The sequence below is a fragment of the Xenopus tropicalis genome, chromosome 4 (genome assembly GCF_000004195.4).
Source record: "Xenopus tropicalis strain Nigerian chromosome 4, UCB_Xtro_10.0, whole genome shotgun sequence".
In the NCBI taxonomy this organism is placed as follows: Eukaryota; Metazoa; Chordata; class Amphibia; order Anura; family Pipidae; genus Xenopus; species Xenopus tropicalis.
Genome location: NC_030680.2, coordinates 32,030,927 through 32,101,739, shown reverse-complemented (window position 1 = coordinate 32,101,739; position 70,813 = coordinate 32,030,927). Strand labels below are relative to the sequence as shown.

General features: G+C 42.5%; 3 protein-coding genes and 2 long non-coding RNA genes across 12 annotated transcripts in view; 2 read left to right on the top strand and 3 right to left on the bottom strand.

The window, feature by feature from the left end:
- LOC116410343 overlaps nucleotides 1–7,664 on the top strand; it is a 13,704-nt gene extending 6,040 nt beyond the window's left edge. The window contains exon 4 of the long non-coding RNA XR_004222303.1: nucleotides 7,564–7,664. This is a non-coding gene — a long non-coding RNA (uncharacterized LOC116410343). The remainder of the gene's footprint in view (nucleotides 1–7,563) is intronic.
- Nucleotides 7,665–12,061: 4,397 nt separating this feature from the next.
- Nucleotides 12,062–20,823, top strand: lgals12 (galectin 12). Of its 4 annotated transcripts, none has more exons than XM_031900619.1 (9): nucleotides 12,062–12,475; nucleotides 13,176–13,264; nucleotides 14,660–14,873; nucleotides 14,983–15,102; nucleotides 16,010–16,048; nucleotides 17,002–17,028; nucleotides 17,327–17,415; nucleotides 18,695–18,857; nucleotides 19,838–20,823. In XM_031900619.1, exons 2-9 carry the CDS (start codon nucleotides 13,224–13,226, stop codon nucleotides 19,982–19,984), a joined length of 840 nt encoding a protein of 279 aa, XP_031756479.1. In that variant the 5' UTR covers nucleotides 12,062–12,475; nucleotides 13,176–13,223; the 3' UTR covers nucleotides 19,985–20,823. The 4 variants fall into 4 exon arrangements, with proteins under 4 accessions (XP_031756479.1, XP_002937539.2, XP_017948885.1 ...); XM_002937493.5 differs by lacking the exon at nucleotides 12,062–12,475 and adding an exon at nucleotides 12,491–12,585; XM_018093396.2 differs by lacking the exons at nucleotides 12,062–12,475; nucleotides 19,838–20,823 and adding exons at nucleotides 12,491–12,585; nucleotides 17,525–17,583 and having other exon boundaries at nucleotides 18,695–18,781.
- Nucleotides 20,824–25,444: 4,621 nt separating this feature from the next.
- Nucleotides 25,445–27,854, bottom strand: LOC100487206. The gene is made up of 2 exons (XR_208532.4): nucleotides 27,368–27,854; nucleotides 25,445–26,815 (listed from the first exon to the last, which is right to left on the bottom strand). It is a non-coding gene; the product is annotated as an uncharacterized LOC100487206 (long non-coding RNA).
- Nucleotides 27,855–33,589: 5,735 nt separating this feature from the next.
- Nucleotides 33,590–48,977, bottom strand: plaat3 (phospholipase A and acyltransferase 3). Of its 4 annotated transcripts, none has more exons than XM_012962370.3 (6): nucleotides 48,939–48,977; nucleotides 41,235–41,373; nucleotides 39,422–39,608; nucleotides 38,390–38,489; nucleotides 35,338–35,597; nucleotides 33,590–33,837 (listed from the first exon to the last, which is right to left on the bottom strand). In XM_012962370.3, exons 3-6 carry the CDS (start codon nucleotides 39,431–39,433, stop codon nucleotides 33,736–33,738), a joined length of 474 nt encoding a protein of 157 aa, XP_012817824.1. In that variant the 5' UTR covers nucleotides 39,434–39,608; nucleotides 41,235–41,373; nucleotides 48,939–48,977; the 3' UTR covers nucleotides 33,590–33,735. The 4 variants fall into 4 exon arrangements, with proteins under 4 accessions (XP_012817824.1, XP_002937537.1, XP_017948884.1 ...); XM_002937491.5 differs by having other exon boundaries at nucleotides 48,935–48,976; XM_018093395.2 differs by lacking the exon at nucleotides 41,235–41,373 and having other exon boundaries at nucleotides 48,939–48,960.
- Nucleotides 48,978–60,425: 11,448 nt separating this feature from the next.
- Nucleotides 60,426–66,448, bottom strand: plaat4 (phospholipase A and acyltransferase 4). Of its 2 annotated transcripts, XM_004913664.4 has the most exons (5): nucleotides 66,349–66,448; nucleotides 65,878–65,944; nucleotides 64,110–64,209; nucleotides 62,104–62,363; nucleotides 60,426–60,935 (listed from the first exon to the last, which is right to left on the bottom strand). In XM_004913664.4, the coding sequence occupies exons 2-5, from the start codon at nucleotides 65,890–65,892 to the stop codon at nucleotides 60,834–60,836; spliced, it is 477 nt and encodes a 158-aa protein (XP_004913721.1). In that variant the 5' UTR covers nucleotides 65,893–65,944; nucleotides 66,349–66,448; the 3' UTR covers nucleotides 60,426–60,833. The 2 variants fall into 2 exon arrangements, with proteins under 2 accessions (XP_004913721.1, XP_017948882.1); XM_018093393.2 differs by lacking the exon at nucleotides 66,349–66,448 and having other exon boundaries at nucleotides 65,878–66,291.
- Between the last annotated feature and the right edge of the window lie 4,365 nt (nucleotides 66,449–70,813).

Sequence of the window (70,813 nt, the reverse complement as noted above, 5' to 3'; positions counted from 1 at the left end):
TCCCATACCTGTAGAGGGTCGGACTGGGCTGGCGGAGCACCAGGAAAAAAACCCAGTGGGCCCTGCTGCCCCCCAACCTGATCCCTGCTGGTGCTCCCCTGCTGATCTCTTCCTCCTGATCATGCTAAAGATAAGTATAATGTATGCACACCCGGGGGGTAGGGGGTTGGGCAGGTTGCAGGGGAGAGACTAGGGCCCCTAGGAGGCCCCCGGAGCAGCACAACCCAGTCCAACTCTGTACCAACAGGCCCGGATTTGTGGAAAGGCCACAAAGGCCCGAGCCTAGGGAGGCACAAATTTGGGGGCAGCATGCTGCCCCGCCGCACCAAAATGTTAAACTTTTTTTCCCATACGGAGCAATGGGGGCCTCTCGGGAGAGTTCAAAAAGCTGTTGTGCCTCTGCCTGTCACCTGTAAGGCCCAGAATTGTCCTGCTCCCTAAGCAGACAGCCTTCGGAGGTGCAGAAAGGCTGAAACTAGGAGTAAATTGGCAGAAGAGGTTTGTGCCCTGTGCCCCCCCAGTGTTGCACCCTAGGCATGTGTCTCTTCTGCTTACCCCTAGCTCCTGCCTGAGTATGACTGATGTGTGCAGCAGGAAAAAGCACTAGAAATCATAAGAAATTAAAATAAATCAATGAAAGAAAAAGACTGTTTCCTTTTTAACTGATGGAGTATAATTATAACAGTTCCTGTTTCTGATTCATTAGGGCTGGCTAAATGCTTTGTATGGAACACTTGGCCGCAGGTGGATTTAGCAGCAGGTGTGGAACTGCAGGAAAACTTATTAAAATTCCTCTCAGAGTTAATTAGAAAAAAACTCCGAAACCATAGTGTGCGCCAGAGACAAATACCTATTGCACAGGACCAACAACCGAGGGACAGAGAGACAGACAAAATGAATGGATCGTCAGCTTTTCAGTTGTGAAGCTGATACTTTACCTCTAGTAGCCGACGGTATATATTAATGCAGGGGGAACTGTGCCAATGTTTGCGGTAAAAGGATTTGTTCACATTCTTAAAGATGATTTCCTTTTTCTCTGTAATAATAAAACAGTACCTGTACTTGATCCCAACTAAGATATAATTACCCCTTATTGGGGGCAGAACAGCCCTATTGGGTTTATTTCATGGTTAAATGATTCCCTTTTCTCTGTAATAATAAAACAGTACCTGTACTTGATCCCAACTAAGATATAATTACCCCTTATTGGGGGCAGAACAGCCCTATTGGGTTTATTTCATGGTTAAATGATTCCCTTTTCTCTGTAATAATAAAACAGTACCTGTACTTGATCCCAACTAAGATATAATTAATGCTTATTGGAGGCAAAACAGTCCTATTGGGTTTATTTCATATTAAATGTATTTTTAGTAGACTTAAAGTATGGTGATCCAAATTACAGAAAGACCCATAATCCAGAAAACCCAAGGTTCCAAGCATTCTGGATAACAGGTCCCATACCTGTAGTAACATTGTTAAGTGGTATTTGATATGATTATACAGGGCCGAATTGCTTATGGAAAAAACATAATGAAGAAGGCCTATGCAAAGGGGAGCAAAGTAGCAACTTTCCCTTATATATATCAAATATAATACATAGGGAATTTTCTGTTCTCATATTTTACTGTCAATAATAATAATAATACTAAAAATATGCACCACTTAATATAGTGCAGTGACAGCCCTTGGTTCTTTCGGGTCTGAAAATGATTTTTTCAGCTTCTTCTGTTTCTACTTCAAAGTCTTGCAATAAAAATATATTGATATGTATATATATACAGCAGGCACACGAGGGTCCGGCGGCCCAAGGTCAGCAGTCTCCCACAATCCAGCCCTGTTCCTATCACATGTCACATTCCACCCTGACACTGGGAAATGTCTCTGCCAGTCTGACCCCAGGGACTCCTGTTACATTGGGTGAGTGATAAAGGACAAGTAAAGGGCTGGAGGAGGCCTGTGATGGAAACAAGGGGTTGAGTTAAATTGCAAAGGTGCTATAAAAGCTGGGTGGGTGTGGGTTTTTGTGATGCAGTGGGTACTTTTGGAAAGACAGGGTATCATTTCAGCACTATGAATGAGTAGCTGAGATGTTATAAGGAAAACTTACATGCTCATGAAGGTATCAGTATCCAGTGCTGATTTTTACCTGGTATATGAGGATATTCATATCTCCTGTTCTCTCTCTTCCTTCAAACCATTTTCTTGTTCGTTCATGACAAGGCTCATGACAATTTCTCCTTGGCTTAAATTGAGACCAGAGTTGCCCTGATTTTAACAATGGAGGCTCTACTGTCAGTTGGTATCACACCAGGGTTCACATCATGTATGACAATGCTGTCCAACTTCCGTGTCCATTTGCCCTATGCTGTCTGTGTGTGCCATACTCTGCCTGTGTCTGAGTTGTCTGAGGTGTGAACAGGTGAACAATATGGGGGCTTATACTCTGAGCCTGACTTGTGAACACTGCAGGAATTAAAAGGTGTGAACATGACAAGGGCAGCGTCAATTTTGTGGTTCTCTTGAACAATCCTTCACTCTTAAGGTCCCCATACACGGGCTGATATTAGCTGCCGCTGCAGCTAATCGGCCCGTGTATGGGCACTCCCGACGGGCCTGCCCGACCGATATCTGGCCTGAAATCGGGCAGATATCGTGCAGGTTAGAAAATCTAGTCGGATCAGGGACCGCATCGACTCGTTGATGAGGTCCCCGGACCGACTTTGCCTATACCCGTTGTTATAATTCGATCGTTTGGCCTCAGGGCCCTACGGGTGGGCGATATCGGGAGAAGATTCGCTCGCTTGGCGACATCGCCAAACGAGCGGATCTTGTGGTGTATGGGGACTTTAGGCCTTTACCTTCATTTTGATCCTGTCAAATACACTCACATGACAACCTTTGTGGATAGAAAAGGCTGCAGCCCATTTATTTGCAATGGTATAAAATTTGCCATTATTACACACAACCCCATTTAACAATAACATATTAATATCATTATATAACATAACCTAATCTCCTAATAACATAATAACAATAAGCCGCTGAAGGCTGCATTTGTGGAAGCTGTACCTGCCCCCACTGCAATCAGTTCCCTGAGGTTAGAAACCCCTTTCTCTAATCACATAGCCACATTTACCACCGACCTATGGCTGTATTCCCTAGCCTCAAGTCTAACCTTCCGCCTGAATCTCATTTAGCTATGGAATCCTTGGCTGTGACTATGTTCCTCTAATTCACGTCCTCCTTGTTACCACCCCCTTTTGCTCCTCAAATAAGGGAGGGAGGGTGGGCACTGTTGAAGTAAAATGGCACCTTTCCTTTATGCTCCTCCCTGCTTATCCTATTCTTTCCTCCCCTTAGCCAATCCCCCACCAGTCTACACTACCCATAATCCCTAAACCATACCTCCCATCATTTTGAAAATGGAAAGAGAGGCAAAATGTTTTTGACCACGCCCATTGTTGCCACCACACCCCCTAAATTCCACTCCCAGTTGAATAAATTTGTCAGGTTATTTAAAGTTTGAACACATTTCTGGGGGTTTTGGGTGCTATTACAGTTTTGCTAAAAAAGCTGAAATTACCCTTTTAAAAGCAAGTCTCAGTTCCCCCAAGAGACCTGTTTAGCTTATTAGTTACAATTGTATCTCAGTGCAGGTGGGGCTTGTTAACTTTCTGGGCTCTCTGCCAAAAGCCCACTTATTTAATTAAATGTGAGAAACAATGTATCATTGTTGAAGCAGGTGCAGGTGAAGCTCGTTAAGATTTCTGGGCTTTCTGCCAAAAGCTTTTTAATTAAATGTGAGAAATATTTGTATCTAAGTGCAGGTGAACCTTGTTTAACTCTCTGGGCTCTCTTCCAAAAGCTACTTTTAATAAAATTTGTATCTTTTTTAGCATTCAGCATTTTTTCAACAGCATAGGATCTACACAGGCCCAGACTGGCAATCTGTGGGCTCTGGCAAATGCCAGAGGGGCTGCTGTAAGATGCCATAGACAGTCACTATTTATTGGGCCGGTGGGGGGCTGTTTGTGCCTCTGTGTACTTAAAAATGCCAGGGCCTATTTTGGATTTCAGTCCAGACCTGACTCTACAGGTAGATTAAAAATCCATAGCAACAAATAATACCCCAGTAAATATTATGGATACCAAACCAGCACCTCTTACTGTAGGGTTGGCACCTGGAAAACCAAACAGGCAGTTTTGACTTGGACAGTCCTTCTGAAAACCAGGCTGTCCAGGTCAAAACTGGGCAGGTGGCTACCCTATCTTACTGACTGCAAAATAATTAGCCTAGACCCAGAAGATCTTGCATGGTCATAACCCTAGATACAGATTCCCTTATATAAGAACATTGTAAGAGTCATTTACAGGACCCAACAACACCAAAACTAGAGTTTAAAAGTTTTTTTTTTTTTACATTTTATAGTGACGGGTGCTCTATACATTTACATGCCTTACCTGCAAATTCAATACATATAGACTGCAATAGAAACAGGAGACTGGCCCAACAATTAAAGCTTAGCTGAACATTACGGGGGAGTAGAAATGCTGAATTCATATACCAGGCCCCAGGATCTAGGCATTAGCTACAGACATCTGGTAGGCAGTGACAGTCATAAGATGTGTTATTCATGACTCTGGGAAGGTCTCAGGAAGCAAAGCCACCATCATATGGTTCTGTAATGAAATAAGGCAGGTTTGGGCTCTTAGTGTATGGAAGGGTTAACTGATAATCTGCTGCATATGGTATACAAACAGTATCTCGTAGGACAGAGGCAGAGTGCCTCCTAAAGGAACACCAATAATTGAGGCAGATTGTGGCAAGGGCTGTTAATGTGAACCTGCGGCCAGACTGTCACTAAGAGTTTTTTTTTTGTATTCTGCTCTATTTTGGCTGCATCACATACAAATGTCTTATGGTGTCAGCTCTGCTGGCAGCACACTGGACAGTTTTGTGATGAACATGTTGGCATTTTTCCCGCGTATAGTCTCAACAGGTTATTTTAAGACTGATCTTCATATTCAGTGCAACACCACCCCCTGGAGGATCTTTTGGTTCTTTCCTTCCCTTATTTAAGAAAACTCTAGTGGGATTACTTGGGTGAGTGCACAGTTCAAAAAAATGGCAAACTAGCATTTTATTTATTTTTTTGCACTTTGGGTCCTGCCCTGCATTTTAAATAATTGCTGCAGGACTATTTGCTTCAAAACAATGTGCATAAACCTGTCTTCTTCTTGTGAATACAACTCTACCTGAATATAGCAGCACTGTATTCATGAGGCGTGGTTTAGGGGAGGCTTGTAAATATCCCCCCACCTGTCCCCTACATATTCTCTAACTTGCCTAAGGTGCAATGGTGGGAGGGTTATACTAAGACCCTAGGCACATACCTCTGCTGGTTCCATAGATTACTGATTACTGTGCACTGTGGCACTGGGTTGTGGTGAAGGAAGAGAGGACTTGCCAATTGGAGGGAAGAGTTACAGAAATGGGAGCAATGTTGTGTGGGGGCAGGGAATGAGAGGAGTTGGAAGTTGCTGAAGTGAGGGGAAAGTTGCTGAGCGGGAAGGGGAAGGAGTAGGTGTATGAGGCTAGAGGCTTGTCTTGGGCATCCTTCTGTGCTGGCCTGACTGTGGCACAAGCAGACTATACACTAGATAAGGTTTGCACCTCTTAGAACTCTTAGTACTCGGATCTAGGGTAATTGTAATTTACCCCTAAAATGTTTTTTTCCTGTTACAGGCTCTGCCTATTCATTGGCTGATGTATTGAGCATGTATGTGTGCCCCTTGGTTTGGGTCGGACCACAGTGCCTCATAATTAAGGTTTGCCCAGCAACTTGACTGGCAAAAAGGATGATAGGGAATTAACAAAAATATAGGACGTTGGCAACCCTCTTCACAATGCAGTAAAGGGGCAGACTTTAGTTCTTCAAATGGCAGTGTTTCAGTATGGGATTATCCAATTGCAAAGTTTTTGAAATGTAGACTATTTTATTTCATATATTTCTGGTCGAGAACTAAAATGCTCAAGGGTATCGTTTAACTGTAAGTCCGGATTCCAGCACAATAAAAATAAAAATGGCTCCGTTTTACAGACAGATACAAACATTATTACAACTGAGAAGTATAAAGAAACTTCGGCGCGGACCCTGCTCACAAGAGCTTATGTGATTTATACTCGATGGCTACAAAACAAGCTTTGTTTATAAAGAACAAAACTTTTTAATAAAAGACAGAAGAAGGGTGAAAAGGTTTTCAGGTAGAAATAATCTGATGAATCTGTACTGGATGGAGGTGGTGAGATTTAGAGATTTGCTTTTGAGCTCTGTGCTAAAAGCCATGGCTGATAGAGGATACACCATGTGTGTGCCCTTGGCCTTAGAGTTGCCACCTTCTGCTAAACACATACCAGCCTCTTTTCTTTGTTACTGTTCTTCTCTGGCATCAAATATTTTACTGATCAACTGATAAAAATTCAACACACACAGAAGCTATAGATAGGGGATCATTCTTTACCACATACAAGTAGAGAAACAATGGCAGGAGCAATGCAAAACATTAAGGTTCAGTTCACAGTTTGGAGGGGGTGACTTGAGTCAAACTGAGGTCCAAATTGGAATTCAACTTGGGATTTAAGATTAAGTTTAAGATTTTCGCCCTAGGGGCATTGCTTTGTATCTGCAATAGAGTTTCTGGCTATGGTTTGGCTAGGACAGAGGGTTATCGTAACAACACAATGTAGGGTGGGATGATGTAGAGGGCTCCTGTGTTCATGTACAGTATATATCCTCCAGGTCTCGACTGATATTTAAAATAGGCCCTGGTATTTCAAATACACAGAGGCCCAAGCAGCCCCAACCAGTCCACTAAACAGTGACTGTCTATGGCAGTGATCCCCAACCAGTGGCTCAGGAGCAACATGTTGCTCACCAACCCATTTGATGTTGCTCCCAGTGGCCTCCAAGCAGGTGTTTATTTTTAAATTTCTGACTTACAGGTAAGTGCACTAAGACTATGTGCACTGCCAAACAGAGCCACCCGTAGTCTGCCTGTCCACATTGGGCTACCAAATAACTAATCACAACCCTTACTGGTCATCCCCTAGGAAATTTTTCCTGCTTGTGTTGCCCTCCGACTTTTTAAAATTTAAATGTTGGTCACTGGTAAAAGAGATCGGGGACCCCTGGTTTATGGTTTCTTACAGCAGCCCCACTGGCATTTGCCAGAATCCACAGATTGCCTATCCAGCTTGATATCCACCACATAATATGGTAACAGCAAACAAAAGTCCATAGATATTCTGCATGTTACTTAACAATACCAGCAATAGGTCACCCCCACATATAGGGTCAACAATACATGGCTAAATTTTCCATATATAATCGTGGCTCCAGAACTACTCGCATTGCTTCTAATTACCGTCATTGGCAGTAACACTCATCAATCCACAGCACATTATAGCGCTAATCAAAAGCCTGGTGTGCAGCAGTTCTTAAGATATTCCTGAGCCGCTTAACAGAAATGCCTGTTTCCTTAACTGTTTGTTTTCTCTTGCAGAATGGAGAAACTGGCCCATAAGGATCCACGATGCCCAGGACTACTGGGATTCAAAATAGGCCCAGGCATTTCCAGTACACAGAGGCGCAAACAGTCTATGGCAGTGATACCCAACCGGTGGCTCATAAGCAACATGTTGCTCACCACACCAGTTGATGTTGCTCCCAGTGGCCTCAAAGTAGGTGCTAATTTTAAATCTCTATCTTGGAGACAAGTTTTGGAAGCATAAAAACACAGTTTTACTACAAACAGAGCCTCCCGCAGGCTAGCAGTTTACATGGGGCTACCAAATAGCGAATCACAGTCCTTATCTTCCATCCTTAAAGAACATTTTTCATGCTTGTGTGGCTCACCAACACTTTTTACATCTTATTGTGGCTCACAAGTAAAAAAAAGTTGGGGATCCTTGGTGTTTGGCATCTTACAGCAGACCCTCTGGCATGTTCTAGAATCCACAGATTGCCAGTCTGGGCCTGTTCAAATGGTTGCTAAGAGGGCAGCAACCAGAAAGGTTCTGGTGAACTAACTATAAAGCCTTATGCATACCATATTCTTTTCAACAGAAGTTGCTTACACAGTGTGGGCCGCAGCACAGAGTATTCATATTAATACACAACACATTTGCACCTAAACTGCACATACTGATTGCCAAACACAATGACCCCCCTCCCAGGGTGACTAAAAGTGGGGAGATCAAAGAACACTCTATAATCATACCGTCCAGAGACAGTTCCAAATATTGGACTGTACAAGCATTACAGCTTACTGTGAAGCAGGTGGGTTTTCATTAGATTGGGGGAACCTTGGCATAACTGGGTAACATACACAGTAAATTAATTTAAAAAAAAGTTCAACAGATTTGTATCATCTAATCTGCATTTTCTATGTAGATTTTAGTTTCTGAGTGAGAGAGGTGAATGTATAATTGCTCTCCCTTTGCCTTTTTTCTCCAGATTTTTTGCAAATAATACCAGCTCTTGCTTTTAAAGTCTTGCCACAAGCTTAAGATGCCATAGTTCTCCTATTGTGTTATAATCTCTATAGCAGGGGTGTGGCCAAGTGGTAGGGTACATGGAGAGTAAAAAAATGACACTGCAACAGTTTTCTCATAACCTGTAGAATTATAACTATATCATATATCATAGTATTCCCTTGTACTAAGCACAGTTCTAAAGAGATTTTTCTGTTATATCACATTCTAGGCCTTTATGTTGCATTGTCTGTGTTTGCAAACTGGTGATACAGAAGTTCTTTTCCAACTCATCTTCTGCTTCCGCTCCCCGTTCAGTAAATATTTAAAGATTTGTATTTGTCTGTCAGATGGTTCCCTGTTATCTTTGCAGATTAATGTGGTTTATATGTACATAACCTTATCTGACTTGTCAGAGGTGTTTAAATTGTTACCTATTATCTATATATGAATTGGATTGGACTCTGTGTAGAGTGTATTTGTATTACGTTATAGTTGCGTTACTGGATGGACTCGGCACAGCTTTCATCTGTAGGGAGTTTTTATGCATGAATAGGGTAAATATGCTTTATTTCTAACAGCAGCTACACATGGCCTAATTTGAAAATTATCTGGCTGACAGATTTGGCCACTCATGCTCCTACCCACAGACCTTCTGTGTACATGTGAGCATACAGATTCTTTGTATATCTATCTAATTTAACACATAGTCGGCATATTGTTTTCCTATTCAGAGAATCCCTCTGCCTTATCCTTAAGCTGGCCATACGCATTCAGATTTCAGTCTTCTTCCGATAAATGTTTGGATATTGATCGTACCTTTTTTTTTTAAGTTTTTCTTTAAGGTTTTAACAATTTAACAAACAGATCAGAAAAAAGTAAAAGAGAGGAAGAGAGAAAAGGTATACAAAAGCTTAAGCGAGCCTGGCAGGTTCATCCAGATTGTGCATTTAGCCAAGTGTCCCGCGCCACATTAAACTTGGCTGGACAGCCTCTAGAAATGTAGACCAATTTATGTTTGGATAGCACATCATTTACTAATTTTTTCCAAAAGGTAAGCGAGGAGTCAGGGCTCTGGCACACGGGGATATTAGTCCCCCGCAGCAAAACTCCCTGTTCGTGGGCGACTAATCTCCCCGAGTTGCCTACCCCTGCCATCCCACAGGCGAACATGTAAGTCGCCGGAAAAGACTCGCGAGTCTTTTTCGGCGATTTGCGCAAAATCGCGCCGCCGCGTCTGCCATCCCGCCGGCGACTTACATGTTCGCCGGTGGGATGGCAGGGGTAGGCAACTCGGGGAGATTAGTCGCCCACGAACAGGGAGTTTTGCCGCGGGCGACTAATCTCCCCGTGTGCCAGAGCCCTCAGCCGTCGATTTCCAATTAAACAGTATGGCTTATTTACATAGTAATTGCAATAACAATTGCAAATAACACAGCTGTTGGTATGCCGATAACCCCAAGTCCTCCAGCACCCCCAATAAACATATCTTTGGAGAGTGGATGTTGGGAAAAGACAGTGTTTCATTAATGTATTTCCCTATCTCAGACCATAGTCATTGGGTGGCTGGGCATTCCCTAAATACATGGAAGAACGAGCCTACTTCTAAGTTACATTTAGGACATAGATCTGACGTTTGAGGGTATATCTTTGCAAGTCTGTGGGGTGTTAAATAAGCATGGTTAATAAATCCAATTTGCATTAGTTTAATGCATTAGGTTAAAAGGGTTAACTGGTGCTGTACAGGGAACAGGCAAGAGAAGGGTATATATATTGGTGCTAGAAGGCTCACACAAGAAAAGGATTAAATGGTGTTATGGAGGGATTAAGAGGCAAAAGAAGGGTTAACTGTTGCTCTACAAAGACCAGGCAAGAGAAGGGTTCATTAGTGCTATGGATGGCACAGGCAAGAGAAGGGTTAACTGGTGCTATGGAGGGCTAAGGGAAAAGAAGGGTTAATACTTGCTCACTGGAGCTTCTGAGTTGAAGGGGTGGTTCACCTTCAGGTTAACTTAGTTTAAAGGTGAACAACCCCTTAAAGCAGGGCTGTCCACCTGGCGGCCCGCGACCCCCCTCTGTGTGGCCCCCCACCTGTCTGGCTGCTTTGATGGTTTACCTTTGTGGAAGCTTTAAATTGTATCAGTACTGAGATTAAATGGCCCCCTGCATGGTTCACACCTCAGATTCAGGATGTAATCCCCCTGTATTGTTTAAATATGTAATCCCCTGTGTGGTTCACACCTTTTAGTTTCTGCATTGTTCACCCCCTGCAGTGTTCACACCTCAGGCTGTAATCACCCCCATTGTTCTACTGTTCACACCTCAGACAGGAGCAGTGCCAGCATTGTGTCAGTGTATGCTGTCTGTATGTGCCATACACAGAGGCAGCATAGGGCAGAGAGAGTATGGCACACATAGGCAGGGTAGGGCAGAGAGAGTATGGCACACATAGGCAGGGTAGGGCAGGCAGAGTATGGCACCCACAGGCAGGGTAGGGCAGGCAGAATATGGCACACACAAGAAAGGTAGGGCAGGCAGAGTATGGCACCCACAGGCAGGGTAGGGCAGGCAGAATATGGCACACACAAGAAAGGTAGGGCAGGCAGAGTATGGCACCCACAGGCAGGGTAGGGCAGGCAGAGTATGGCACCCACAGGCAGGGTAGGGCAGGCAGAATATGGCACACACAAGAAAGGTAGGGCAGGCAGAGTATGGCACCCACAGGCAGGGTAGGGAAGGCAGAGTATGGCACCCACAGGCAGGGTAGGGCAGGCAGAGTATGGCACACACAAGCAAGGTAGGGCAGGCAGAGTATGGCACATACTCTGCCTGAATTATGGGCTGGGGGTTGCTGTGCTATCCACAGGGGAAGAGGAGGCATAGGGACTTAAGGTTGTGTCTTAATATGACATAATATAATTCTTTCACATATGAATGAAGGGTGATATCCCTACAGTGAGCTCCAACCATTTGGAGTTTTGCTGCGCTACCACCATTGATATGGGTATTGTCTTAAAAGCTCTTGTGATAACATGAGTGTGGTTTAAAAAGGGGGAGTGGTCAAACTGGATTTCATTATCGGCCCTCTACCGCGTTGGCTAGAAAAATTGCGGCCCTCGGTACCATAGAAGTTGGACAGCGCTGCCTTAAAGGGTAAGTGCAACATGGTGTTACTACTTAGTCACAGTGTTTGCTGGGGGACTTGATTTTAATTGCACTACACAGGGGCGATTCTGGACATATCGCCGCCTGAGGCGGCTCCTGGATGCCGCCCCCCCCCGCTCCCCAGCGCTTACCTTCTGAGCGCAGGAGCGGGTCCGGGGGCGGTGAGATCGCTAGTGCAGAGAGCGCAATTGCGCTCTCTGCACTAGAAGAGTCGAATTTACGGTTTAAAAACCGGAAATTCGTCTCTTAAAGTTACCAGGAGCGCCCCTGGTAACTGGGGCGCTTCTGCCGGCTGAGGCGAGTTTCTCAACTCGCCTAATGGCAGAAGCGCCCCTGGCACTACAGAATGCTAATAGGCAGTGTAAGACTCACATACAATGAGAAGCCTTGACCTGGCATGTGAGCTTACATCATTTGGCCAAAGTGTGGAACTAACACCTCATTTTTTTGTAAAAATAATTTTTTAAAGCACTGGCACTGGCTATCTCTTTCTTTTTTTGTGTACAAAAAAGGGTTAACTGGTGCTAAGGATGCCTCAGCCAAGAGCAAGATTAACTGGTGCTATGGAGGGCTGAGGCAAGAGAAGAGTTAACTGGTGCTATGGAGGGCTGAGGCAAGAGAAGAGTTAACTGGTGCTATGGAGGGCTGAGGCAAGAGAAGAGTTAACTGGTGCTATGGAGGGCTGAGGCAAGAGAAGAGTTAACTGGTGCTATGGAGGGCTGAGGCAAGAGAGGAGTTAACTGGTGCTATGGAGGGCCCAGAAAGGAAGGAGGAGGGGTAAGTTATTTATTAAGTGCCTCCCCTATCCTTGTGACTAACTGCAGTTCAGATACAAAATGAATATGGATCCCCTCACCCTGCTACTTCAGCCGCCTGTTCATCATCCGGTTTGTGGGGTGTTAAGGGCAGTAAAGTCAGGGGCTCAGGGGTGGGTAACCCACATAATTCCTGCCATGTGTGCTGGCATAGGGGATTATCAGTATATCAGGTGATTTTAGGAAGGCAAAGGGGGGGGGCAGTCTCCTTTATAATTGTGTTGTGGAATGTTATTTACTTAAAAAAATCTGCCTTAGGGCCCATACTGCCCCTAGCTGAGTCTAGCCTTTGGCCGGGGCCTCCCTTATAGGTCCAATGTTTTTTCAAGACCCTCCATTTACCAAGCCTGTGGTGGCCATAGAGCACACAGGAGCACAGGCTAGCACAACTCCAGACACAGAGTCTATCACTCAGGCAACACATGGTAGTAATCTTCTAGGAAGACACTGCGTTTACATAGAGTCATTATGGTCATTCAAACTGGGGGGCACCATGGACCCCAACTGTTCACATGCAGTGTAAAATACAACACTAAGGGCTAGTGTATATTAGTAAGATGGTTGCAGTCTCAACACCTTCAACCAATAGATGCTTAGAATTATAGTTTAGAAACAGCTACAGGCCAAATGCTATATAGCTAAACTATACTGTGACCCTGCAGGTTATTCCCTACGTGTGCACAATTTTTGGGGGTTTGCGCCCTGGAAAAATGATCCTTGTACAAGGCAGAGTCTCTGGCACAGCAAATAGGTGAGTCCAAATGTGTGTTCCCACCTGCAAAGCACATCTGCATTTAGAGGATGAACCTGCCCCCTAAATTAGTTCATTGCTGTCCAACTTCTTTAATGTACCTTAAAATAATGATGTCGTACAGTGTAGTCTAGGGAGTGTATAAGCAGAATGAGGACTATAAAAATCCTTTGGAGGATCACATCCGGCACGAGGGCCATACAGGGCATACATTGCTCGGCAGCAGGGCTGCTATCATGGTGCGGCAGACTGACTATTGGGTGCAAAAGTGGCGTTTGGACTGTTTGGTCAGATTTCGGCTGTGGCCATGCAAATATATGGGGCCACACTATTTCTGTCCAACTTTACTAAGTAGCAGAAGCTTTATCTCCATACTAAGCATGCATTCTAAGATGTAGCTCGGCTAAAAACCTTTATGTGTTGAGAGTTGTACTTCAACAACAGCAATAGGACAAAAGGTTGGGAGCACCAAGTCTTACTGTTACCATTTTGCCTACATACTAACCATTCCTATAACTACAATATCCCCTCTGAAAGTGCCCTAGGTAGTTAGACCCCTGTATAAATATATATATATCTTTCTCTGCAAAAAGAGACAATTTAAACATCTCACTGCTCACATTCCGTTCTTTAATACATCCATTTCCTTTGATTCAGACATTTTGCTTGTGTATGGTGTATAATGCCCAAAGCCACAAATAATCAGTAAAATATTATAATTGTGCTGTAGCTTTTTTGTCACAGAGAACCTAAATTATCTGCACATTTGGGCTTATTCAGTTTGAGGGGCAACTTCGGGCGACTTCGTGAAAACAAAGTGACGCAGATGCCATCCCCTGGCCATTTACATTCTTGCCGGTGGGATGGCATTGTGGGGCGATTAGTCGCCGGCGGTAACAAAGATTTGTCACAGGGCGACTAATCTCCTGGTGTGCCTCTGCCCTAAGGGTGAAGACACACAGAGCTACCAGTAGCAGCTACTTGTTGTGGCTACTAAAATAGATAATGCTGATCATTAACTGATAATTGTCTCTACGTGTGTTTTAGCAGAGGAGAAAGGGGGTGGCCCCAGCCCCCTATTCTTAAATATGGTCCTTTGGTTGCTGCTGCTGTTGTGCACACCAGACCCATCCAAAGATGGCAGCTTTTCAGATGCCGCCCCCCCCCCCCCCCCCTTGCAATTGCGCTCTCTGCACTAGTCGTGGGAAAGATTGTAATTGTAGCGTGTATGGCCACCTTAACACTGCCATACTTTCATATGTTAAGTTCAAAGTTTCATGTGATTCTCCAGCCTACCATATACCCCTCTCATTATGCCACTGTAAGCCCCTTTCCCATGGATTTGATTGGTTATATGATGCAGAAGTTCTGTATCTTCTGTGTATCTCTCTCTAGATTCTCCATAGATCTGCAGGTGGGTTGCAGCACAAGGCCACGGGCTGATGTGGCTTTTCATTTCAACCCCCGATTCTCTTCCTCTGAAACATTGGTGGTGTGCAATACCCTGACCAGGGAACAGTGGCTTCATGAGGACCACCATCTCTGTCCTCAGCTCCGCAAGGGACAACCATTTTTGTTGCTCTTCCTTATTCTGGAGGACAAAATCAAGGTGAGAAGAATGTTGGAAGGCATGACCCTTTGGTTGGCATTATGATACCAGGAGGTGTCTCTCAAGTTTGATACAATCCTCTGCAGCAACGTATTCCATTCTTCATCAGGTCAGCATTGAGGGGCAGCACCTTCTAGATTACCCCAACCGTCTCCCTCTGTGTGATGTGGACACTCTAGGCATATGTGGAGATGTCTCTGTGCAGGGGATCTCATTCCTCTGCAGAAATGTAAGTACCGCAGTGGGAAGGTGTTTAATCATGATCGTTGGGACTTGGCAACTTTACTACATATATATTTCATGTGACAGAATATCAGGATAATTTCAATAACATATGCATGGTATTTGATGGTAAGAGTTATTTAATAGTTTTCTAGTAAAAATGTTGCTTTACGCCAGTGTTATTAACAGGGAAAATAAACATAAAAATATAAGGTGCCTAGTATTTTTTTTTCTAAAAAATGTGGCAATCCCACCCCATACTGCTTTAGTTTATCACCAGTTGGCCTGTTGGTTATACTACAAAGCAGCAGACCCTGTAAGGAGCATGACCAACACTGTCTTCTGGAATTCCAATACCTGTTAATAGTGGACCTTGATATAAGCAGGGGAATAACTGTACCGCCTTCCATTGCACCTGGGCCCTAGACCCATCTTTGGCAGAGTCACGTTCTTAATATAAACTGCAGTGTGGAAGGGCCCATTAACAACCCCATATGCAGCGTCTAAGAAATATGGTTGGATGCTGTGTTGCCAGTGAACACAGTGTGAGATCACAGTGAATCCTGGAAACATAAGGACTTGGTGATGATGATTTGGGGCATCCGTGTACAGGGGTATAACATGTAGGCCACACAGGGCTGATTCTCCTCCTGTGGATAAATGCAGGTCAAGAATCAGCCCCTGCACTAGCATCAGCCTTATCATGTGTCTGCCCCCGGAGCCACTATTTAGGCCTAGGTGTAGGCACATAGAGCATATTTTGGTGCCAAAGCATGAGTATGCATGATGTTTAGTCATTTTATTTCTGTACCTGCTTTTCTGTGCATTATATTATGTTATTTACTATTGCAGTTATGTATTTCCATTTCTGCCCTCCTAATAATTACAGCCACTCTTGTTTGCTTCTTCTACAGCCTTTTAGCGATGGTGACACAGAATATCCGCTGTGCCAGGTAATAAGGAGAAACATGAATTTTGCTTTCCAAATTGTGCACATTGAGATGAATTGAGAGAATCCCTTTACATTCTTTGCTTGTAAACCAAGGTAATCTCCATTTAGTGGTTTCTGAATGATTTGCCTTTTTATTCTGTTCGAGTTGTGGTCTTGACAAATACCAGGATTAGTGTGAGCCTGTATTGCCATGTTGTTGGTTGGTTGTAAGATTTCCTTACAGGCATTGTCAGTGGGACCCTAGAAACCAGCATAAATACCATAATAGGCATAATGTAGTATAAATGGTTAATTGATTTACCTTCATGTTAACTTCCGATATGTTATATAATTGCTTATTTTTAGCAGCTTTTAATTGGTCTGCATTTTTTATTTTGCATAGTTTTTGAATTATTTGCCTTCCTCTTCTGACTCTCTTCAGCCTCTGTGAGGCTACAGTTTTGTTGTTATTGTAGCTTTTTATTACTTATGTTTATATTCAGCCCTCCTCTATTCATATTACTGTCTCTGTCAAACTACCGCCTGGTTGATAAGGCAAATTAGACCCTAGCAACCAGATAGCAGCTGAAATTCCACACTGTAGAGCTGGTAAACATAAAGACAAATAATTCAGAAACTGCAAAATAAAAAATTGCATATTGTTTCAGAATAGCATGTTCTACATTATACTAAAAGTTAATTTAAAGTTAAAAAAAAACTCCTTAAAAAAATTACTATGCTTAAAGACTGATTTATTTATCATTTAATGGTGAACTTGTTCAAATTCAAAATAAAACCTTTAGAATCTGGAGTTGTTTAGAAATTGCACTTTGTACATTAGCCACTAGGTGGTAGCCTTGTCCTGTAGAGCATATGGTAAAGGCTTTATATAGCCATGAACATCACTTGGACACCAGTAAAATATATTTTAATATCCCATTTAATCACACATTCTGTATCTTTCTTGTGTTCCAGCCCCTAAAACTTGGCAATGTGGCAATGGTAAGTTTAGTTCTCACATCTTTATTTGGTCTTATAAGAAACTTGGGGGGAAGAGATGGTAAATGTCCCTTTTTGTACTCTATATACCACATGCTTAACATGCTGCGTTCCAGCCCAGGCTTCAATTAGTAGTGCACTCAGTGCTCACTATGCTCTGCACAGAAGTGGAATGTACCTTATCACCCAATGGGTACAGTGGACTGGATGTTGGGCCTCTAAGGGTTTTTATAATTGACCCACTACACAGGAAAAAGTTGGACAGGGCTGTCAAAAATCATTCTTTTCTTTCTCTTCACAGGCCACACCCCTTTCAAAACCTTTGCCTAATGGTATCTCAGACGGTCATATGACTACAGTACGCGGTTTAGCATCAGCCAGTCCAGATGAGTCAGTTCTGGAAATATTAATTCTCATTTTAGAGTCTGTTCATTTCCTAGTATATTCTCACCCCTTGCACCTCTTTATTACATTTACCATTACCTCCTTCACCCTGCAGCTCCCTCCAGTTTGCCTGACATCTTAGCAGCTCCACCCCCTCTGTGGGACAAGGAAAAGGTGACAACCGTATACATAAGGGTACATCATTTACAAACTTAATGAGGTAGTGAGGGGCCCTGTCTGCAAAGGCTTACTTCTTCCTGATCTAGAAAAGCAGTAGATAGTGGGTGAGCATAAGCCAGCCAAGCTATACAAGAACAGCCCCTGTGAATGAGTAATAGCCAATATAATAGAAGATGAAGTGGGGTCAGTACCCTACTGGGGGAAGCTAGCAGTATAGAGACCACAATCTATCTATGACTTAAATCCCAACTTGGTCACCAATAGTGATGGTTTGGTTCTCTAAACCTGCTCCTCACCCAACCTGTCCTGTCATGCTGCCTTTATTTAACAAAAAAGAAGCACTTGACCTGCTCATACTCTGATGACCCTAGAGGGGGTGTCGAGGGCTAAGGTATAAATGAAAGCAGTGTAAATATCAGAGCACTGCCTCGGGGTTGGGGATGAACACTGAAGGGACCGGTTTAGGAGGAGAGTTAGGCCCATCACTACATTAGAGGAGTGGAGAGGACTGAACATGCCTATATGCGGGTTTTAGTTTTCACTCTTTAATCCCTTCATGTTATATTTCCATGACTTTGATATATGATCTATATGATGATATACTGTTGTGTTTACTGACTTTTGAGCAACGTTCCCTTTAGGCTGTGTGCTCGTGCACACACAAACACTAGTCCACACAACAAATTGTGGTGCTCATAAACTTTGCTTTTATTCTGATTTGAGCATACATTATTTAAAAAAAAATGCACATACAAGTTTAACATTGTTTTTATTCACATAACCAAGAAGGAATTAGAGCTTCTATTGCGATTCAGTATGTAAAAAAAAAACCCCAAAAAACCCAAAAAACTTTTCATAAAACATTAGTCCGTTCCGCACTGTCCTCCTCTATAGCTTCTTGGCACCCCAACAGTAAGAGTCTCTCCTTTGTGTATATTATATAGATTCTACTCCTGTCCCTATGGATATAGTTTTTTGTTTAAAAAACATAAAAACCCCCCTTTAGCCAAAACACAAGAATGTTCTCAACACAAAGAATAACAATGTAATAAAACAGCATTATACTTCTAACTGTTTCATAGGATTAATATTTGTTTCTTCATAGAATTATTATCCTGCTGAAATCTGGTGACTTCATTCCCTTCAAGCTGACTGCCAGCTTCAAAGACCAGACGCTGCTTTACAATTACCTAATGGGCCCACTCTGGGCTAAGCCCCAGGAAATTCAGACTCCATTTTTCCTGTTTCATGCAGAAAGATTTTTTGAGGTAAAATTGTAACCGAATACACTAAGGGGCACATTTACTTACCCACGAACGGGCCGAATGCGTCCGATTTTTTCGTAGCGTTAAAACTTGCGCGAAACGGCGCGCCTTTTAAGTTTTAACGCTACGAAAAAGGCGCAACTTTTCGCGCAAGTTTTAACGCTACGAAAAAATCGCCAGATTTTGCGCAACTTTCGGAATGGCTACGAAAAACTCGCGTTTTTTCGCGCAAATCGTATTGGTAACGAAAAAGTCGCGACAATTTCCGAAAAGTCGTAAAGGCGCTGAAAAAAATCGCAAAAAATACGAAAAAGGCGCAAAATGTTCGTTTTCAAATTGGAATTTTTCCAATTCGGTTCGGATTTGTGTCTTAGTAAATGTGCCCCTAAGCGTCAAGGTTTCCTTTATGTCTCTGTAACATGAAAATATATATATCCCAAACATCAGCTTTAATGGGCACTAATAAAACCAGGTGATGCCTTGCCTGGGTGCAGTCCGTGTTTGTGGGAAAGGGCATCTGCAGAATTCCATATGCACAGGACTTAAGAAACCAAAAGGGATTTATTTGAGAACGAACCTTAAGTGTTCTGATAAAGTCCTGTTAGTGCAGATTTCTATAAACGTATTCTATATATAAAATTCATGTCCAGTTTTAAGTTGCCTTGGGTCTATGGCACACAGGCTTTTTGTAAGCGGTGGTAAAAATGTCCCTGTCTACCTGTCGCTGCTTCTAATAGAAATAAATCATATCATAATAAATGTACTAAGGGCAGCTACAAGCCGTACCAAACTGCTTAAATGCTGGAAAATAGGGTTGGACTGCATGAGGCCTCACTTAGAGATTCTCTGGTTCAATAGAAGGCTAGTCTGACCATGTTCATCCATGGTCTGTATGTATCATTGCACAATTAAGCACAAATAATCCTAAAACTATGCCACAAATGGCGGTGTACCAATTGCCTTTTGTTTTTTTTACTCCACAGATACGCATCTTTTCTGAGACTAGGGGTTTCAAGCTTGCCATTAATGGGGTCCCACTGGATGTATTCTCTCCTCCTGCGCTGGACTTGAAATCCATTGATGAGATACAGATTAATGGCAGTGTCAAAGTATATAGTTTTATATGCTAGCCACATGCCATAGCCGCCAGGACTGCCCTACTGTGTTGGTTTCATGCTGGCACTTGCATGACAGGTGCCACTTATTCTCCAATATCTTCTTGTTGTGCACAAAACAGCCCCCCCCCATCCTTCTCTCTTGTACTGCAATGTGTTTGCCCTGCCATCTGGGTCATCTTGGTGACTAAATGATGGGAAATGTCTAGGCTGTGTATTATGACTTGTTTGTCTTTGCAAGCCACATTTCATGGAAAACAATGATATCCCTGTAATGTAATAAATGGTCTTAAATTTGCTACTTGTCTAGTAACCTATAGCAACCAATCAGTTGGTAACATTTACTCAGCATCCCTTTTGATTGCTATAGGATACCAGATGTTGGCAAGCTAAAGACATTTGATTACATTACCCCATTAGTACTCAATAGACATCTCTTGTGATACAAACCATTGTCCAATTACTTGTAGGGTAGGGATGTGTCCATGTTCATTTCATGGGGGTATCAGTTGTAAACCCAATGCGCGGATATCCCTGTTTCATGCAAGCTGGGGCTGTGGGCTTGCCATCTCAATGTAATGTTCAATATTATCAGCAGTAAGGCAGATATTGGGCTTAATTAGGTCAAGGCTGGTTTGTCTTTCATGATCTCCAAGGTTCCCACCCCACAACAACTTGCCTTGTACCTTGAGAGCACGAAGTGGACTGGTTCACTCTGCCTTTGCCATGTAGGAATTTGAAATGTAATTGTATAAAATAAGTCAATGGAAATGCATAACACATCACAGAACATTCAAATGCACTATAATGTATAAAGCATATCTGAAATCAATGAAATAAATATATATATGTATATAAAGGACATTAAGACATTCTGTGCACAAAGAAACCAAATGGGGTCACACCCCCACCTAATAGTTTGAAATTGTTTAGTGGCGAGGACAACTTTCCCTTTTGCCATAGTGTGTAAGTGTATCAGCTTACCTGGGTACAGGTAAAGAAAAACAATTACAGGAACACAACAAAGCACTCAACAGGGGCTGTCAAAAGTGATTTATTTCAAACAAAAATGTTACATTTTTGTTTGAAATAAATCGCTTTTGACAGCCCCTGTTGAGTGCTTTGTTGTGTTCCTGTAATTGTTTTTATGGCAAAAGGGAAAGTTGTCCTCACCACTAAACAATTTCAAACTATTAGGTGGGGGTGTTACATTTTTGTTTGAAATAAATCACTTTTGGCAGTTCCTGTTAAGTGAAATAAACCCAATAGGATTGTTTTGCCACCAATATGAATTAACGCAGCTTAGTTACCATCAAGTACAAGGTACTGTTTTATAATTACAGGGAAGAAAAGGAAATAATTTGAAAAGAAAAATAGAATGGATTGTTTAAAATGGAGTCTATTGGAAATGGCCAGAGTTTTTTGGATAATGGGTTTCCAGATAAGAGATCCCATACTTAATCTAATTGTATTATAAATATTTGTACTGTTTAATTGTTTTACTTCAATATTTAGAAGGTTCTTTTTAGATGATTTGGTAACTTTGAAGTTGTAGGAATCTCTACATCATTGCAGCTAGGGCTCTTACATATAAGCCTTTTCTCATGTTCCCCTGCGGTGGCTTTTTAATGCATTACAGCTGCAAGGGAAGGCATGAGTTAATAGAGCCCAATTTTTTCCAATAGAATGTACAGCCATTATAGGACAGAATGGGCCCTATTAACTCCATAGTTTCCTTGGGGCAGGGCCAGAACTAGGGGTAGGCAGAAGAGGCAACAATTGAGGGGCGCCAGGCAGGAGCCTCTCTTGCCTACCCCTAGTCTGTGCTCCGGTATAACTATAGCACCTGCACTATCGCACCCCCCAGTGCGAACTGCGCATGCGCAGCAAAAAACACGGGGGTGGGGGGGTGGATGGTGCGATGGTGCAGGGGCGAGGTGGCCGACCGGGTTGCCTAGGGTGCCCAGTCGCTTCGGCCCACCCCTGCCTTGGGGTGCAACACATCAAAAATCCACTGCAGGGGAACACATGAGAAAACTCCCAAGTGTAAGAGCCCTTAGTGGCAGCGAAAAGGTTAAGCAATGTTTCCAACCCACGGTCCTGATTACTAGTTAATTATCCCTAATCGGCTTTGTGGCGTCAGACTGCAGCAGGGCAGATTACATAAACCTCTCGCTGCCATAGGACGTCACATCGAGGATATTTATTCCAGGGAAGAAAGGCAGCAGGCCTCTACTATTCAAATACTTCCTTATTAATGTGGTGTTTTCTTATATTTAAATAATAATTTGAATAATGAAACCTGTTAATAGGCAGACTTTTCATCTGCTTTACATTGTTTTATGTCCCTATTATTTCCCTGAGCCTTTTGTTCCCAGGCACTGTTTGCTTCTATACCCATAAGGTAAAACTACCTAAATAAGTATCTAACCTTTAAGTTAACTTAGTATATTTTAGGGTGTCCTATTCTTAACAGCTTTACAATAAAATTCCACAATGTCACAGCTTTCACAGTAAAACATCCTTTCTGAATATTGGTAAATAAAGCATTAGAGTGGTTATTATATGATCCCCTTATATATTTATACATAGTTATCATGTCACCTCTTAAGCGCCTCTTCTCCAGTGTAAACAGACCCAACTTGGCCAGTCTTTCTTCATAACTGAGACTTTCCATACCCTTTACCAGCTTAGTTGCCCTTCTCTGGACCCTCTCTAACTCAATAATGTCCCGTTTGAGCACTGGAGACCAAAACTGAACAGCATATTCTAGATGGGGCCTTACCAGCGCTCTGTAAAGGGGAAGAATAACCCCCTCCTCCCGTGAATCTATACCCCTTTTAATACAGCTCAAAACCTTGTTTGCCCTTGCAGCTGCTGCCTGGCATTGCTTGCTACAGCCAAGTTTATTATCTACAAGGACTCCAAGGTCCTTCTCCATTATGGATTTGCCTAGTGCAGGTAGAGTTTAAAGGGGTGCCATTTTCTAACTAACTGTGGATTCTAAAACAGAAGAATCATAAATTAAACTCCTCACACAGGCCTCAGCTTAGTTGACGCAAAAATCCTGACTCCCCTCCAGGATTAATTGGGGGATTTACATGTGGGTCTCAAATAGGTGAAGGTGTAGTTTGAGATTTGACAAAAATTTGATCTTTTTTTTACTTTCAAAACTTTTAAAAGAGAACGCCAGTTTAGATTTTTTTTTACGTACATTAGAAAGCTATGTTTCCAACCCAAACTTGTCTCAAATTAGCCAGTTTAGCAGGCACCATTTCCAAAGGTCACTACGTTATCTCCCCATCTTTTGTAGCTGAAGGCATGTGCCACTCTAAAACCTCCCACTAGACCTGCAGAGATATGGGTTTTCCTCTGCTCTTCACAAAAATATGGTTTGTGAACAGAGCGGGTTAGGGATAACATCACAACAGTTAGTTTCTAACTGGATGTGCAATTTTATTTGACGTACATTTTTTTCAGGGAAGCAAAACGGGACAGATTCACTCATCACTTGTCACCAATAAAGGATGAATTTGAGAGATAATAGCCATAGTTAAAACTATAGTTTGGAATGTGATACCCTAATCTTCCCCCAAACTGCTTCCATGGCTGTGGCACCCTAGGAACAATGGATCATATCTGGGATTGCTTATATGTAAGGATAATGTGGATAACAGTGTATAATATGATTGATAAGATCCATATGAAGCTTATTAAAAAAAACAATGATTTAGATTACAGGTCTAAAATGTAAACTTTGCAATCATATTTTTAAAGGACAAATAAAGTAATATTTCATGGGGGGGAGGGGCAGTGTGTTAGGCACCCCCCAAGTGAATATAATTGTAATTATTTGCAGCAAAGTGCATTTACTATTCCTATGGCACTGCACTAACATCTGTATTAATACCAATTAGGGGTAAGGTATTATAGTTAATTAAAGAAAATGTATAGATACACTATAACATAAGAGGGCACTATGAGAATGTTGATGTGTTTTTTTATACTATGTGGAATGTAAAAACTATAATAAATAAAAAATTTGGGAGGAAAAGTTATACTTCAGTTCTAAGTATTGAAATACTATTTATATGCAACTGCACTTGTTAGTAAATTAGCCTCCAATACTTATGTTCCCACAAGCACAATCCTTTTCTTATAACCTTCATTTATTGCTTGCAGTTCTATCACCTTTTATTCCCTATTAATGTCGTAGTATCATTAATACCAGATAGGTCAGTAAAATACTAGCCATGTGGCTACACTGAAGACAATGAAGCAGAAAACATGCATGTTTGAATGAGAGGGTTAAAATGAAGCTGAGTCAGAGTTCTGGATAATCACTGACCTGCCAAGACAGCAGTCTGTCCTAATCACTAAATCCTAATCTGTTCTGTAGTGAAGGAGCCTGCCATTGTTTTTGCTCACTGCTGCCCCCTTGTTCTCAAAGTATTTGTGCAGGCCCCTATAGCTGGCATGTTATAAACCTATGAGTGTTTTGAATACAATCAGTCATTTAACTGAGTAGTTATGGAGGTAAACCCTTGCCAACCAGTGGCTCATGAACAATATGTCGCTCCCCACCCCCTTTGATGTTGCTCCCAGTTGCCTCAAAGTTGGTGCCCATTTTTACATTTCTGGCTTGGAAACAAGTTTTGGAAGAACAGAGACACCGTTTTACTCCAAGCAGAGCCTCCTGCAGGCCAGCGGTCCACATGGGGCTACCAAATAGCCAATCACAGCCCTTATTTGGCATCCCCAAATGACATTTTTTTACACCTGAGTGTGGCTCACAGGTAAAACAAGTGTAGGGATCCCTGAGTCGTGGGTAGGTAACCTCATTATGTGTAAAGCAGGATTTTATTTCAACTCAGTCAGTACAACCCCATAACATACATTTATTAGAAGTGCCCCTGATTTTTCACATGATGTGGTAATCCTAGGCAATGGAGGGGATGTAAATTACAAGTGAAGGTGCAGGAAGAAGCAGAGCTGCCCATTGTTGCACATTTGGGGTTGCCCAGCACCACCATACAGACAAGTCACAATAACAACAGTCATATAAGTCAGACCTTTCAGTTATATTGGGTTATATTGGTTAGCTTTATCCTCTAATAGCTAAGGCACTATATAGAAGGATTGTATTGCACCTAGCCAGCATCAGTGACAAATTTGGACCTTCATGGCATCCATAGACGAAAGGACCCGAATCAGCAGCTAAAATCTGCCCATGTATAGCCAACCTTTAGTCACTTTTCTCTGCACTCTATTTCAGTACGTCACTGCCAAGTACTATACAACAGGACCTGCACTGCATACCCTAGATGGGGTCTCTGAAGAGGAAAAATTACCTTCTCCTTCCATGAAGAGCACTACTGTGCTTTTGTTCTTGCACTTATTAAATAGGGTTTAATACATATCTGGTCAGCCACTGTACTTTTATTGTGTTCTGTCACAAAAAATACACATATACCATAACATTCTGAATTTTTTTATTCAATATTGCATATAGTTACCAGATATAGTATTGCTATAGGTAATAATATAGTCTGCTTGCTTTGCTTAAAAGGCACATAAGCCCTCATTAATAACATAAATGCACCAATACAGACATTTTTCAGTCAATTAAAAGTAAGTATTTTTGGGAGAAATCCTAGATAATGTTGCTTTTTCCTCACTACAGGTAGCATGTTGATGGCTTTTAGGGTAAAAAGATACTGACAAATAAAGGTTTATATACATAAATTAAATGACTTTCCAGTTCTTGGACTGCAATATTTCTGTTTGGTTCCAAATGTGTGCCCTATGAGCTTAAATCACTGCCAGTTACACTGTTATTGTTATAAAAATCTCCGGGGCAGAAAAGAAACTCTCAGTTATAATCTTACCCTAAGAGCGCTTTCTCTATCATCGTATTTCTGCTAGTGAAAAAGTGCCCAAAACTCCCTTGATGCCTCCCATTGACTAATGGGGGCCATCATAAAGCACCACAATTGGTGGCTCTAGGCCTGAAAATGCACTTGTACGTTCTCAGCTGGTGCAGTGCCACTAAATAAACATTATGATTTTTGGTGCTAACATTAATACACTGGCTGCATAAACACCATGTATGTCTTCAGCTTTACTGGTCTTCAGGCTGAGCCTCTGGAAATATATTCTAAACAGTTATGGACCCTGGAGCATTAACACCCTATATCTCATTAAACTATGTCTTTTAAGTCAACAAAGTTTATATTTATGGTCACCAAGGGAGGGCAACTCATAGCTTGGGAACAACACTGGTTAATGTTACAGGTAATGCTAACAAAGTCAAATGAAGAAGAGATTAAAGAGAGAAAAAGAGAGTGAAAGAGAGTTTAATCAGTGCCATTAGATGCCCTGTTATTTATAAACAATGTCCCCTCTGAGTTTAGAGTGGCAATATCATGGCCTCCTTCAGTGAGGGAGAAAGGGATGTTAGAAGTAGGGAACAATAGTGTAACTAGTAGTAAAGTGACATTTCCTAGCTAGCTTCAAAATAGGGAGCAGTCGTTTCAGTGATGTTGATGATTTTTAGTTTCCATCTTTTGGCTCACAGTTGTTTGCTCAGCTTTCGCACCTGCCTTTCTCTGGCTTCAAAAGCCACCTTGGTGTCCATCAGCTCATTGACTGAGCGCTTGACCTCGGCAAGGTCCCTTTCAGCCTGGCCAAAACGATCTACCAGGTCCCTGTTCTCATTCCGCATATCTTCACAGAGCTGCCGCATTTCATCACTTTGCCGCTGGCACTTTGCTCTTAGAGACTCTGCCTCTCCCAAAAGGGCCTCCACAGTGCGAACTACTCCTTCCAGCTGCTCCCTTGACATGTCTGCAGTTACAGAAACAAAGATCTAAGTAAGGTGCATCACAGTAACAGTTGCACATAGTCCAACCCTGGTCTAGTACACATACTAGATGTATAATAGATGTATAAGAGAAAGGGATAAAGTGGCTAATTATAGTCCAGTATTAGGGAATAACAGTAATATGTGTGTATATATATGTGTATATATAATACTTAACTGTTCAAATTAAGATGGTTACAAGAATATAGAAACTCTCTACAAAGCTACTGAAGGATCAATGCACTACATCAAGGTTACAGTCTAGGTATTGGAGTAATGCTCTGCAGGAAGGTGATTCTGCAGGATAATAAAGCAGTCCTTTGTAGGATGGATGTGCTGCAGAATAGCTGGAAAACAATACTTCTGCAGACAGATGCGATAAGAGATGTAATGCATGGTGCAGTAGCAAAAAAGAATTGTCCTTCAGGGTAAATGGAGGTTTAGGAAGTATTAAGGAAGGTATAACAGGTAAGGAAAAAAGGCAGGTAAGGAAAAAAGAAAATTCCTTTTGAGGTGTTATAATAAGCACAACTCACCGTAGAAGCGGCTGCTCTGCTTCAGATAAATGTGGAGTTGAGTTAAAGGGTCCAGTGTTGTGAGAGGGGTGGTCACTTGGTCTATAAACCTTCTCTCCCTTCTTGGTTCTCCCTCTCTTCCTCCTCTGTCACCTCTTTTACCTCAGGCTCTCCCCCTTGATGTCACAATCCTTGCGTCACTTTATAACGTCAACCAACGTGTCACTTTCTCAGGTGCTCTCTATATTTATCTCTGATCACCTCTCTAGTCTCTATGTTTAATACTTTCTCTTAGCTTTAATAGCCCCTATTTGCTCTCTTTTTACCTCACTATCACTGTCTACTCTTTGGTCACCCTCTCTTGCTCTAGTGCCCTTTCACTCGTCCCCCTTTCTCAGTCTACTGGACTCTGACTCTCTCTCTTGTCTCTCTCATTCTGAGTCTTTAGGATAATGCCGTAGTTAATCCCTTTCATCTCCCAATCCTAGTAAATTCACAGCTGTTCCCTCTGTTTAGATGTTCGTCACTCAGGTTCTAATCACTCCACGTCGTCCTTGCTCCACCTCTCGGCTCTGTCTTTATAGTCACAAGCACTTGCTGCATCTAATGGGGAAAATCAGATATAATCACCTGTAACCCAGAGGCTGATCCTTTAACAGTTTGCAGTGTAGCTTGTTATGCATTGTGAGGTGCACAGCTTATTGCAGCTACAGGCAAAAACATACAGAAAATATAGATGAAAGGACCATCTCACAGCAAAGGAAGCCAAGCAATTGCAGTAAAGCAATGTTACCCCTATGTATGTCTTTTATGTACGCAAAGTAGAAGGAAAGCCACACTCAAAACCCTCTTCATCAGGTATACGTGTACATGTTCTCTGCCAGTGAAGCTATGGCTACACCTATACATATACACATTAATGTGTATTGTAAAAAAAAGGCTTGTGGGGGGACTGGGTTTACTGTTAATAATAATACATAATAACATAAACACCAACTGCTTCCTTATGGGGGAGTGTGAAGGGAGGGAGTAACCCCTGAAACACTGATGTAACAATAGGGTTGCCATCTTTTGAAAAGGATCATATTGGCCAGGCTGTGGTGGGGGGCATCGTCTATGGCGGGGCTCAGCTCCCAGACATTACGCCACTGACTCAGCGGCACTCAAGGCAGTTAGAGAGGTCTGTTTAAATTGTTCTTGTGAAAATTCTCTCTGGTCAAATGAATCATGGATACTTGTATCACTAGTTTCTGAGAAGGTGGTGCAAAGCCATGGAATACGTAAAGCGGATGGTGGGATGAATGTCGCAGTGCTGCATGTTAACAAAGGTAATGTTCATTCAGCAGTTCTTCAGTATGGTTCAGCAGCTAGCAGGTTGCTAGGGTCCAGTTTACCCTAGTAACCAGGCAGTGGCTTGAATGAGAAACTGTAATATGATCAGAATAGAGTCTAAACAGAAGGACAAGTAATAAAAAATAACAATAAAAGTGTAGCTTCACAGAGCAATAGTTTTTGGCTGCTAGGGTCAGTAAGTACCAGCTATAAAAAAATAAAAATGAAGAACAGTTTCAAGTTGCAAGATTACTTTTGCAAAAATATGCTGTTTTAGGGTAACTCAGTAATCAGTAATATCACTGAGAAAGGCCTATTCAGAAAGGACAGCTGAAACCAAATGCTGAAGCAAGAGCTCCCTCTTGTGGGCACAGCAGAAAAAAATGACCTAGGTGACAACTAAATAATAAGTTTAGAAGTCCAATGCATCAGTTTGTTAAAACCTTTCCTGACTAACCCAATAATCGTAACATACAGTGACTGTAATTCAATATATAGTAAGGCTTTAGTGATAATAGGTTCCAAATGCATATATACTGTATATATGTGTGTTTTTCTGTGGAGCAAAGTCTGACAGTGAAGGCTGGGCCCTGTTGCTAGCCAGAGTTTTTACTTATGGGCAACAAGACCAGCAAGTATATGCTATGTGCATATATAACATGTGGGGAAAGGACTCTATTCATCTGTGCATCAACCTTTCAGAGACCCACGGCAAGGTGTTTGGGTGGGGGGGGTGATCTGACTTGGCCTTTAATAATACCCACTGTCCATGTCTGCAAAAGTATATGCTATTGATTATGCATGACTGTGTTGTTGCCAGCCAGTATGCCATAAAGTCCATGTACACTTGTACAAAGTGTAAGGGAATCTGATGTCGGCCTCCACTTCTGGCTTGAGCAATGGTCATGTGTGTTCCATATGACACTTTTCAACCAGTTTCAGAGGTTAAAGTATGTGGTATAGGAGCTGGGAACTGAAACGAATGTAACTTGCTGAGGCCTCTGAGGTTCAGGGTCATTAAAATGTCACCATATGACCGTATCATTTTATCTCAGGCAAGTTACATAACATTGCCTTTCCTTTCCTAATAAATGAGCTTTTAATCTTACTTTTTGTTTCTTCTTTTTAAGAGCAATATTATACAGGGATGGGACCTGTTATCCAGAATGCTCGGGACTTGGTTATTCTCGGATAAGGGATCTTTCCGTAATTTGGATCTCCATACTTTGTGTCTGCTAAAAATCATTTAAATATTGAATAAACCCAATAGGATTGTTTTGCCTCCAATAAGGATTAATTATATCTTAATTGGGATCAAGTACAAGGTACTGTTTTATTATTACAGAGAAAAAGGAAATCATTTTCAATAATTAGAATTATTTGCTTATAATGGAGTGTATGGGAGATGGCCTTTATGAAATTCAGAACTTTCTGGATAATGGGTTTCTGGATAACGGATCCCATACCTGTACATTCACAGTCTGATGTGTCTTGTGGGTATTTTCCCATGTATAATTATATTCTACAGTTATTAAAGTGATACTGACATGAAAAAATGACTTTTCAAATTATGAGTCTACATAAAAAGTTACGTATAGGTCATGTTGATCTATTTTCACTGTTAGGGCTGGTTTTGTATGTAATTGTTGCTTGAAGTTCCTAAACCTGACTGTTTTGCCAACCTGACTGTCCCTTCTCAGCCTGTCAGTTATAGCTTCTAATGCTAATGTACAAATATGGCCGCCCCCTCATAGAGGAACATAGGGGATCAGATAGATAATGTAAAAGCATCAGCAAATACTTTTATGGCAAAATTATAAAGCTCATGCAAAGACAGTGTTGTGATAGATGTAAAAAAGGTTTCATCTCTTTAAGTGTATCCTTTTTGAGCATTAAATGTTTTTATGTAAAAAGATACTTAGTCATAAACTGGCCCGTACTGTTTGTTATCTGACCTGTGGGCTGAACATACGCTCTGTTCACCTTCAAGTTAACTTTAAGTATGATATAGAATGGTTGATTCTTAGAAACTTTTCAGTTGGTCTTTATTTTTTATAACTTAAAGTTTTTAAATGATTTGCCTTTTTCTTCCGACTCTTTATAGCTTTCAAATGGGGGTCACTCACTCCAGCCAAAAACTATTGCTCTGAGATGCTACACTTTTGTGGTAATGTTATATTTTGTTACTTATCTTCCTATCCAGCCCCTCTCCTATTGATATTCTAGTTTATCATTCAAATGCCTGCCTGGTTGCTAAGGTAATTGGAAGTCTAGCAACTAGATAAGTGAGGAGCAGGATGTGCAGTAGTGGTTGAATGGCCCACCCCAATGATTGACAACACTCACCTTGGACTACAGCTGACACTTTGTGATATAGCAGAACATGAATGGGATAGGTGTGAGAAAAAATGAAGCGTTCATTGTGCACTGTTTACGGTTGTACCGTTGCCATTCCGGTGCCAGTCTGCTATAATAAGTTATTAAAACTAATTATGACTGCTCCAGGTTTGTGATACAGGATCCTCACATACAGAAACACAGGCCCATTGTGTAGAGGAATTTCCCACTTACATCTAGATTTCATAATTTGATTTCGAAAGGGAATATAATGTTGAAAAGTGACCGGTTTCGGCCCTACAGTAAACTGTATGCATGGAATTTCCCAACCTCACATAGGGGCGGTACACAACAGCTGTTACATATGATAAAGGTAATCAGCGAGGCACATCCCATGCTTATATGCTTCCCATTTAGCAAATTATAACTTGAACTTTGTCATTAGTCTATCAGAAAGGTCGATAAGAATTTGGATTTGTGTAAGAGTTCTTACATATCTGTCCTTTCTATGCAAAGTGCTGCTGATAGCTATGTTTATTATATCTGTCCTATAGTGACAGGGAATAGCTTGTTTACTCCTTAGGAACAGTGGCGTAACTATAGAGAAGCAGAGAACCACCCTTCCCACCGCTCTGCTACCTGAGAATTAGCGGGAGATGAGGGGCAGGTGGGTGCGAAATTCATACCTCCCGACTGTCCCGATTTTCCCAGGACAGTCCCAGTTTTTACAGCTCAGCCCTCAGTCCCAGATTCTTACTGAAAAGTCCCTCATTTCCCTTCGATCTCCTGCACTGAACGCTAAAAAAGATCCAAAATTTCTCAAACTTAATTAGATAAGTAGCTTTTGGCAGAGCTCAGAATCCTCACCCCCTGCACTGAGATACAATTGTAACTAATAACCTAAACAGGTCTCTTGGGGGAACTGAGACTTGCAGCTTAAAGGGCACCTTTACCTTCATTAGAAAAACTGTTATAATACATAAAACAAGACCCCAAAACCCCCAGAAATGTGTTCAAACTTTACATTACCTGCCAAATTTTGTAAAATGGGAGTGGTATTTAAGGGCATGGTCACAAAATTTTCACCACACTACATGCAGCATTTCTTTTTGTCCCTCTTTACATTTTTAAAATGTTGGAAGGTATGGAAATGGGAGGGGTGGGTAGTGCTTGCTTTGTGTGCTGGGCCCCTCCAATGACTTGAACACCAATGCTCAGGTGCCTACTCGTGTCCTGGTGTCAGCACGAGTATCATTCCTACATCACCTTTAAGAGTCTGTACTGCTGTGTCTATAGACAATTTATCTAAATGCACAATATTTTGCAATAAGATATAAGAAATAATGGCATTATTTAAAAAATCAGTGGGTAGTAGAGCCTAGGGTTAGCCCTTGTCTAGATTTGAAATGAACAGTGTTGTGAAACCCAAGCAAAAACCAGAAGTCACAGCACTGCCACCATACATCAGAAACGCGCCCCAACAAATCTTGACCCCGCCCCCATACATCACTAATCTGCCACTGTTGTCAGTGTTCAGCCCATTGATGTCATTTTTCTGCCCAACAGATATCTTTGGCCCACCCCCTTGTTCATTTTTTGCCGAGGCCAAAGATGGTAACCCTAGACTAGCCATCCAACTACATACAGTTTGCTCTTAACACAGGAACAGAGAACAGAAAAGAAGGAAAGGGGGAAATATATATATATATATATATATAAATATATATATAAATATATATGAGAATAGTGTATAAATACAGGTAACTTCTGAAAAATATGGGGCGGTTGACAGGTCTGCAGATGACTGGGCAGTATGGTAGGTCCCACTACTTAACCAAATCTTGCATCTATGGCCACTACTTGGGCATACTGTTTGATGTATGCTGAAGACTGTACTTGGTTCTATATATCTATATATGCAAGAATTGTACGTCTGTAAAGTGATGAGCTACAGTCCAGGTTCCTGGTGGTGGTGCATTTTCTATAGCAATTTATTAACTTGTTAATTCCCCAAGTGGAAATTAGAAGCAATTAATGTGGCGATGAATAGGTATTCATTCATTTCTCCTACTGTGCCAAATAGGGTCACCACCTTTCAACATCCCTAACTCTGGGTACAGGGTGGGCCGTAATTATGGTTGCCACCTCTGCTGGCTTTCTTAGTGGGGGGGGGCGTGATATCACAGGGGTGGGGCTAATCGCTGATCACCACGTCAATGTTATGGAGTCCTGCCTGGTTTCCCTAATTTAGCAAACCAGGCAGGAGGTTTTGACCTGGGCACCCCTTCCAAAAACTGGGCTGTCTGGGTCAAAACCAGACAGGTGACAACCCTAGCCATAATGGCACTGGGTGGGGCAGTGACATAGCGATCACCGATCAGATTTCCAAATTGGAAAAACTGGGCAGGAAGTATTGATCTGGACAGCACTTCTAAAAATCGGGCTGTCAATACGGGACAGGTGGCAACCCTGGTGCCACAACAAAAAAAATGATATGCACTGATATGGGCCCCAATTGGTGGAATTAAAAACCCAATAATCATAACATACATTGACAGTAACAGTAAACAGTGCAAGGCTGACATCAGTATAAATTTATTATAACAAGTCTAGGAACAAATTCACAAGGAAGTGAAAATAATAGCATAAAGGCAGAATTTCGATTTCTGTAGGAACAGTTCTACAAGGTCACGAGAAGGCAATGGTAAAATGATTGCACTTTACTGCTTCTGCTTATTCCGCATGCTAGAAAATGCTGCAATTACACCCAGGGCTGCAACTACTCCTCCTCCAACTGTAGCATATGTAATGGCATTATCAACCTGCAGGAACAGAAGAGATTAATATATCATGAAGAACTGCACAATGGCTTAACTAGATGTTATGGGTCCCACAGCAAATTTAATTTAGGGCCCTGAAACATTGCTAAGTTGAGCGATACTGCCAAGATATATTGAAATTGCTCATTAATTAGGGACCATCTACACTCCTGGGCCCCCCTGCAACCACAGGTTCTGTTTCCTCTGTAGATAAGCCCCTTGGACTGCCCTAATGAGTTGTGCCAAGCCTAGAAGGGATCAGGATATTGTGCTGTGGGTCACTGTAGAGACCAATTTCCTCTGCCATCTGCCTAAACCTAACTGAAAGAGAAACAAAAGGATATAAAGGGCACGGCATAAAGCTCTGTGAGTAAAGGTTGGTCCCAGCTTTATTTTAACTTTAAATATACATGAACAAGTGATACACATAATTACTACATGGCAAAACTACACGGCAAGGGCCACACCCTGCCACCTGCTGTGACAAGTAAGCAAAAAAAAAGTATGATGGAGCGGCCAGTACAACTGAGGAGCTGAGTAAGGGGCCAAACCTGGGCTCGAAACTTGGCCAGCTTTCCGGAAGTGGTTGTTAGCTAGTAGGTTATTGGTCATGGAGCTGATGGGGGAGCTGAAGGGGAAGCTAACTGGGAACATTAGGAGAGAGGGCACATTTGATTTTGTAGCCCCTGCCCGACAATTTTGGGTGTGTAAGCTGATGGGGTTTGTACTTGCAGCTGGCAGGGAATTGGCCTCTCTGTGGGGTTCAGCCAGGAGGAGCCTGGAAGTTGGGGAGGTGAAGAATAAAGGGGGAGAGTACTGGAGATTAGTTGGAGGTGTGGTAAGCCCATAAGATGGTGCCCAGTGTACCTTGGGAGGGTGGATGATTCCAGTTACTTATCAGGCACCAGAATGGAAGGGTGGGGGCTAAAAAATTATGCTCCCACGGAGAGATTAGTTGCCTGCTATAAATCTCTGCCATAGGGGCAACAAATCTCTCTGAAATGCCTTTCCAATGGCAACAAAGGGAATAGCTGGTGTAAAGGCCTATGCATCGAGAACGTAGGTCTTTCCACCAGTGATTCCCTTTGTTGCTGGTGCAATGGCATTTCTAAGAGATTAGTCACCTGCTGTTGCAGAGATTTATCGCAGGCAGCTAATCTCTCCGTGGGACTTTAGCCTTATAGTAGTGAAGGGAGTGTGAGTGTCAGAACTTGCTCTATAGTCCCACTATACTTTCATTACACATTTTAGTGCAAACCCTTGGGCTATTCTATTTACAGAAAGTTCATCTGCTCAGTGTGAAGTTGCGGGCTGCACAAAGCCATAATGTTATTCCTGGCCTAGAAAACACTATTATGATCTTATGCTGTGGATTGCTCCCTTCAGTTATACTTACACTCTCAATGTGGAAAGATGATATACTCTGTGCTCAGCACACACCCAGCCCTTAATAATCCTATTCATGCACATCAGATGTCAAATGCCTTATAAGTGATCATTTACCTGGTCACAGTATGCTTTTTCATATCGTAGTTCCGTCACAAAATGCTCACAGTTGGCACTAGTGACACTATATTGTTTCGTCTGGCCCACTTGGTCGATGGCTGCCCGCACCACCTTTGTTGGTGGCAACGGGCTTCTTTTCTTATCGTATTTGTTGTTGACTTGGTAATTACAACCAGCAGCGACAGCCTCCAGAGGTTCCATTTTCACTTCTGCTGTGCCACCAAATGCTGAAGACAAGTAAGAGAACCCCTGCTGATCTGAGGGGGTCAAAATAGAAAGTGACAATTATTTAAAGCAGCAACAACAATAATACTTTGAACCTACAAGACAAGTTCCATATTTCATGTTAAATACCTTACAGCAGTGCTGTCCAACTTCTGTTGTACCGAGGGCCGGAATTTTTCCGACCTACGTGGTGGAGGGCCGATAATAGAAGCCAGTTTTGACCACTCCCCTTTTTTAAACCGCACCCACTTGAAACCACACCCATGTTATCACATGACCATAACCATATTAATGGTTGTAGTACAGCAAAAACCTGCCATACTCTGCCTGCCCTACCCTGCCTGTGTGCCATATTCTGCCTGCCCTACCCTGCCTTTGTGTGTGCCATACTCTGCCTGCCCTACCCTGCCTGTGTGTGCCATACTTTCACTGTGTGTGCCATTCTTGGCTGGTTTGTGCCATACTTGGCCTGTGTGTGCCATACTCTGCCTGCCCTACCCTGCCTGTGTGCCATACTCTGCCTTCCCTGCCCTGCCTGTGTGTGCCATACTTTCACTGTGTGTGCCATTCTTGGCTGGTTTGTGCCAAACTTGGCCTGTGTGTGCCATACTCTGCCTGCCCTACCCTGCCTGTGTGTGCCATACTCTGCCTGCCCTACTCTACCTGTGTGTGCCATACTCTGCCTTCCCTACCCTGCCTGTGTGTGCCATACTCTGCCTTCCCTACCCTGCCTGTGTGTGCCATACTCTGCTTGCCCTATGCTGCCTGTGTGTATGGCACACACAGGCAGCCTACAGTGACACAATGCTGGCACTGCTCCTACAGTCTGCACAATAACTATATATTTAAAAACTTTTTAATTGCAGTACCACCTCAGTATATGTTCTTTTTGTAGTATGCAGGGATTATTTGTGGGTTTCTACTGCTCCTGAGGTGTGAACAGGGGAACAATGGGGGTGATTACAGCCTGAGCCTGAGGTGTGAACACTGCAGGGGGTGAACAATGCAGAGATTAAAAGGTGTGAACAGTACAGGGGATTACATATTTAAACAATACAGAGGGATTACAGCCTGAATCTGAGGTGAGAACCATGCAGGGGGGCAGTTAATCTCAGTACTGATACCATTTAAAGCTTACACAAGAGTAAGCCATCAAAGCAGCCAGACAGGTGGGGGGCCACACAGAGGGGGGTCGCGGGCCGCATGCGGCCCGCGGGCCGCCAGTTGGACAGCACTGCCTTACAGGTATGGGATCCGTTATCTTGACACCCATTATCCAGAAATTTCTGAATTACGGGAAGGTCATCTCCCATAGACTCCATTACAAGCAAACAATTCTAATTTTTATGAAAGATTTCCTTTTTCTCTGTAATAATAAAACAGTACCTTGTACTTGACCCCAACTAAAATAAAATGAATCCTTATTGGAGGCAAAACAGTCCTGATGACTGTGTGTAGTAAGGACCTTAGATTGTAAGCTCTACTTGGCCAGAGACTGATGTCAGTGATGCATAATAGCTTATAGAGCAACAGAGAATATGTCAGCGATTTTAGCACTGAAATATCTACTGCATCACATCCTCTAGGAATATATATATAAACTTATTGAATTGTTTTTATACCCCTGCTCCTTGGTGGGTGCAGTAGACCAAACAAACTGGTTAATAAAAGTTAGGCTTGTGAGATTATAGGTATGGGTTCTGTTATCCAGAATGCTGGGGAGTATCCGGATGAGGGGTATTTCCATGATTTGGATCTCCATACCTTAAGTCTTGAATTATTTTCTTGTAATGGAGTCTATGGCCTTCCCATACTTCCCATACATGAACTTTCTGGATAATGGGTTTCCAGATAATGGATCCCATAACTTTATAAACTTGCAGTTAAACTCAGTTATAACCTTAGGATTAAAATAGCAATGTGTTATTTTTTTTTTCTTCTTTTTTTGTTTAGGTCTGTGCCTGGGAAGCCAAAACTGTAACCTTAAATGGCTGCTCTGCTCATGAGAAATTGGCAGTTGGTAATTTTCCCATTATTTCTTTATTCTTCTGTCTTTAGAACTTTGTAAACCCCCCTCATTCTTTAAAATGTCACTCCCAGATTGTTGCTGTGCAGTATTAATTCAAGTTTGATTTCCTTTTGAGCCCAGTTTACCCAATCTGCTCCATAACCATCCCTTCTTCCATCTACGTGCCATCAACCTGCCCATTTTATATCATTAGTCCGCCCCTATTACATCACTGTCCGCCCCCTTTTGTGCATGCCCCCCACCTCTGGCCAGTAAGATTCTTTTAAAAAGGTGGCAACTCTAGTTGTCTAACTGCTTGGTACTTAGACTCTTCCACAGAGTTTTAGTATCTACCCATATTCAAACTGGAGGAAGAATTTTCTAGAAATATGAATGTTACTATTATGTGCTGATAAAGGAGATTCAATATTGCTTTTGATTTAATGTATTTTGTAGCAATTTCGCTAGACAGTTTACATTAGGCACCTATATCCCATTGCAAATATTATTTCTCAAGGTGATATTAAACAACAGTAATGCTTCCAATACTTTCCCTTGGCCCAGGCAGAACTATTCTCTACTTACGGCCTTAGCAAAATGCCATTTAAAAAAAAACAACTGCCTTCCCATCATACTGCATAACAGATCTATATTTGATCATAATAACCGTACTTCTACAGTTTGTTAATCTGTGTGTAATAAATTGCACTAAGGTGCAGTAACCCACAGCAACCTATATGTTATAGTATATGTATATTTAATAGACAAATTAGTTAACACATATGTAATATTACAAACATATGAAAAAAATCCTACCTGTTAAATGAACAACACAACCTTTTCCAACGTAGATACCCCAGTGTTGATAAAGAGGGCGATGAAATTCTATCAAGTCTCCTTCTACAGGAGCCACACCCTGTGGGAAAAGAAACTTTTTTACTATGATGTAGGACATGCTATTCTGAGACAATATGCAATTGGTCTTCATTTTTTATTTTTTTGCGGTTTTCAAATTATTTGGCTTTTTGTTTCACAGCTCTACAGTTTGGAATTTCAGCAGCTATCTGGTTGCTAGGGTTCAATTTAACCTAGCAACCAGGCAGTGGTTTGAAAGAGAGACAGAGATATGAATATAGAAGGGACTTAATAGAAAGTTATACACAGTAACAACAACAATACAATTGTAGCCTCACAGAGCAATATTTTTTTGGCTGAGGGGCTCAGTGAGGAAAATAATAAACTAGAAAAAAAATGAAGACCAGTTGAAAAGTTGCTAAGAATAGGATATATAACATACTAAAAGTTAACCAGAAAGTGAACAACCTTATTTAACTTTACCTATTTGGCTGCTACACCTACAGATTGGTACAGCAATACTATGAGGCCCATTCATTAAAGCACGATTGAGTACGAATGAGAAAAATTTGTATTTTTTCTAATTGTTAGAACTTTCGTATTGACCACGATAATATCGTGTGGTTTTCATTAACTTCCACAAAAAAAGTCATATTTTTCGCAAAGACTACGACCATTTTAGAATTCCTTCAAGCTTTGGTATCGTGGCTATCTTTTGGCCAGGTTTAAGCTGCAATTGAGTGCAATTGAGCCCTATTGAGGCTTCCAAAATCATGCACTGAAGTTTCAAAGCCAGAAAGGTTTTCATGCCGGCTACAATCGTTTGGATATGAAAATTTTGTGACTTTCGGATCACAACCACAATATTTTCGTACTTTCGTATTTTCAAGTGCATTTAACCATCTGAAATTCGTGCTTCGTGAATGGATCCCCATGTATAAGGTACATTACTTGTGCAACAAATGTCTGTGAGACTTTCACACCAGCACTCACCACAAGCGGCATGTCTCCTGCTTAGAATCTGGGGCCTTCTTTTATTTCCTGTTATATAAAGTATGAACCTTCTTTCACTTTGCTTGTTTTTGCTTTGTGGCTTTGGCTTTGAATTTCTTTTGTTCTCAGTGAATGGTTGAATCCGAGTTCAGGAAGTGAAAACAGGATGCAGGGTCTGCATTCAACTCTATAATAAACAATAGAGATACAATCAAAAGGGTCACTTGCTAGCTGGATAGGTAACTTAACTATAATTTACAATAGAGATAAAATAAAAAGGGTCACTTGCTAGCTGGATAGGTAACAACTCTATAATATACAATAGAGATACAATCAAAAGGGTCACTTGCTATCTGGATAGGTAACTCAACTCTATAATAAATGTAGGGGTTTTCCAAAATTGGGCCCCTAGGATGGTTACCCCAGGATAGACCCCAAGGGTGGGTGGTACTTTAATAGTGCAACACCTTGGGTGGTTGGCACTTACATAGTTAACAGGGAGTTAGTATCCCTGCATTCTGAGTAATGGCCACAGGGTGGTACCATTAGTATATAAGGCTGTGCAGCCATGTGCTGCCAGGTCTTCCTGCCTGGGACCCCTCTGGCTAGAGGCTAGTGACATGCCAGGGCATAGTTAGGGAGCTAACTGTTATAGGCCGCTCTAGGAGTGGCAGATAGGGTATTTAGCTGGGCAGCTGGGCCCCTACAGGAGTGTTAATGAGATTAAGATCTCCCAGCACTCATTGCTGGAGTCAGGGAACTGAGTGGTAGTAATAGGTGATTTGCCTAATCCGGGGGATAGCCGGGTGATATTCCGGGGTGAGGTCTCAAGGGGGTGTCCGCTTGGCGGGAGTACCGGGAAGTGCCCTAGAGAGGGGCTTCTGGCGTGTAGTACCGGAGGGAACCCAAAAGAGGGTCATCTGGCTGGAGTATTGACGGTATCCCAGGAGAGAGGGTCTCCTAAGGAAAAGTGTGTTCCCTGACGTGTTCTGTAACTCCTGCAAAACCTGTCAGTCATTCTGCAAATAAAGATATCACTTAGTTCAACATACTGAGTGCAGTGTCTCACTATCTGGAGGATCCACTCTGCCCGGTAAGAATCTACCCCAGGGAGGGGGCAAGGTGCCAGGAGAGCTGGGAGTCCCCAAGCAGAAGTATAATATCAAGTTCTCAGGAAGGGAGTTGCAGTTCAGTCTGTCCCTATACTGGGTGGAGGCACGCCAAATAGTACAGAAACATCTGTTCCCCAAAGTAAGCGGGGCTCAGGATCCTGTTAGCGCCACTAGATCTCAGCAGGTAGCAGCACATTCTCTAAAGTGGGCTACATATACAATAGAGATACAATAAAAAGGGTCACTTGCTATCTAGATAGGTAACTTAACTATAATATACAATAGAGATAAAATAAAAAGGGTCACTTGCTAGCTGGATAGGTAACAACTCTATAATATACAATAGAGATAAAATAAAAAGGGCCACTTGCTAGCTGGATAGGTAACTTAACTATAATATACAATAGAGATAAAATAAAAAGGGCCACTTGCTAGCTGGATAGGTAACTTAACTCTATAATATACAACAGAGATACAATAGAAAGGGCCACTTGCTAGCTGGATAGGTAACATATAGAGATGGGTAGTTGGAGTTCTGGAATAGAAACAAGTGTACAGAGAGCTCAGTGCTGCCGGGCATGATTCAGTGCTTGAGTAGAAAAACAGAAAAAAGGGAACAGGGCAAATATGTGGAAATAGTAGGAGCAGTTTCAAGAAAGCGTAAAGCTGTATAAGGAGGGCAGCGCTGCAGGAAACCACACCTGAGATCAGTCGTTTGGGCTCCGTTAAATCCAGTAAGGGTCTTCCCAGCACGTATCTCTTATTACTGCACGACTCTTCTGAGCTACAGGTAGAGACGCTTCTCATATTTATATCATGTAGTAGTGACTTTCAGTTTCACTAGTGAAGAAATGACACTGCTTACCACGAAAAAGACAAAGTACACGTAGCTGCATCCAGCTAAGTAAGCAAACGCACCACTAGTTACAGAATGGAAAAGATAACAACTACATAGCTATAAATATACTCAGCACTGCTCCTTTAAAGACATTTCTATATATTTCTATATCTTTGTCATATGATTGGGCCTTGACAAGGGGACTCCTCAATTGCCCTTTGCTTTCAACCATCCCTCTGACCCATTGTTACATACCTTAATAAAACCCCAGGAGCCAGAAATGGGTAAAAAGAGGCCACAGCATTTATTTACATTTTATCAAATAAATAGGACCTTGCCAGCCTCACCCCAAGGCAATATTCAAAGCCAGAATTCCATAAGAGATCGCTACTATGCTCTTCTGTTCCTTACTGAAGACTTGAGATCAGCACTATGTCATTATATCCACCACTGAGTATTAGGCTGCCCCCAAACTCTGCTACCAGCAGGAGCTGCATCTCCCACCATAAGAGAAGTTCAGCAGCCCTGCTGCCAGTCCTGAATCTGCAGTGCCTCGATGATAGGAAATCCAAGCAAGCTGTCACCTAGCACAAGCAGTAGTAACATCTGTATCTATCAATCCACCGTGCAGTCAAAGGAGTGAAACTCCTTTCTCCCTCTTCTAAAATTTCCTGTGCAGTAATCTGGCATGGTCCTACCGCCACAACGAACTCAACTGAAAACATTCAGTTGGGTTCGTCCCCACCATAACTTTATAACTATGTTATAAAACATTTTTTTGTTTCACACATACTGTACCACAGGATGGAATAAAATTGGCCATTAGCTCTATGGTATAAATATTTACCTACGTCTACCCCCCCGCGCAAAGGGAAGCTACAGTAAGCAGGCCCGTATGATATAATCTTGGGGTTGCTAATTCTATATAACTGCACAGATATGGTGAAATTGCATCTACCCCCCCAATTGCAAGCTGAGTGCCGTGAAACCGCAAGCGACATTGTGCTAAGCATATGGTATTTTCACAGGCACTGTGGGTTTCTTATACAAACCTTTTTCCAGAGGCAATGCTTGCCAGTAATCAACCACCATCTGCCTTCCTGGGCTACCTGGCATGCTACCTTATCAGACTTCCTCTCTCAGAAAAATCCTTCATTCCCAGGGCCGGAGTCTGCGCAGATCTCTCCTGCTCCCCCTCCCATAAGAATTCATAATAACTTACTCCCCCCTCCCTTAGAAATGTGTGATCTGAGTTCCCAATAGCTAGAGCTGCAGCAGGAAGCTACAAAGATCAAGCTAAAATGGCAGCTGCTATCTTAAACAAATGGAGGGAGCTTCTAGGGCTCTTTATTCAGGTGTGGTAAGCTTTCTGCAGAATAAATATAGTGTTCTAGGTAGCACTAATGTGGCTAATCTATTGGCAGTAAAATGCCAAAATAACTTTCCTTCTCCTTTAAAAATCATTTAAAAAGAAGAGTTGCAAGTGGTGAAGAAATTTCACTGCCTTCATCATAATATAAGTTAAATTTTAAGGTGAACTACCCCTTTAAATCCTTTAGTTTCATTGTTAAGTAAACCCAATGGCACAATGCATTATCACCGAGCCTTGCAGTACAGAAATATGAAAAACGAAACTCCCTTTCTAACAGTTAACACCATGCTTATAGTAACAGTAATGAAATAGGTGAAAAAAAGATCATTGACAGGAAAAACTAGTCTAACCAATTTGTTTCTCAGTGCCCTGCCCTTGTGTGTTGGGGAATCTGAGCAGTTGTGTTGCAATGGCAGAAATTCCTCTGTTGGAATGCTGCACTCTTGCCTCTTACTGATTGGCTAGTTATTGGCTAGTTCCCGGTGTTAAGGCCAAATACCCACTAGGCCCAAAAAGCCCTCTTTGGATACCCACTTATTAAGGTAACAGCAAGACTATCATGATCAGGAATCAAAATATACCTGCATATATTCCTATTCAAAACTGATTTCTGCAGCCTCCTTCCCCAGGCTAGGCAGGGGGGCTGGCAGCACTCAGCACACTGCACTGTAGGAACCAATCAGCAGCTAGGCTGACCTGATAGGGAACTGAAGCCTGTCTTTGCTTGTGTGACTGCAGGGCTGAAATTGGCTACCCCCTTCTACTGTGCATCTGGCAGTATTCAATCATTAATTCCCCTTGATTTTTTTTGTTTGTTTTTCTGCTTTCTACATACCAAATGAAATGTAGTTCTTCATTTACTTTGCTTAGAGGATTTGCATTGCAAGAAGATTCTCTATCCTAGTCCCATTATCATGAAATTATTTGACTCATTCTCCTTCTTTTGTATCTCTCAGGCACCCAAGGAAACTCTGGCTAAAGCGGTTCTGGCAGAACTCCCTCAGCAAGTGTTGGACTATTCCAAGAACCATAACCTGCCTGCTATTAAGTCTGATAGTGTATTGCTGTTTCTTCCAACTGGCCTCAAACTAAACTACATAGCATTGTACAGCGCCACTATTAAGCCTTCTTTGTTATATACAACAACAGTTGCTTCTCTGACACCCAGAGAAAACAAGCGAGTTACTTGGTTTAATTGTGTATAACAGTGCTTGTCTGTCAGTTTCCGTCCAGCCTTTGGCCAGGGCCCCCCTTAGCTCACAAAATGGTTACAGATACACTATATTGTGGGAAACCATTGGTGTATCAGTCAGTCAGCCATAATTTCAAGATTTCCTACCAAGTAAGTTGTCCTCCCAGGATCTCATCACCCCTTTCACGTGAGTCTAGAAGAACAAACGGGCATTCTCCCTAAATCTTACCCTAAATGGCCTTCAGTCTGAGCCCCACTGCCCCAGGTTCCCCCAGGGAAGGGGGGGGGCATCCCCACAGTTGGGAGCCACTGACCAATAGCATAAATTGCATCAAACTATACTCAGCACTCTCACCATGCCCCTCTGCTCTCTGCAAAAGTCAAATAGCAGGTGTAGCTCTTTAAGATATGAATATCTGAACAAACACATGTGCAAGGCAGCGTATTCCTTCTATTTTCTCTTGAGATCATATAGGAACTTAATTCTGAATAACGATGCTTCCCCGCCTCATGTAATTGCTTTGTGGCGTTAACATTACATTAACATTTATTTATAAAGCGCCAACATATTCCGCAGCGCTGTACAATAAGTGGGTTACATACATTGGACATACAGAGTAACATATAAAGCAATCAATAACCGATACAAGAGGGGAAGAGGGCCCTGCCCAAAAGAGCTTACAATCTACAAGGAGAAAGGGTTGAGACACAAGGTGTGGGAATGGGCATGACCAGAGTTGTGAGAGGTGGGGCACAGGGTATTGCTAAACTAGATTAGGGTAAGCTTCTCTGAATAAATGTGTTTTTAGAGATCTCTTGAAGGCAGAGAGATTGGGAGAAAGTCTGACAGTTTGTGGGAGCGAATTCCAGAGAAGGGGGGCAGCCCTTGCAAAGTCTTGAATGCGAGTGTGTGAGGAGGGAATGAGAGAGGAGTTGAGGAGCAGGTCAGTAGAGGAGCGTAACAAGCGGGATGGATGGTACCTAGAGATGAGTTCAGAGATGTAGGGTGGGGCAAAGTTATGAACTGCTTTAAATGTGAGGGTCAATAGTTTGAATTTTATCCTGGATGGTTGGGGAAGCCAGTGCAGGGATTGGCAGAGCGGCATGGCAGAGGAGGAGCGGTTGGAGAGGTGTATGAGCCGGGCAGCAGTATTCATTATGGACTGGAGAGGGGACAGTCTTTGGAGGGGGAAGGCCAATTAATAGGGAGTTACAGTAGTCCAGGCGAGATATTATAAGAGTGAATAAGAATTTTGGCAGCATCTTGGGTGATAAATGATCGGATTTTGGAGATATTTCTTAGGTGAAAGTGACATGATTTGATAAGTGATTGGATATGAGGAGTGAAGGACAGGGCAGAATCAAGGATAATCCCAAGGCACCGGGCCTGGGAAGATGGGGTGATGGTAGAATTGTTAACCGTTATAGATACCTCGGGAACAATGTAGGCATTGGATGGGGGAAAGAGAACCAGTTCAGTTTTAGAGAGGTTTAATTTGAGGTAACGTTGGGACATCCAAGTGGAGATAGCGGCCAAGCAGGAAGAGATGCGAGTTAGAAGCTCTGGGTTGAGATCAGGAGAGGAAAGATAGATCTGAGTATCGTCAGCATAGAGGTGGTACTGAAAGCCAAAAGAATTAATTAATTTGCCAAGTGAGGAGGTATAGAGAGAAAATAGTAAGGGGCCCAGGACAGAGCCTTGAGGAACCCCGACAGAAAGAGGCAAGGGAGAAGACGATTCACTATTGTAAGAGACACTGAAGGATCGATCTGAGAGATAAGATGAAAACCAGGATAAGGCAGCGTCACGAAGGCCCAGAGAGCGGAGAGTCTGGAGGAGAAGAGGGTGATCCACAGTGTCAAAAGCAGCAGAGAGATCGAGAAGTATTAGTAGCGAGTAGTGTTTTTTGGCTTTAGCCGAAAGGAGGTCATTTGTTAGTCGGGTTAGAGCAGTTTCGGTGGAGTGTTGCTGTCTAAAACCAGATTGTAGGGGATCTAGGAGGTTATTGTCAGAGAGGAATAGCGTCAGTCGGTTGTAAACTAGGCGCTCAAGCAGTTTGGAGATGAATGGGAGCAGAGAGATAGGTCGGAGGTTAGTAGGATTGGAAGGATCAAGGGAGGGTTTTTTCAGAATAGGGGATACAATTGCATGTTTCAGTTGGGAGGGAAAGATTCCAGTAGAGAGCGAGAGATTGAATAGATGAGTTAAGGATTTGATAAGACAGGGGTTGGCATTGCGTAGAAGTTTGGTAGGAATGGGATCAAGCGGGCAGGTAGTAAGGTGAGAGGATGACAGCAGTTTTGAGACTTCCTCTTCAGTCACTGGGGAGAAGGAGCCAAGAAGAGACTGGGGAGCATGTAGGGAGGGAGGGGAATGGTTTTGGGGATTTAGTTGTGCAATGTCACTTCAGATGGTGTCAATTTTATTTTTAAAGTGCTCAGCAATAGCTTGAGCAGTGACTGAAGCACACGGAGGGGGCGGAGGAGGGGACAGCAGAGAGTTAAAGGTAGAAAAGAGTTGTGCAGGTTTTTTAGAGAGGGAGTTAATAAGTGCAGTGAAGTAGGTTTGTTTAGCTTGGCAGAGGGTGGTGTTGTAGGAGAGCAGAGCAGATTTGTAGCTGCAGAAATCTGACTCTGACCTTGATTTGCACCAGCGGCGCTCAAGTGTACATGACTGTTTTTGGAGGGATTTGGTATGAGCAGTGTGCCAGGGTTGGAGTGGTTTGGGCCTCATGCGTTTAGTCTTGGCAGGAGCAAGCTCATTGAGGGCAGTGGTGAGTGTGCTGTAGTAGACAGAGGTAGCCTGATTAGGACAAGAGACAGTTAGGATGTTAGAATGAAGAGATTCTAAGGAAGAAGAAAGGTGTGACGTGTTCAGGGATTGCAGGTCTCGGTATGTGTATGTTTGGGGGACAGCAGAGGGTGTAGAGGGAGTTAGCGAGAGTTGAAATGTGCGCAGATTGTGATCAGAGAGGGGGAAAGGGGAGTTAGTGATGTTGGAGGTAGAACAACATTTTGTAAATATAAGATCTAGGGAGTTTCCATTAGTGAAAGTGGGGGGTGAGTGAGTGGGGGAGTCAGAGCACAGAGATAACCCAAAGGAGGATGTTAGTGAGAGGAGTTTAGAGGTAGCAGGGGCATTAGGATTGTTAACAGGTATGTTAAAGTCACCTAGTACAATGGATGGGGAGTCAGAGGAAAGGAAGTAAGGAAGCCAGGCAGAAAAGTTGTCAAAGAATTGTGAGGTCGGTCCAGGAGGTCGGTATATGACCACAATGCGAAGTGAAACAGGGGAGAAGAGCCTAATAGAGTGAACCTCAAATGAGGAAAATGAAAGAGAAGGAGGCGGTGGAAGGACTTTAAATGAATAGCGGGGGGAGAGAAGGAGCCCTACCCCACCCCCTGCCCTGTTTCCAGGCCTGGGAGTGTGAGTAAGGTGTAGCCCAAAACTACTTCACTGCACTTATTAACTCCCTCTCTAAAAAACCTGCACAACTCTTCTCTACCATAGTATATTATTTTCTTTACTAAGTGCCAATAAATTCTAACGGTTACACAAATGCTAAAGAGTCACACACTTCCTGCTTGGCACCAAGGGGGACAATTTATAAAAGCAGCTAAATAGTAATTCTTTGATTATATCATAGTGACATGTCATGTGCATTTTAAATCAAACTGAATCAAGTTTATGAAAGTGCATATAAATGATGCTGTGCTGCTCTCTGATATGTTTTGTATGCAATCAGTGTGCATCTGTTACCCCCGAATCTACCCATGGGGGTCTTTTCCTAACCTTCCCTTCCAATACCCTATGCAGTAGAATAGAGAGGGGAGGGGAAATGATCATAAACATACTGTATATAAGACCAACCACTTAGTACCCCCTTCCTACTGGGTTAATAAAAACAAGGGAGACTGGGCCCACAATTTTCCAAACACTGCTCCAGACCAACTGCACACTTTTACCCCTGTAGGAACAATAACATACGGTTCCTCAGCACTAAATCTGAGGCCAACTGAGTGAGCACAGCTCAAGGCTTTCTGTGTACAAAATACACAGCCATTTATGTTGTACCCATGTAATGATGGCCACTAACTGTTGTATCAAATATAAAACATTATATAAATATTTTATATCTTTAATTGTCGGGCTGCGTTAGCAAAATCGGGTCTGCGGGCTGTGTTAGCAAAATCGGGTCTGCGGGCTGTGTTAGCAAAATCGGGACTGTTGGGCAGTATTCATTTTCTTGAGTTACTGGGCCTCTTGGGTCAGTGAGTTGCTATATAGGTCTTGGAAAACCTGAGTGAAGTTGGAATTCTTCCCCAGCCTAGTCTATACATTCTCATGCAGCTTTACTGGCACCCTAACAGCCACCCTCCTGTCTTGCTTCCACTAACAGCAGGGGGCCCAGTAATCCAAGAAAGTGCAGCACAGCCAGGTCCCTTTTAAGACTCAAAACCCAGTGAACCGGGGCAACTGCCCTTAACCCCTCCAATGGCGGCCCTGTCCTGATTCAATACTTTATAGTGCTGCTACATTACTGCTCTGGCTGGTAAACTTGAGTCTTTTTGTAAATTGTAATGGAAAGAATGAATAAGGCCATATTTTTTTTTGCAGAACAGGTAGCAATCATTTTTAAACTACAGGGTCATGGGTTAATGCAACTGCCATCTAATATGTTAAATAACCAGACATATAAATCCCCCACACTGTGTTACAAATGAGTTTAGATCAGTGGTCGCCACTTTGGGGTGGGGGTAGCTTTGTCTAAAGACGAATTATTGTTAAATGTGGGGTAAACAGTTTTGCTGTCCTTTTGCTAGCCTTGACATGAACTAGTAGGGGTAAGTTATTATGCCTATGCATAGTTTGAGCTACAGCAGGGCTGTCCAACTGGCAGCCCGCGGGACCCCCCTCTGTGTGGCCCCCCACCTGTCTGGCTGCTTTGATGGTTTATATTTGTGGAACATAAAGAGAAATCTTCAGCACACCACTTACATACATGTTCTCAGAGGGTGCTTTACTTCCTCAGCTGCTCCCAAGCCTTTTTTCCATGTATCTTTAAAAAGGGGAAGAAGCACTCCAGTGTGTCGGCAATGCCTTTAAATAATTTATTTGCAGAAACGGTACAAGTTTTCGGGGGTGACCCCTTCGTCAGGTGTAATACACACAAGTGAACAATTTACTCACTAAATACCTTAACAGACCATGTGACACTACCATGTGACCCATTAACCCCATTACGGCTGCAATACCAAACAGTCCCAAGCAGCCATTCAATTACGTGAATCAACAATCCCCTTCATAGGAGTCCTTTACACTTCATAATCTGTAAAACATATAACCATAAATACAAAGTATCACATTTAAAAAACAATTAAACAAAGTATCCTACAATAAACAGTTGCAAACTCTTTAAAAAACATTTCAAGCTGAAGCTTTCGTTCAAACCTTGAGGGGAAAGTGAATCCAGTTTTTTAATCCACACTGCCTCTCTTTTTAATAATTGTTTAGTCAAAATGGACTTGTTCTGATACTGCCCATCTGACTTGTGCCACTGTATGCTTAGCTGCATAAAAATGTTTGGCCACAGATAATTCAGATACATATTTCTTTCCACTTTCTTGTTCAGATTTTTCTTTTTCTCTCTCTGGTGTATAGTTCCTTATATTACTTTTATGTTCATTTAAACAGGTTCTTATTTTATCATATAAATTACCCCAGAGCTGTTACACGTAAAATGTCCTTGAATTTGAATTGGTGTACTTTAGTGGGATGAGCGATCGTATCCCCTCTGATAATACCTGTACAATGCGCACAATCGCCACACGCGAATGTACCCGATTTAAGGTGCTAATAACCCACTTTTCTTTTCGTTTTGCAAAACCTTTTTGGACAAAACTTGTCCTATTGATTTCCCTCTCCTATTTGAAAATAGTGGGGTCTCTTTAAACAATTTGCCTACTTCACGATCGTCTTGTAACATGTTCCAGTGCTTTAAAATTATTTTATTTATATTATGGGTGTGGCTACCAAAAGTTGACACAAAGGCCATTCTCTCAGATTAGTAACTCCTCACATTTTATTCCTTTTAAATCCTGCTTAATTTCATTAAGTTGTTTCTCATTATAGCCTCTCTGCACAAATTTTTTAACCATACCCTGCGCTTCTGTCTCATATAACTCCTCACTAGATGTAATCCCTCTCACTCTACTCAACTGGCTATATGGAAGACCTTTAAATACACCCGGAGGGTGACAACTGTTAGGCAATAAAATAGTATTAGTCAGTAGGTTTATAGTGCATGGTAGTCATTATTTCATTATTTACAATTTTAACTTTAACATCTAAAAACGCTAATTCCTGCTCGGATTGTTCCGATGTGAATTTAATGCTTCCATGCACCTGATTTAGCTCTTGTACCATTAATGCAAACTGTTCTGCTGTTCCATTCCAAAACAAGAAAATGTCATCCACATAGCGCCAATAATAGAGAATGCGCTCATTCCAATTTTTATTACTTAAAATGAATTTATTCTCAAACATATGCATGAACGCATTCGCATATATAGGCGCCATGTTCACCCCCATTGTACAGCCCATCAGCTGTACATAGTACTGTTCATAATATACAAAATAATTTTTAGTTAATATTAATTCCAACACATCACATGCAAAATGAATTTCATGCGTTTTAAGATTTAACTTAGATAATATCGAATGCATTCATAGTTACATAGTTACATAGGGTTGAAAAAAGACCAGTGTCCATCAAGTTCAACCCATCCAAGTAAACCCAGCACACTTAACCCACACCTACCAATCTATACACTCACATACATAAACTATATATACAACCACTAGTACTAACTGTAGATATTAGTATCACAATAGCCTTGGATATTCTGATTGATCAAGAACTCATCCAGGCCCCTCTTAAAGGCATTAACAGAATCTGCCATTACCACATCACTAGGAAGGGCATTCCATAACCTCACTGCCCTCACCGTGAAAAACCACCTACGCTGCTTCAAATGGAAGCTCCGTTTGCTTTGTAGGTATACACAACAGTATATCCCCCTTGTAAGCAAGGAGAGGCATCGCAAAGCAAAACCTTTATGGCTGAATAAAAGTGTTATTGTCGAGGTTGGTAAGAAAAAACGTGCTTTTAGGGCATTCAAGTTAGCTGGGACAGCAGAAACTTTCATCAGGTACAAGGAAGCAAATAAAGCATGCAAAAAAGCTATCAAGCAAGCTAAAATAGAAATGGAAAGGGATATTGCTGCTAGGAGTAAAAAGAATCCTAAATTATTTTTTAATTATGTGAATAGTAAAAAAGTGAAGCAAGAAGGGGTGGGAACTTTATTATCACGGGGGGGTAAGTTGGTTGATGAGAACGGGGAAAAAGCTGAAATTTTGAACTCTTATTTTTCATCTGTCTATACATCTGAGGAGCCAGATAATGAAGGCTTCCCTTGTAATATGCCCAGTTCTAGTAATTTAGCTACTGGCGCATGGGTCACTCGGGAGGAAATTCAAAAGAGACTTGAACATGTAAAGGTAAACAAAGGTCCAGGGCCGGATGGGATTCATCCCAGGGTATTAAATGAGCTGAGCGCTGTGATTGCCAAACCTCTTCACTTAATTTTTCAGGATTCATTGAGGTCTGGCATGGTGCCAAGAGACTGGCGGATTGCTAATGTGGTGCCGTTATTTAAAAAGGGATCCCGTTCTCAGCCTGAAAACTATAGGCCTGTTAGTCTGACATCAGTAGTAGGAAAACTTTTGGAAGGGGTAATAAGGGATAGGGTACTTGAATACATTGCAGTTCACAATACTATTAGTTTGTGCCAGCATGGTTTTATGCGTAACAGATCTTGCCAGACTAATTTAGTCGCCTTTTATGAGGAGGTGAGTAGGAACCTCGATGCTGGAATGGCAGTTGATGTCATCTACTTGGACTTTGCTAAAGCGTTTGATACAGTACCTCACAGAAGGTTAATGATCAAATTAAGGAATATTGGCCTAGAACATAATATTTGTAATTGGATAGAGAACTGGCTGAAGGATAGAGTACAAAGAGTGGTTGTAAATGGAACATTTTCTAATTGGACCAGTGTGGTTAGTGGAGTACCGCAGGGGTCAGTCCTTGGGCCTTTGCTTTTTAACTTGTTTATTAATGACCTGGAGGTGGGCATAGACAGTACTGTTTCTATTTTTGCTGATGACACTAAATTGTGCAAAACTATAAGTTCCATGCAGGATGCTGCTGCTTTGCAGAGCGATTTGACAAAATTAGATAACTGGGCAGCAAACTGGAAAATGAGGTTCAATGTTGATAAGTGCAAAGTTATGCATTTTGGTAGAAATAATATAAACGCAAACTATCTACTGAATGGTAGTGTGTTGGGGGTTTCCTTAATGGAGAAGGATCTAGGGGTTTTTGTTGATAACAAGTTGTCTAATTCCAGGCAGTGTCATTCTGTGGCTACTAAAGCAAATAAAGTGCTGTCTTGTATAAAAAAGGGCATTGACTCAAGGGATGAGAACATAATTTTGCCCCTTTATAGGTCCCTGGTAAGGCCTCACCTTGAGTATGCAGTGCAGTTTTGGGCTCGAGGTTGGGGTTGTTTTCTCTGGAAAAGAGGCGCTTGCGAGGGGACATGATTACTCTGTACAAGTACATTAGAGGGGATTATAGGCAGTTGGGGGATGTTCTTTTTTCCCATAAAAACAATCAGCGCACCAGAGGTCACCCCTTTAGATTAGAGGAAAGGAGCTTCCATTTGAAGCAGCGTAGGGGGTTTTCACGGTGAGGGCAGTGAGGTTATGGAATGCCCTTCCTAGTGATGTGGTAATGGCAGATTCTGTTAATGCCTTTAAGAGGGGCCTGGATGAGTTCTTGATCAATCAGAATATCCAAGGCTATTGTGATACTAATATCTACAGTTAGTATTAGTGGTTGTATTTATAGTTTATGTATGTGAGTGTATAGATTGGTAGGTGTGGGTTGGGTGTGCTGGGTTTACTTGGATGGGTTGAACTTGATGGACACTGGTCTTTTTTCAACCCTATGTAACTATGTAACTATGTTTTAAAGATGTTCCATTTTCCTTCTGTGTCTAACCCCATGAAAAGCCTTTCCCAGCTGACACATTGTAGAGATGCCCTTATACTGGCAAAGTCTGCACGTCTAAAATTGAGCGTATTAGTTACTCCCTTATAGCGCTGTCTCTGCAGCATTATCTCAAAGGAGACCATGTTGTGATCACTGTTCCCCAAATGCTCACCCACACAAATGTTAGAGATGAGTTCATTATTATTAGAAATCACCAGGTCCAAAATAGCGTCATTCCTAGTGGGTTCTTGAACTGCCTGAAATAAAAAGTTGTCATTTAGCATATTTACAAGCCTACTAGCTTTTTCTGACTTAGCCACCCCATTACTCCAGTCAATGTCCGGATAATTAAAGTCCCCCATAACAACAACTTGACCTAGTTTTGAAGCCTCCTCCATTTGCAACAATAGCTGGGCCTCATCCCCCTCATCTATACGGGGTGGTTTATAGCATACACCAATGATCATTTTCTTTGTGACCTTCAGCCCTACAGAAATTTCTACCCAAAGAGATTCGACGTTTTCATTGGTAATGTCTTTATTACATGGCTTTAAATCTGACTTTACGTAAAGACAAACCCCTCCACCCTTTTTAATCTCTCTGTCCCTCCTAAAAAGTGTATAACCATTTAAATTCGCAGCCCAGTCGCATTTATCATCCCACCAGGTCTCAGTGATACCTATTAAATCATAATTTTCAATACATGCAATAGCTTGCAGCTCCCCTAATTTACCCGACAAGCTACGCGCATTAGCCAGCATGCAGCAGAGATTACTACTTCTCCCTCTGATGTTTACATTAGCTAAGGGAGAATTAGAGCTAAGGCAATTATGAGACTGCTTTCCTTGTAACGGAAGCTCCTTATCTGATAAACTATATGCCCCCCTCACTCCTCCCCACAACCCTTTGCTAGTCCCCCTACCCCGTCTACACTAATTTTCCCATGGAATTCTAGCTCACCCACCCCCCCTTGTCTAGTTTAAACACTCCTCCAACCTCTTAACCATTCTCTCCCCTAGCACAGCAGACCCCCTTCCATTGAGGTGCAATCCGTCAGGGCTGTATAGATTGTACCCCAAGGAAAAGTCAGCCCAGTGCTCTAGGAACCCAAACCCTTCCTTCCTACACCAAGACTTTAGCCACGCATTTAGCTCCCTAAGCTCCCGCTGTCTCCCTAAACTTGCACGTGGCACCGGCAAAATTTCCGAAAAAATGACATTGGAGGACCTTTGCCTAATCTTAGAGCCTAGATCCCTGAACTCACTCTTTAAAGTCCCCCACCTACCATTCATTTTGTCGTTAGTACCGATATGTACCAAGACAGCCGGGTCATGCCCAGCCCCTCCCAATAATGTGTCAACCCGATCAACCACATGCCGAACCCTGGCACCAGGAAGACAGCAAACTGTCCGGTTGAAGCGATCCGCTTGACAGATTACCCTGTCCACTTTCCTAATGATCGAATCCCCTATAACCACCATCTGTTTAGGCCTAGCTCTGCTCTCCTCCCCACCACTACTAGTGAAACTGGTCTCCCGGCTGTTAGAGAGATCAGCCTCACCTAGAACCGCCAATCCAGAGTTCACACTCCCATCTTCTTCACACAATCTGGCAAATCTGTTGGGATGCGCAAACCCTGGAGCAGCCTCCCTTTTCCTTTTACCCACACTAGATTTTCTAACCGTCACCCAGCTTACTGCCCTATCATCCTTTTGCTGCTCCCCTCCCCCCCTACTATCTGACCCCACTAGTTCTTGTTCAGTTAACAAGAGACCCCTCTCAAGATTGTTGATTGAACGCAGTGTTGCAACGTGTTCCTCTAGGACTCTAACGCGAGCCTCTAAAGTGGCAATTCGCTCACATCCACAACAGAGGTATGCACTTTGGAACTGTTGTTCCACAACTGCATACATGTGGCAGGCTGTGCACTGTGTCAGACCTTCAATGTTGCTACAACTCATTCTCCCAGTTACAAGAACAGTTAAACAAAAAAAAAGGTGTAAGGACTTGTAGTAAATACCTTGTTTTACCTTGTTTATAAACTCCCTGAGTTTATAACTCCACTTACAGAGCCCCCACTAACTCCTGAGTTTATAACTCCACTTACAGAGCCCCCACTAACTCCTGAGTTTATAACTCCACTTACAGAGCCCCCACTTAAAGAGCAATCACTTACAGAGCACCTACCACCAGAGCAAGCTCCACTAGAGTGCCTGTGGTTCTATTTATGCAGTCTGTAAAGGTGAACTGATCAAACCCCACCCTCCTCAAGCTGAGGGTAATTACAAGGGAATGTAACCTGCTGTAAGCCTATGGATCCCACAAACTTTGTAAATTAGCTCCAAAAACAACAATTACTTATGAAAAAAATAAATAAAACCCAACAGTTAAAAAAAAAACACAATGGTTTTGATAAAGTTAGTAAAGAATACTTATCCCTGCCTTCAGCATGTGGAATGGTGGAATACAGGTCACAAACGTCAAGGGAACATATCAAAACTTTCGTTTCTGGTGATTTTTAGTGATGAGCGAATCTGTTCCGTTTCGCTTCGCCGAAAAATTCGCGAATCTTTCAAAAGATCCGAGAAACGGTGAAAAATTTGCGAAAGGGCGAAAATGGCGTGCAACGAAAAAATTGTTGCCCGCGGCTATTATTTTGTTGCGCGGCTATTGTTTCGTCGCCCACGGCTATTATTTTGTCGCGCGGCTATTATTTTGTCGCCTGTGGCTATTATTTTGTCGCCCGCGGCTATTATTTTGTCGCACGGCTAGTGTTTCGTCGCCCACGGCTATTATTTTGTCGCGCGGCTATTGTTCCGTCGCGCAACTGTTATTTCGTCGCCCGCAGCTATTATTTTGTCGCGCGGCTATTGTTTTGTCGCTTGCGACAATTTTTGGACGTGCGGCGAATTTTTCCGCGGCGAAATTTTTCACCCGTTTCGCGGAACAATCCACGAATAGCGAAACGCGGAAATTCGCTGCGAATCCATGCCTGGCGAAACTTTTCGCCCATCACTAGTGATTTTACCTTAGTGACAGACACGTATGAAGTAATTTAAAGACTGACTGACATATAACATCTAAATAAATTGCTAATGGTTGAAATATAGATCTGCACCCTGAGACTATCGGTCTCCCTGGTGGATTCTGCAAAGTTTTGTGAATCTTAGGCAAAAAATATATGTATGGTATTTGTGGCCAATCAACCGTCAGAACTGTAAATTCTTGACTAATAAACCCATCACGTAATGCTCCTTCTAAAAAGTAGTCTACTTCCTTTTTAAACAATTCTGTGGGGTTAAAAGTAAGTTTTTTGTACCGAGTTGTATTGTTCAGCTGCCGGTGGGCTTCGTTTATATAAGCTTCACGATCCAAAATTACTGCAGCACCACCTTAGTCTGCTGTTTGCATTATAACATCCTTGTATGATTTTACATCCATCAATGCTTTCCGTTCCTTTTTAGACATGTTACCATTATGAACCTTTTTAGTTGAATTATTCATTAGTTTTGTTAAATCCTGTTTAACCATAAATTCAAACATCTCAATGCATTTGGGGGTATAGTTAGGGACAAAAGAGGATTTTAAACCTAATTTTCTTTTTATCACCTCGACATCCTTATTGGATTGTATTTCAATTCGTCCCGAACCACCTTTCGCCCCAAATGCATTGAAATGTACACGTAACTTGAGAGCCCTAATGAACTTAAACAAATCAACTTTGACATTAAATAAATTATCCACATTAGAAGGTATATATCGCAATCCTTTACGCAAAATGTCTTTCTCAGTCTCTGTTAAAGTTCTATGTGACAGGTTAACTATAGATTTTACCTTTTTCCCCTCTGGGTCTTCCGACGCTTTCGTTTGGGGTAGGTGTGCTGGATAAAAAACATCCATCCCGCCCTTGTGGAAGCTTTAAATGGTATCAGTAATGAGATTAAATGGCCCCCTGCATGGTTCACACCTCATATTCAGCCTGTAATCCCCCTGTATTGTTTAAATATGTAATCTCCTGTACTGTTCACACCTTTTAATCCCTACATTGTTCACCCCCTGCATTGTTCACACCTCAGGCTCAGGCTCTAATCATGCACATTGTTCCCCTGTTCACACCTCAGACAGAATGTAGGAGCAGTGCAAGCATTGTGTCAGGGTATGCTGTCTGTGTGTGCCATACACACAGGCAGCATAGGGCAGAGAGAGTAAGGCACACATAGGCAGGTTAGGGCAGGCAAAGTATGTGCCATACTCTGCCTGCCCTACCCTGCCTGTGTGTGCCATACTCTACCTGCCCTATGCTGGCTGTGTGTCCGATACTCTGCCTGCCCTATGTTGCCTGTGTGTGCCATACTCTGCCTGCCCTACCCTGCCTGTGTGTGCCATACTCTACCTGCCCTATGCTGCCTGTGTGTGCCATACTCTGCCTGCCCTATGCTGCCTGTGTGTGCCATACTCTGCCTGCCCTATGCTGCCTGTGTGTGCCATACTCTACCTGCCCTATGCTGCCTGTGTGTGCCATACTCTACCTGCCCTATGCTGCCTGTGTGTGCCATACTCTACCTGCCTTATGCTGCCTGTGTGTGCCACACTCTGCCTGCCCTATGCTGCCTGTGTGTGCCATACTCTACCTGCCCTATGCTGCCTGTGTGTGCCATACTCTGCCTGCCCTATGCTGCCTGTGTGTGCCAAACTCTGCCTGCCCTATGCTGCCTGTGTGTGCCATACTCTGCCTGCCCTATGCTGCCTGTGTGTGCCATACTCTGCCTGCCCTATGCTGCCTGTGTGTGCCATACTCTGCCTGCCCTATGCTGCCTGTGTGTGCCATACTCTGCCTGCCCTATGCTGCCTGTGTGTGCCATACTCTGCCTGCCCTACCCTGCCTGTGTGTGCCATACTCTACCTGCCCTATGCTGCTTGTGTGTGCCATATTCTGCCTGACCTATTCTGCCTGTGTGTGCCATACTCTGCCTGCCCTATGCTGCCTGTGGGAGGTGAACCTGGCAGGGGTTTGTTCTGGGAGTTTGTTAGATTTTAAAATAGTCATTATATGGGCCCTAAGATGTGTAGTTATGTGCTGGGGTTGCTGTGCTATCCACAGGGGAAAAGGAGGTTAAGTCTTAATATCACATAATATAATTCTTTCACATATGAATGAAGGGTGATATCCCTACAGTGAGCACCAACCATTTTGGGTTTTGCTGCGCTACCACCATTAATGTGAGTATAGTCTTAAAAGCTCTTGTGATAATATGGGTGTGGTTTTAAGTGGGTGTGGTTGAAAAGGGGGAGTGGTCAAACTGGCTTTCATTATCGGCCCTCTACCGCGTTGGCCAGAATAATTCTGGCCCTCGGTACCACAGAAGTTGGACAGCGCTGACTGTGCAGATCTAGTGTGTTTTAGTAAGTTTGGTGCAGAGCAGCCAAGACTCAGATGTTTCATTGCTGGACATTAACCAAAATGTCAGCTGCATTACTGCCGGAGTGTTTGGAATCATAACCCAAGCATGGGCTATAATTCCCTTATAGTGGGAACTCAGACCAACCTTTTGGCCTATGATGTGCATAACAACTTTTTTATTCAATAAGGAGGTAAGCTCTGGCTATGGCTATGCTCAAATCTAAATGCAGTATTAGAAGCAATTTCCTATAAAAAAAAAACAGCTATTAAGGTAATAGTATCATGGATATGCTAAGATTGCTATTAACTGCAGCGAAGAACATGAAGTGACTACTAATAATTGTAGTAATTCAGACTTCATGACAGTTAAGCTGGTCATACACGCACTGATATAATAGTATGAAATGTACCAGTAATTTCGTTCAAAATTTCTTCCGATTTGTTATTTTTAGGACTTCATTCTAAAATTCAGTCTTGGGCTGATGCCACACGTAGCGTTTTTACGCCGCATATTTTCTCAGCCTAAAAAAGTCGCACAAGCCACACAGCCCCTGACTATGGCGTTTTTCAGCCTACTACTGGTGACATAGCAAATCCCGTTTCCATGGTGCTAATAGTGTGAAAAAGTAAAAAACGCTGCGTATTTCCGCTAGGTCTGGCAGCTGCCTTTGTGTATACATAGGAATAGCTTGCTGTGCAAATACTGGCGTATTTCGGCAAACGCTTGAAAAATCTGTGGTAAGGCGTTTTCTAGCGTATTTACGCATTGTGTGGTTTGCTTCGAGTCTTTTCAAGTTATTTCTATGGATGATGATATCGTGTGTTTTTCAGCCGCCGAGAGAATTAGAAAATACGCAGCATAAAAACGCCACGTGTGGCATCAGCCTTAACGTTATTTCTAGATTGTTGCATTTAAACGTATGATCAATATCTAAACATTCCATAGAAGGAGACTAAAATCTGAATGTGTACGGCCAGCTTTATGCATAAATAAGACAATAGATAACTGGGCCACTCCATTTTATTGATTGTTTATTGAGTACTGTTACGATAAAGGTAAAACTGATACTCTATAAAGTGCTAGTAATGGTACAAATGATCTAGTCCTGCAGAATTGAATATAAAGCCTGTTATGCTAAAGCAGGAGGTAAGTGAGGTAGTGTTACCTTTGGTGCTGCTGGGCACATAAGTTTGGTCCTTTTACCTCAAAGCAGAAACTCACCAATTTGAATGTGGGCACCAAATGGCCAAATAACAAGATTACCAATATTTTGAAAGCACACATTTTTTCTCATGTATGTAGGAAATCATAGGGGCAGATTTATCAAGATGTGAGTTTAAAGCTTAATACATAAGAACTTACCCACATTCTATTCATTCCTATGGGATTTTTAGAATTGTATTTATCAATAGGTCAAAGTTAGCACTTTGACTTTACCATTTGGTAAATACGCTTTTAAAAATCCCATAGGAATGAATAGAATGTGGGTGAGTTCTTATGCATTAAAGGACAATGAAAGGTTAATATAAATTAAAAGTAAGTCTAAAGGCATTCTTTTTAAGTACTTACTGCATATCTAAATTCCCAGATCCCTGCTTGCATCTCTGAGATATGGTGCTGGCAGCCTACAGCAGTGTGAAGCCTACAGTGACATCACTGAAATCTCTCTCCCCTTCCTGTAGGTGCCAGCGGCAGCCTTCCTATTCTCTGAGCATGTGTGTAACTTGATCCTGTCTGCTGTTCTGAGCTACACATGCCCACCAGCCAATCAGAAGCAGATCTGCCAGGGGGGGGGGGGAATGAAACACATGTGCAGTATGAAGCAAGGAGGGAAAGGAAGGAAGAATACCTTATTAGAGATGGCTGCCTGTTCTAGAAAATGTGAATTAAGTGTGACTGAGTAAATATTTGATTAGGTGAGCCAAAAGTGTGGCGTTTTTACTAAACAATAGGAGGACTATTGGGCAGTATGCTTTTTACATTTTGACTTGCATTCTCCTTTAAACTCTAAACTCACCTTTTGATAAATCTGCCCCATAGTGTTGTAAGTCATTGGCTATTCAGTCTGTCTGGGACTTTAACGGCTGATCAGTAAATTGGCCAAGGACTAAGTATTTTTCTGCCAGTGTAGCTGTCCTTACGGTTAGCCAAATCTAAGCCACACTTGCTTCTGCCAATGAAACACTTAAAGCACTCAGCAAGGCTCTGATTGGTTAGGAGATAAGTCTAATAGTCATAAAAACACGCTATTTGTGCAAAGTCACACAGCAAAGGAAGCATTTTGTAGCACCGCACCGCAAGATCTTCTGGTCTGGATTTGTGCTATTTCAGAACCACATAATACTCTGCTGGTCTGTGTATTGCTGAAAGTGCAATGTCACTGGTTTTGTCGCTTGTTCCTCATAAAGGCAAACGCAAAGGCAATTGTTGCAGCTAAAATCCCGCCTCCAGCTGCAGCGTACATTGAAGCATTAGCCACCTGCAAAAGACAGAACGTTACTGGCGCTGACACCAACATATCCAACAATTACACTTCTCTGCCAGTCAAAACAAATGGCTGTTTCATCTAGGGCAGGGATCCCCAACCTTTTTTTACCTGTGAGCAACATTCAAATGCAAAAAGAGTTGGGGAGCAACACAAGCATGAAAATGGTACCTGGAGGTGCCATATAAGGGCTATGATTGGCTATTTGGAAACCCCTTTACAGGTAGATATATTGAAAAATATGCAGCCTTTTCATGCTGTATGTAATATTATGGTTTGGCCCTCTTACTGTCCTAAGCCTGCAATGCATTGTGGGTTATGTAGCTCCTGCATGCTGTCTGTAACTTGTGGAGAAATTGCTACAATTTGTAACATCAGTGTTTAAGTCCCTCCTCCCTTGCCAGGATTTAAAATGATGCAAAAAGAGAAGGACTGTTTTTCTGGATTTCAGTATAATAAAGTGGTATTTATTTATACTTTTTTAAAGGAATAGATTACAGTGATAGTTATATTAGGGATGTCTTTGTTCTTTAACAAATTTTGGTTTGGAAGCCAGAGTTACCCTTAAAATATACAAACTACAAAACGAGTAACTGAGTAATAGCTTCTTTTTTGTCCCTGTGTAACCTTAGACTACTCGACCCAATCTGTTTGGGGGTCTAAGAGGCTTGTTAAGCTGTCCTGTCTCAGAATTCAAAAATGAATTCCTCTACACCCTATTTATTATGTTAGCATGGCCTTAACTAAAACACAGGATTTTGACTTTATATATATATATATATTTCAGAGTCATGATGACATGATTCCTTAGCCTGACTCCATGCTCTAACTAGTAGGAAACGATTTCCCATCCACCTTGTGGAGTGGTAGAGTCTTTCAACCCCTAGAAGTTGAAGCATTTTTGCTTTTCAATGCAAAGTACCTCTAGAAAGGCACTTTCAAGTCTTTTCAAAGGGATTTCAAGTCCCAGAATCCATCACTTCAACAAGTAACAAGGTCAGAGATGGATTGAATGACTCAGACACCAGTCTAAAGAGGGGTGAGGACATGGTGCCTGCAGCTTAGATGAAGCCTATAATATAAGCTTTAATATCACAATGTAACCTTGAATCCTTTATCCATACTCCACCCTGCAACCTTAATTTCGAGTTCCCCATCCTACCTGATCAGAGAAGCAGTTCCCATATCTTAGTGCAGTGACAAAGTGTTCACAGTTGGCGCTGGTGACACTGTATGACAGGGTTTGCCCCACCTGTTCCAATGCTGCTTGTACCACTTTTTCTGGTGGGTATGGTTGCACCTTCAGGTCATACTTATTGTTTACCCTATAAGCACAGCCATCAGAAACATTTTCTAGAAGGTCCTTTCTCACTACAGCTGTGCCCCCTAGAGCTGAAGATAAACTTGACCAGCCTTCCTGATCTGAAAAGAGAAAAAACTCTGTTAGACTGTTAAACAATCATTTCTTTTTATGTGTTTGGGATTTGGATTAATCAACAGGAATGGGGAACTAAGGAGAACTAAGCCCTAAAAATTAAATGGCTAGAAATACCATATTTTATATACTAAACCTACTGCACTATCCAAAAGGTTCAGCATCTCTATAGTAGTAATAACCCAGGCCTTCAGAGTTGTCACAGGAGCTCCCCATTTTGGATTTTGTTAGGAGTGTCAGTAACACTCACATGCGTGAGTGGGCTCTGAGCAGCTATTGGAAAGCTAAGCTTAGTGGTCATCACAAATCATCAAGCAGAAAATGAGGCTGGCCAGTCATATAAACCGATGCTACAGGGCTGATTATTACATTCAGTTGTTAATTGCACTATATTCTGAGCTGCCATGTAATTTGAATTTGAATGAATTACTAATCAGCCTTATGCTGTTACAGTTATATTCTCTATAGGTAGTCCCTAAGCTCAGTAAGTGACAGCAGCACAGAGCATGTGCAGGGAATCAGCAGAAAAGATGATGGGGGGCTATTGGGGCATATTTGGAGGCTCAGATCTTCCCTGCTAAAGGGCTGTGGGTGCCTTGGGCTGGAACAGATGGCCAAAACATAATGTACACCATTTCTGCCCTACTTCTTTAGTTAAGTTTTAGGTGTGTCTACTATCTGCCCTATTCACGTTTTTCATTTTGAATGGGACAAGAACACGCCTTCCTTTATTGAACTGTCCAAGTAATTTTTTCCAATGTGTGTAAAGCTAAGCTGCAGGTAAGAATAGCAGCCAATAAACAACCAGAAAGAAAAAAAAATAAATAAAAGTATAAAAAGTAAAGGAATACTGTCATGGCAAAACATGTTTTTTTAAAGCACAAAACAGCTATGCGACGGGCTCTGATAAACTTCAGTCACACTTTACTGCTGTGCTGAAAGTTAGAATGATATAACCCCCTCCCTTTCCCCACCCCCAGCAGCAGCTGACAGCAGTTCTAATGTGTAGCGCTGGCTCCCTCTAAAAGCTCAGACAATGCACTGAGATGGCTTCCTACACACCAATATTACAGCTAAAAAATACATTTGTTGATTCAAGAATAAAATTTTAAATGTAATTTAGAACTAAAAGTACCCCTTAAAAATCATTACATAATCCCTTTTAATGCAATTCAGCACTTATGTTCGCAAATAAGCCCTATATTGTTGTTTCCATTCTATAATTGTATAATTTATTTTTGGCATCTTTTAGATGATGGTAGGGGGTAAACTCACTGTAACTGAAACTGTGCATTCCATCAGGGAATATAGTTTTATCAACATTCATGGAAATAGTACAAAGTATAGAGTTATACATGCTTTTCTGTGACTGGCTGCAAGGCCGTTTGAACTTCACTCTCAAAGGAAACACATGATTGGCTAAAGAATCAGACCCAGTGGATTTTCATTTAGTTACATCAATTGTGAACATGACTGAGGTTTTGGATTCAGTTTGGCTGAACACAAAGGAATACAGCAAGAAGTACTTGGATTAGGCCTAATGCCAAACTGAATAATGGATTACATGTATCCCTGCTGCTTGCCAAAAAAGAAAGTATTTTATATGCTTTATATGTATGTTGCACTTCACTACACATATAGAGTCCACCATTGTCCCATCAGATGCAAAAGGCTTTCACCAGAGCAGACCATACTCTACTTTGTATAAATTTCAGATTTGTGGAAATTCCTACCTGTTAAATGTACAACATACCCATCTCCAACATATATACCCCAATGCTGATAGAAAGGGCGGATGAATTCAATCAGGTCTCCTGGCTTTGGTGGTGGACCCTGATGAAAAGGATGAGATTGAAATAGATAAAACAATTCAACAGAGATGTCCAAAATATGTTACATTTTGAGATTCTGTTAGAAAAGTATATATTTTGCAATTAGCATTAATGCAACTGTGCAGCAGGAGCCAATTGCAAGCAAGTATACATACCACCTTATTGTGACATTATGACAGGCTTGCACTTTTGAACAGAGGCATTCTGAATAGGGTCTCCACCCAGCCAGTATTTCACCAGCCTAGCCAGTAAATACCAGCCAAGGCCAGGGTTGGTATAACTAAGCCTCTTGCCCCTTCCCGCCGATGATCCTCCTCTGAAAAAACCCTGACTGCCTCTAAATCTCATTCCCAGCTGGTGCCTCTACCCCGCAATACTCACTAAGCTGTAGCGCCATCGACCCACCCTTTCGTAGACATACCTGGCCAGTATGAGAAGATAAAAAAGATGGCACTCCTAATTCTGACAGAATTCCTAAACTTTGTGCGGGTGACAATTCATCCTCTTCTAGGGTTTGCCTATTACAGCAATGTGTGTAACCGCTTTTAAATGCATATTGAAGACTGGCCACCAATATTCCTAACACTTAAAGGAACAGTAACACCAAAAAATAAAAGTAATGAAAATATAATGTACTTTTGCTCTATGCTGCTTCAGTAATACTATTATAGTTTAGGTAAACAAGCTGCTGTGTAGCCCAGGGGGCAGTCATTTAGTCTGAAAAAAGAGAAAAGCCACAGGCAGATAGATAGAATCCCACTGTGTTCTACAGAGCTTTTCTGTTAACTACTAAATAACCTGTGCCTGACTAAAGGCCCCCATACACGGGCCGATAGAAGCTGCCGATATCGGTCCCTTGGACCGATTCAGCAGCTAATCGGCCCGTGTATGGGCAGAAACGAGCGGCCTGGCCGACCGATATCTGGCCTGAAATTGGACAGATATCGATAGGCCAGTTCAGAAAATCCAGTCGGATCGGGGACCGCATCGGCTCGTTGATGCGGTCCCCGAACCGACTGCCCCATGGCAACTTGCTACCCGATATCGCCCACCCGTAGGTGGGGATATCGGGTAAATATCTGCTCACTTGGTGATCTTATAGTGTATGGGGACCTTAACTTGCTGCCCCCCCTGGCTACACAGCCTGATTTCTAAGGTTTACATAAAGATCATAGTTATGTAGTATGTATTACTTTTAGCTTTCTGGCCGGGACAATGCTTTAGTTTAGAATGCTTGGGGGCAACATATCAGAGTTTCCATATAAAGGCCCGCTTGTCAGTTACTGAATCATGGGGCTTGTTTCTGGCTGCTAGTGAGATAATTTACTGTTCTTACTGTTCTTTGCCGGGTTTTGCACATATTTGGTTGCCTGTATTTGTGTATGCACGAGTAACTTACTATGTCCCAGATGCAACCAGAAAATAAAAGGTTAACAGGCCAATCCAGGTCTGGATTGGGAATTAAAATAGGCGCAGGCATTTCAAGTACACAGAGGCCCAAACAGCCGCCCACCAGCCCAATAAATAGTGACTATGGCATCTTACAGCAGCCCCTCTGGCATTTGCCAGAATCCACAGATTGCCAGTCCAGGCCTGGAGTGTTTTCCCTGTATTATTCATATAATGATATAGAGTGGGTATCTGAGTATATGCACTGCTCACAACTCACCGATACCAACGGCATATCTTCTGCTGTCTGTCTCCGCTTCAGGCCTTTTTGTATCCTTCACAGTCTCCTGAGTGATATAACGATATATGACACTTGGATTACAGCATGCAGTGTGACAGGCCAAATAGCAGCAAGTGAGTCAGACAGATATGGAAACAGGAATAATGACACACACAGTTAGCAGAGTGAAGTATTTGAATGTCTGTATAAATGGTATGTCTGTGTTTGTGTGAGTGACAAACTGGAAAGAGACAGAAGTAAAAAAGGTGGATCAGTGGGGTCGGGGAATATCAGACAGGCAGGGAAATTGACAGCCATCCCAGTCTCATTCTGCTTCCAAACTTCTTCGCAACATAAGGATCATGTGTTAGAGATTACCCGATGGTAAGCCAAAGGTCAGGGTCTGGGTACATGGTGGGAGGTTATAAATAGAGAGGGATATTCACCAGGGCAGGAAAAACAGATACCAACCTCAGAGGCAGAGAGGAACGGCAATGGGTGGGTAGGTAACGTGACTGGTCACACTGTGCTGAGCCTGGCAGAAATGCAAGCAAAAGAGGCAGAGCCTGGTACCATGTAAACAAACAACCCTATATTTATCTCTCAATGCCCACAGCCAGCTATCCTAAACTTAGCAGCCGAAAACTGTAAAAACTACTGCACTATAGTGATAAAAAAATGGTTATATATATATATTATAAAAAAAAAAACATTGCTGCAAAGGGCAATAGAATTAATTCTCTATATGTCTCTGTTTTAATCACACTGTATACAGACCCTGGCTATCCAGCTGCAGCTATTGAATATCTCCTTACAGCTGGCAGGAGATGCTGGGAGCTGTAGTACAACATATATATAATGTTAAGTGTGGGAGTTTCCTGACTTCTCTGTTACAGGTAATATTTGAAGCATGTAAAAGTTAGCTGTTCCCTAACCCCTTCATGGCCTTTTGCATTATACATCCAAGGTACAGTGCTGTCCAAACCTCCCCTCATGCCATAACTCTTAGTAAATTAGCCATTTTTAGCTGACTGTTTGCAGAATGACCTTTACCTTCACCTTATGGTGCAGACAACAGAGCTACTAGTAGCAGCTACTTTTTCATGGCTACTTAATGCCATAGATCAGGGGTCCTCAAACTTTTTTAAGCAGGGGACCAATTCATGGTTCCTCAGACTGCTGGGGGGCCCCCTGTGTCCTCATACTATGACCTGTTCTCTGCTGCTTCCTCCTTCCCCGTGTCCGGCTTCCCCCTGCGTCCTCCGGCTCCCTGCTGCGTCCTCTGGCTTCCCCCTGCGTCTTCCCGCTCCCCGCTGCTTCCTCTGGCTCCCCCCTGCTTCCTTCAGCTCCCCGCTACTTCCTCCAGCTCCCCCCTGTGTCCTCGCTTCAGATCATAGTGGGGGGGGGGCGGGTAAATTACCTTGGGGGGCTGTATCAGGTCCGGGGCCATAGTTTGAGGATACCTGCCATAGACAATACTGAGAATTGCCTCTGCTATAACACACAAAGAGACAATGATCAGCATTGTCTATTTTAGTAGCCACAAAAAGTAGCTGCTTTTTGGGGGGATTTTTTGCTATGTATAGGGAATTGCTTTAAAGGCTACTAAAAAAGAAAAAGAAAAGCCAGCATTACTGACCTGGTGGTGAAAGATTTATACCATTTCAGAGTGACAATCCCAGACTGTAGGTTTTCTGCCAGGCCCACGGGAAGATTCTTTGGGTACTGCTATCAAAAAGGGTTTTGAGTTATTCTGCCCACCGAGAGGGAATGAGGTTTCTTCTTACTGATACACAGCAGAGATTCTCTGATGTTGCCATGTGGAATCTACTGATATTGGCTTGGAGACATTTTCTAGATCAGGGGTGTCAAACTCAATCACATAAGGGGGCCAAAATCTAAAACACAGGCTAAGCCGCGGGCCAAATTTTTTATAAATATACTTAGTAAGATACTAAGGGGTATATTTATCACAATGTGTAAAAAGTGGAGTAAGACATTACCGGTGATGTTGCTTATTGCAGCCAATAGATGCTTTGCTACTATTGAAATCTGATTACTGATTGGATGCCTTGGGCAACATTACTGGTACTGCTTCACTCCACTTTTTACACAGCATGATAAATATACCCCTTAGTCTTAGTTACTATGTGAGGAAAATGATCAGGCTGGATGGTCAGACAGAGTCACCAAGGGCCACATAAAACAGCCAGGGGGGCCGGATTTGGCCCCCGGGCCTTGTGTTTGACATATATGTTCTAGATATATGAGAGCTTTGAAGCCTCGGGAGAGGAATTCTGCTACAGCATGTTGGGTCAGGTGTGTTATTTTTATTAATGCTTATTTATGAAGAGCATATTTATAAAGAGCCAACATATTCTGAAGTGATGTACATTCAAATTATATTTAAATACTAACTGATACAGAAGGCAGTGAACTAACACACAAAGATGGGCCTTTGCTATGTGGAAGGAAATTAGGAGACATGTAGTTGAACTACCACTCACTTATGCTGCTGTTTTAAAAATAAAGGACACCAGGAGATTCTTTGCAGCAAACAAACAGAACAGGTTTATTGTCCAAGACAATCTGCAGGGTTAGAGATACTTACAGTTCCACTGAGTCAGTGCAGCAATAAATGATCAAAGACAGTACAGTCATTGAGGAGATAGCATGATATGACTCCATGTGGAGATAGCTTGGGGAAGTTTAAAGGAAAAGGAAAGGCAAAGTCACTTGGGGGTGCCAAAATGTTAGGCACCCCCAAGTGACTTAAATCGCCTACCTTGAACCCCGGGCTGGTGCCCCTGTTAGGAGAAAACAGCACCAGCCCGGGGCACTTGTCGAGAGCGCTTCATACCTCCTACTCGCGCTGCTGCTGAATGTTCTGGACAATCACATGCGCAGTAGAGTGAAAAGCCGACTTCTCTGTTAAAGTTCAGCTTTTTCACTCTACTGCGCATGCGCGCACGGCGAGACAGGAAGGAGGAAGCGCTGCAGCTACCCCGGGCTGGTGCTGTTCTCCCTTAACAGGGGCACCAGCCCGGGGTAAAAGGTAGGCAATTGAAGTCACTTGGGGGTGCCTAACATTTTGGCACCCCCAAGTGACTTTGCCTTTCCTTCTCCTTTAAGGGTCTGAATGCCTCATGTGGTCTGGATCCCATACAGCAGAAATGGATCAGGGAGAAAACTATGTCTAAATCCCTTGTCAGTACTGTGGTCCTTTCACCTTGCAGTTCCTAGGGGAGATCTATTCCCTTCTATCTCTCCTATTTGGAGCACAGTCTGTTATTGCCAGCTAGATCTATCTTTCCTAGAAAGTGCTGTAACAATAAGTAATCCCAAACAGACTAAAGGTGGCCATACACGTGGCGATCCGACGATGTTTCGTACGACCATCGGTCGCACGAAACATCGTAAGATCCGCCACACACCATTCAGGGCTGAATCGGCAGGTAAGAAGGTAGAAACAATAGGATTTCTACCTCCTTCTGCCGATTCAGCTCTGAAGGGAGAATTTTGGTCAGGCGCCTTCTATGGCGCCCGATCAAAATTTTCAAACTTGTCCGATCGGCGAGTCGTCCGATATCGGCAGCTTCCTGCGATATCGGTCGACTCGCCGACATGCCATACACGCACCGATTATCGTACGAAACGAGGTTTCGTACGATAATATCGGTGCGTGTATGGCCACCTTAAAGCTTCATTCATGGGGTCCCTGCTCCCTGACTTCTCTAGAAGGGTTGTCCCTCTAGGGCAGCACAGCTTTACTGGGGCCCTGTTGATTCCTGGCTCAGTTAAACATTCACCTGGTTGAAAAGGCCAAAGAGGAAGGACCACCCCTTACCAAACACTATATTAAAGTGTGGTAAAAAGAGGTCAAAAGCGTAAGGGCCAATAATACAGATGTGGATGTTAGATAACTAGATACATGGGCATCTACCCAGCAATTAGAGAATAAGAAAGTGTAGAGATTTAAAGCCATAGGGTGGCATTATTTCTATAGGTGCTTACATTACAATCTAAAAGGAGATCTAAAAAGACACCAGCAGGATCATTTATCAACACTATTCAAATTAGCATTTGGGTACTAATCAGCAACCAACTAAGCAACCAATCAGCTGCAGCTAAAACAGTGAAATCAAAAACATCTTTGGTTTCCATGGGTTTAGGTGGCCATATATCAGCAAATTTGAGATGCCAATTTGGGTCCTTCAGACTGATTCGGCAGCTTATCTGCACATGTATGGGCACCCCGGCCTACCTGAGCAATATTTGGCCTAAAATTGTCCAGATCCCGATGGAGCAGGTTTGATTTTCCTGTCGGATCAGGGACTGCAGCGGCTTCTTGATGCGGTCCAAAGGCTCCTATGCCTGTTATTGTAATTAAATAGGTTGGTCCTAGGGAATTAGCCTGAAATCGCCCACCTTAGGGGGGCATATTGCGCTCATTTAGCCACCTTTAGAGCCCACATGCAAATTTACACACAGATAAGATGGCAGTTTTAAGGAAGTCTTGAATTTCTGTATGTGAAGAGGTAATGAGTGAAGTGTTGAGGAGTAGATTAGTAGAAGAGTGTAATTAGCAGTTTGGTGATTAGGGGCAGAGTTGTGAACTGGTTTCAACATCGGGGTAAGTAGTTTTAATTTTATCCCAAAAAATAGCAGAAGCCCCCACTGGCCACTTGGTCTGCACCCTGAAATGCCAGACACTAAAGCCCACCCATCACTATTAATGCTCAGTCTATATAGCCTCCCTGCATCTCTCTGCTTGTTATATCCCTTTCTAATTGCGCCCGATGTGTTTTGCCCCCTAGTTGCAGCCTGCCCCAAGCATAAGCAAAACATTCAGCTCTCTGTCTAGTGATATGGTGAAGGCTTGTTTTGGATTGGCCCAATACTAAGGGGCACATTTACTAACCCACAAACCGGCCGA

Excerpts from the sequence above, each read along its gene's own strand:
- lgals12 (XM_002937493.5), top strand. The coding sequence starts at position 12,535 with ATGAATATGGATCCCCTCACCCTGCTACTTCAGCCGCCTGTTCATCAT. Across the intron at positions 12,586-13,175 it reads AGCCGCCTGTTCATCATCCG|GTTATTCCCTACGTGTGCAC; the intron begins GTTTGTGGGGTG and ends GTGACCCTGCAG. Across the intron at positions 16,049-17,001 it reads CAGAATATCCGCTGTGCCAG|CCCCTAAAACTTGGCAATGT; the intron begins GTAATAAGGAGA and ends CTTGTGTTCCAG.
- plaat3 (XM_012962370.3), bottom strand. Across the intron at positions 35,598-38,389 it reads TTGTGTTGTTCATTTAACAG|ATCAGCAGGGGTTCTCTTAC; the intron begins GTAGGATTTTTT and ends TGACCCCCTCAG. Across the intron at positions 33,838-35,337 it reads AAAAAGCATACTGTGACCAG|GTTGATAATGCCATTACATA; the intron begins GTAAATGATCAC and ends CTGTTCCTGCAG.
- plaat4 (XM_004913664.4), bottom strand. Across the intron at positions 62,364-64,109 it reads GTATGTTGTACATTTAACAG|ATCAGGAAGGCTGGTCAAGT; the intron begins GTAGGAATTTCC and ends TTCTCTTTTCAG. Across the intron at positions 60,936-62,103 it reads GGAACTGCTTCTCTGATCAG|GTGGCTAATGCTTCAATGTA; the intron begins GTAGGATGGGGA and ends TGTCTTTTGCAG.